This window comes from Cheilinus undulatus, linkage group 12 (genome assembly GCF_018320785.1).
Source record: "Cheilinus undulatus linkage group 12, ASM1832078v1, whole genome shotgun sequence".
NCBI classification, from domain to species: domain Eukaryota; kingdom Metazoa; phylum Chordata; class Actinopteri; order Labriformes; family Labridae; genus Cheilinus; species Cheilinus undulatus.
In genome coordinates, this window is record NC_054876.1 from 24,184,093 (window position 1) to 24,256,181 (window position 72,089).

At 38.2% G+C, this 72,089-nt stretch overlaps 2 protein-coding genes across 2 annotated transcripts; one reads left to right on the forward strand and one right to left on the reverse strand.

The window, feature by feature from the left end:
* The first annotated feature begins 1,283 nt into the window (after positions 1 to 1,283).
* Positions 1,284 to 18,367, forward strand: LOC121518295 (four and a half LIM domains protein 1-like). Its single transcript, XM_041800525.1, has 6 exons — positions 1,284 to 1,430; positions 15,761 to 15,937; positions 16,039 to 16,213; positions 16,675 to 16,844; positions 17,005 to 17,191; positions 17,528 to 18,367. The coding sequence occupies exons 2-6, from the start codon at positions 15,782 to 15,784 to the stop codon at positions 17,677 to 17,679; spliced, it is 840 nt and encodes a 279-aa protein (XP_041656459.1). The 5' UTR covers positions 1,284 to 1,430; positions 15,761 to 15,781; the 3' UTR covers positions 17,680 to 18,367.
* Positions 18,368 to 46,539: 28,172 nt separating this feature from the next.
* On the reverse strand, positions 46,540 to 62,560 carry adad2 (adenosine deaminase domain containing 2). The gene is made up of 10 exons (XM_041801625.1): positions 62,431 to 62,560; positions 58,857 to 58,933; positions 58,241 to 58,379; positions 57,317 to 57,445; positions 53,644 to 53,794; positions 53,198 to 53,368; positions 52,411 to 52,625; positions 51,743 to 51,977; positions 50,547 to 50,679; positions 46,540 to 46,837 (listed from the first exon to the last, which is right to left on the reverse strand). Exons 2-10 carry the CDS (start codon positions 58,857 to 58,859, stop codon positions 46,727 to 46,729), a joined length of 1,287 nt encoding a protein of 428 aa, XP_041657559.1. The 5' UTR covers positions 58,860 to 58,933; positions 62,431 to 62,560; the 3' UTR covers positions 46,540 to 46,726.
* Between the last annotated feature and the right edge of the window lie 9,529 nt (positions 62,561 to 72,089).

A 72,089-nucleotide genomic window follows, 5' to 3' on the forward strand; every position in this document is an offset into this window, starting at 1 on the left:
ACAGCACTATTTTTTTTTAAAGAGAATACATAAAACATTAACACAAATTGCACACGATAAAATATGCCTGCCTAACATAAAACAACATCTTGAACGTTTAGATATCGTAGCATAAGACAATAAGCTTTGGACTTTTGGAATCACTTTAATCACCATCATACAAAAAATAACTAACTAAAAATTGTTATCATGAAACTGACTTGGCAATGTTCTTGATTTTATTTTGTATTTTTTTACTTCATATCCTGACGTCACTTCCTTCTGACGGTGGAGGGGATTTCAGAGTGGAGTTGAATGAGAGTGGAGGTCTGCAGCTGGACCCCTCTCGAGAGGGACCCAACTGCAGTCAAGATGGCCGACATGGGCGTCGTGATACATCCAATCCATGCCGGAAGTCCCAAGCGGAAGTTTCTTCTTTTTGTTAGACTCAGCTGCCAGCGCCTAAGCCAAACCCTTGGTAGTGGATCTCAAATATATCACCTTCCTCTACCACTTGGGTTTTAATGCCTAAGCCTAACCTTAGACGTACAGAGTTCCGGTGAGACTTCCGGTAAGGATTGGATGTATGTCAGCCATCTTGCCTGCATCAAGGTACTCTTGGAATTTGTTGCTGTTGAATTTTTTAAGATGTTGAATTTTTTTTTACACTGAATTTTTTTGAGACATTGAATTTTTTTTACACTGAATTTATTTTTGCATTGGATAAAAATTCAGTGGCAAAAAAAAAAAAAAAAAAAAAAAAAATTGGTGCTAATTTGATGGGTTTTCAAATTCAAAATTCAATTTTGATCCTAAAAAAAATGAGTTTTAGAAATTCAAATTCAAACTCAGATGGCACTGATTTACTTCCATAATGACACAAAATAATAAAAAAGCTTTAAACTTCAAACTATGTGAACACCCCTAAGTAATCGTTTAACCTTAATTTTCACCTTTTGCTTGATGAAGTCTTAATTGCTTAATTAAAGCAAATGTATGAAATAGTAATACATCATTTCATCCTACTTAGTTTTATGCATTTCTTTGTACTGTTTTAGTTTATCATGCATTAAGGTAAATGAGGTTTTTATGTGATTATGACGAAATAATAATCTAAACTCTTGGTTTAAACGCGTATTCTTAAAACTACACACTCGTACCTTTCACCAAAAATGCACTCACTCTCCTTTATCGCTTTTAATATTTTAGATGTTCTTGCCTAACGTCAAACTTCCCTCTTTATTTTGCAAGGAAACCATCCTGTATCCGGTCTGAACATAGCTGTTCATGTCTGACTTAACCAAAGAATGTAAAAGTACTGTCTTGGCTTGACGCAGCCGCAGTAGATGTCCGTACTAAAAACGTGAGGGTCGCGTTCAAGCGGTGTTCCGCTGCTGTTTCACGGTTGAGGGGCTCCGTCCATCCCCGTCGCAGTCATCATCCTGATCCCGGTAAGCAAGCTGCCGATCTCTGCTGTATACTGCCCAATCAAACATACTTCTTCGGGTGTTTTCAGAGAAATCTAAGTGTTGTTTTGCAGTTTTTAATATAGAACTTGCAGGTCATCGATGAAACTGTCACCACAATGTGTTATGTGTGTTATATTTCTAAAAGTCAAATATCACCGACTGAGGGATTTTTTTTTTGTTTTAGAGAAAAGTAAGCGAGTTCGTGATCATCCTCACAGAATATCTCATGAATAAATGTACAGTAGCACGTTAAACTCTCACATATTCATAGACACTCAATTGCAAAGCAGTATTTTGATATGTGGACTGCAGGAAACAGGTCTTAAAGTTGACTGGGGCGTTGGCTATCTGTCTGTCTTTTTCTGTGTGTGTGGGTGTGTGTGTGTGTGTGTGTGAGAGAGAGAGAGGTACAGTTACATGCTGACTTGTGGAAGCCAAGGCTGCTTCTGAAATCTGTTTCCATTTAGGAAGTCTCCTGTTTTTCACTCTTTGATGGGACCACTGAGCTTAAAATGCATCACAGAACTCAATTAAAATTCCTGTAGTGCTGTTTCATTGTTCTTTTATAAGTGTGTACATGTCTGAGTATGGGTGTGTGTTTGAATGTATTTGGCTTTAGTGTTGGTCTTATTTCGTTGCAAGTGTGCAGACAGATCAAGCCCAGCTTTCCTCAGACATAATACAATACAATACAATTTGAGACCTGAGATATGTGGGGTCTACCAAATCCTCATACAACCATAACATGAGACTCAAAGTGCTGTCCATGGGTTATTCTATAAACAGGAAATTTCATTTGAAAGCTTTGTTTTCAGAGACATAAAAAAAAAATTGCTATGGAACCGATTGCAGAGTCACAAAGTACAAGCCCTGTTTGTTTTGACCAGGCATCTGTAAAGTCACTTAAATCCTCTTTTCTAATGTAAATCTCTAAAAACTTTGTGACTGCAAACTCTTTACCAGTAATGTTAATGTCTGCAGTGGCCCACTCTTTGGGGAGTCCTGTGTACAACTGATCTCTTTACTTCTGGGCCACAGAGTGAATCAAGACAGTCTGGCTGATGGCCACTCTGAATAAAGCCCAATAAGTCTGGAAAAACATTCTAACGCAGCCAGTGTAGCGCGTGTAGCTCTATTAGCTGCGTGAACTAAATAGAAAACGTAGCTATGTAGCTAACCTCACAAAGCAGCTTCATATCTACGTTATCCGCATAGTTAAGGTAGCTTTAGCTATGTTTGCTAATGCTCACACTGCCAGAGCCAATGTAGATGTAGATAACGTAGCTACGTAGCTAATGTAGCGTCATAGCTTATGTAGCTAAAGCTGAGTTCAGAGCAGCAATGTAAGCTACGTAGGAACATTAGTTTCATCGCTAAGTTAGCTTTAGCTATGTTTACTAAAGCTTCCGTTGCTCAAGATAACTTAGCATTAAATAACAGAGCGACATAGCTAATGAAGCATTGTAGCTTATGTAGCTAAAGTTAAGCACTCAAAGCAGCTATGCAGGATATGACGCCTGGTTAGCTTTAGCTACACTTGATAAAGCTCAGGTTGCTATAGCTTACTTAGCTACTTTGGCTTATGAGGTATTGTTAATTAAGTCGTGACCATACCGATGTGAGCTTAAGTGGGCCCTCATTTGTGTAGCTACTTCTCAAATGGGTCTGTACATAATTTAATCCCAGATTACACCCTTTTTCTCCATTTTGCTTATGGAATGTTTCTCAGTCTGTAATGTTACAATGTGGTTACCTCCACCAAGGAGGCTATGTGATCGGCAGGGTTTGTTTGTTAGTTTGTTTGTTAGCAACATAACTCAAAGTTATGGACGGATTTTGATGAAATTTACAGGAAATGTCGGACATGGCATAAGAAAGAACTGATTAGATGGGATTTGGGATTGATCTGAATCACCATCTGGATCCAGAAAGTTTTTAAGGATTCTGTACTATTGGGAGATAGGGCTAATGGCGCAGGTCTGTGCTCTCTGAGTGCTTTTCTAGATGAATTGAAAAAAATCTAAAACTGGAAATACAGCACTTGTATCGTCTCAGAGTGGCCGTCAGAAATGTATGGTCTGCAGCCAGACCCCTCTTTAATTTATGACTTCATCTTTTTTAGTTAAAGTTAAAGACTAGGGTTTCATAGTGATAGAAACGGAGTAATCTGTCTGTAAAAAAAGGCCTCCAAAAAAGATTTTAAGATAACTAAAGGAAAATAATCCCTCACAGATGTTGCAGCTGAAGTGAAACCACGTCTTAACCTTAAATTTTGTTAACAGGCTAACAACTTGTGTTTATTTTCACAGTCATATGGAGATACTTTGGGCTTTTCTAACAATGCTCACTACTGTATATGCACGGACACACAGACAGTAAATAAACCAAGACGGAGCCATATGTGTGACTGACCTTTTGTAGCCTGATACACACACAGGCACACACACCAGAGGACCATAGGGAGTTGTATTTGGATTCTGTGCAGATGCTTGCATGTTAAAGAAATTACCATGAGCTCACTCCCATAAAATACATCATAGGGTCGTAAAACTTTATGCAATTTGTCTGGCTTCATGTCACGGTAAGTCCCTGTTGTGCTTTGCCTGTTGTGTTATTACAGGATAAAATGTAAATGGGCTACAGACACTTTGTTTCTTCTTCTTTATAAATCCCAAATGGAAAATCCTGTATTTTTAGTGCTGTTTTTAATGAGGTTCTGTGGATTTAGTGTACTGACAACATGAAAGTACAGCCGGGTTTAATCTTTAAACTTGGAAGTGGGTTTTCTCTGACCTGCAGCCTTTAAAGACTGATATTATGTGCTTTGGTGTGTAGACAATAAACAGTGGTAGGGATATTGACAGAGGAAAGGGTTTGTCATGCATCAAAGGTGGTTTGAGAAGCTAGTTAGCTATAACCTTTGGGAATACTGAGAGGCTTGAAATAAAGCTGCTCTACCAAAGACACAAGAAATGTGCTTTGAAACAAAAGAAAATGTTATATTAAAATGTCTTCCAACAGCCATCCTGTTTTAGAAGAGTACTTCCATTAACCCAAATATTTCAAACTGTGTTCAAATTTGGGTGAGACAATATGCGATACCTGGCCAATGATATCAGTAACGGTCAAATCCTGATACTGCGATTTTGCAACAGTGTAGGGATAATTGTATGAACCATAGATTATATGGACAAAAATGTTTGGCCACTTGACCACTACACCAACAGAAACTGTAATGGCATTATATTCAGATACATGTACTTTCATTTAAAGTTGCCCCCCCCCTCGCAGCTATAACAACTTCCACTCTTCTTGGCTTTCCAGAAGACTCTGGAGTATTTCTTTGGGAATTTTCCCCACTCACTCTGTAGCGCATTCATGAGGTCAGACACTAATGTTTGGCAAGAAGGCCTGGCTTGCAATCTCCATTCCACTTCATCTCAAAGGTTGAGGTCAGGGTGCTGTGCTGGCCAGTCAAGTTCTTCCACACCGAACTCATCAAGCCATGTCTTTATAGTCCTTGCTTTGTGCACTGAGGCACAGCCATGTTGGAATATTAAAGGGCCTTCCCCAAACTGTTGCCACAAAGTTGGTAGCATAACATTTTCCAAAATGTCTTTCTATGCTGAAGCATTAAGATTTCCCTCCACTGGAGATAAGGGGCCTTGCCCAAAAACTGAGAAACAGCCCCATACCATTATCCATCCTCCACAAAACTTCACAGTTGGCACAATGCAGTCAGGGTAAGTGATGTTCTCCTGGCATCTGGCAAACCACAACTTGTCCCTCTGACTACCAAACAGAGACACATGATTCTTCACAACACATGACACATTTCTGCAGTGATATTTTGAACAATCTCAGGTTCAAACTGTGTCATTCTTTGTAATACAAATTGGAATGGCTGAAGTTCCTTTTTAATATTTGGTTGTGATTTGTAATCACAAAGGTGGGAGTGGGTGCAGACTTGACCAGTTCAGAACCACAACTCTAAGCCAAACTAAGCTAAGTAAACAATCTCTAAGCTGAAGCTTCAAAATGTCATGCAGGAATATTTGAGTTGAAAAGATATTTTCATCAAACTTGATCTAAATTTTGAAAACTGAAGTGTTTCCTAAGCTTTTGAAACACTTCTTTATACAGACGGGTGAAAATGTGAAGAAAAGTCTGAAAGAAATGCAGAAGAAACGCAACAGAGAATGTTGTGGAGCAACACCCTTACCGACAAAACTCTTTGAAGGAAGTTGAACAGATCCATAACAGAAGTCATTTTGGAGACTCACGGTGACCTTTAGAGTTGTTATAAGACACCTGACTGCATTGTTTTTCTATATGTTTGTATGTTGTTCATTCAACCTTGTGACAGTTAAAATAATTTTGACTGACCAAATGTAACAAATATAAGTTTTTAAAAAATACATCTAAAGATGGAACGCTGCAGTTATCTGAGGGAGGGTGTTCCAGAAGGAGGGGGTGTTCAGCTGATGGCACTGTGATGTTAGAGTTAGGTCAGGTCAGGTATAGGAGCATAATGCTAAATCTGCACAACCTTGACCCTTTACTGCTCTGACCTCCTGATGGCAATTGTCCAGGCCTGCACAGGCCCATGCCCTATCTCTCCAGGTATCCTTCCAGCTACCCCCACCACAAGGCATGTGGTTGCCCCGGCATCTAGACCAGCCCACCAGATTCTGGTCACCCAGCTGGACTCCTTTTGTGACAGCTTCTCTTAAGCACATCTTTGGGAATCATTGGTTAAGGATATTTGGGGTAGATTGGTGAGGAGTTACTAAGGGACAAGGGCATAGAGGGATTTGTTGGTGAGAAGGATGTTGTAATTTATGAGGAACTAAACTGGGATCAAGTGATGGTTTTGGACACAGGCAGGAGTTTTGGACAATCTGGAGCCTGTTCAGGGCTTTGCTGGGTACCCCAGACAGGATTGCGTTGCAGTAATTAAGACGGGGTGATGAAAAGTGTGGCTGAGAGTTTTGTCCACAGAATCTGAGAGAGCAGGGTATCCACGAGGTCTTGAAATGTACTAAAAGGTGATAAATCAATTTTGGGAAAATTAAGACCCTTAAAAAATATTAAAAAGTCTTATCACGACTTGATAAAGTCTTAAATTTTGAAAGTTTTTTTTTCTGAATTAGCTGTCCAATAGTTTGAGTCCCAAAAACATCGTAAAAGTGTGTGAATTTATTCATTTTTATTAAAAAACAAAGATGAACAGGTACATAAAAAACTAGGCTATTGTGGGTGCGTTCGTAAATTGTCTCTGAGAGCGCCAGAGAGAGCTATATCACTGATGTAAATGGTTACACCTTGAAGTGGGGGTGAGGTATTAAAAAATATTGAGAAGGTCTTGAAAAAGTCTTAAAAAGGTATTAAAATTAACTTCAAGATTCCTGCAAATACCCTGGAGAGACGATTTGAGTTTTGGGGTATTTTCAAGGTGGAAACAGGCATATTTGGTCACCAGTTTGATATGGAACTGGAAAGAGTGGGTGGAGTTGTTGGTTGAGGATTTATGAAAGGAAACTGAAGCATGCCTTCAAGACACCACAGAGGTCTTAAATATCCCACAAGATAATTTTAACATTAAATCTGAATGTAGTTCTCCAACAAGACGGTTCTGTTAACCATTGCGAGGGATTTTCTCAATCCCATACACACACAGAGCCACAGATATTTAAGGAAATGGAAATTGGTCATACATATCTGCTGCTGGTGCTTTCCCGTTTTGTCAGCTGTTGTTCTGACAGAGATCTCAGTGTCTGAATGAAGACTGAGGTAGGAGAAGCCAGAACAGACGATCAGAGTGAGTGTGCAGGCGGAAAGTGAACATACTCAGTTACATAGAAGTTGTAGTTCAGCCTTCTGGTAAAACCATCATGTATATCCTGTTGTAGTGGGACATTCTCTGTTTCTCCATCCTCTCTCAGCTCTGATCTGTTATACTTCTTTATTCTACCATCAGGAATTTAGCTATCCACAGCCAGATCAAACAGTCTCTTTGTAGGCTGATCTGGAGCTTGAATGTTTGGCTGAACTCTCTGTTTAGTTTTTAATACTGATGTGTATTTATTTTTTAGGAACATTTTGTGATACTTTGGTGGGAATCTGGGATGGGAATTCTCTGTGAATTCATATTTGTATATTGACAATGGAAACAGTGGATATTCCATAGACCGTGTCATTGCTTAACTGTACCGTTCACTCTAATCTCTTCAAACCTCTCACATGTCTTTCAGATATTTTTTTTAATGTAGAGCAGCTTTCCAAACTCAGACCTGTAAGTCAACTGTTCTCCATTGTCCATCTTTAATTAGCCTACAGCAAATTCTGAAAATTAAAAGGTATAGCCCACATGAGAACATGGAACTTGTGCCTGGTTGTACTGTGCTGAAACCAGGCTGTGCTGCAGTGTTAATACTATAAACAGACATTTTGACAAAAGGAAATCATTGACGTGTTTTTTCTTATGACCAGTTTAAAATGACAGCATGAATGGTAAACACTAATAACAGCCAAAATTATTAATGTAGATCCTGATTCATTACACCAAGATGAAAAAGGGCAAAATGATTATAGCAGCAAGAATCACAGTCATTTACGTTTCTATCTGATCCATGTCTAGGTCAAATTTACAAATCATTTCCACAAATTATCTGTGCAGATTGCTTTTGCTAGTGTCTTTCCTCTCTGCTACATGTGGCATCTTTCTCATCCTGCCCAGGGGTGGATCCAGTAGTAGCCAGGGCCAACCAGGGCCCTCTGATATCTACAGTAACTGGCCACCCCCCCAAAAAAAATCGAATGATTGGCCATTTGCCTTGTTTGTCATGGCTGTGATGTCCACTTTTCTTAAGCAGATTCAACTGTGAAGCATATGTTACCTTAAATTGGATTGGTTTGACTAACTTTAATATACAAAAGGTGAGGTGTATCAACACTGTGCAGTCATACACTTTATTCTAAATGCAGCCCTCTTTAAAAAAAAGTTTGGACTCCCTTGTTTAGAGCTTGTAAATTTGAGTGTGATGCTTCATCTTCACTGAAGCTGCCTCTGAAATACTTTGAGCAAACAGATTCAGAATGAGGTCCATTTGTCCAGATGGGAAAAAATAAAGTAGTATCATCACTAGAAAAGTCTCAGAGACAACTCACAAGCCAAAATTTTGTTCTTTCAGGGGGGGGCATGATGGCTGAAAAAAAGAAAAACAGGACATAAAATATGAATAATAAAATGGTCACATGTTGCGTGAAAGGCCAAAACAGTCAAATGACTCATGTTTCCTTATCAAGCTACGCTTTTGCATCATTTTTTAAGGGGTTCAGGGTAATTTATTGAGCAACATCATACATATTTAGAGAATATTACACAAACCTTTAAAGGGGCCTTTACTCTTGCCTGTCATTCAACGGCAGTCAACTAGTTTGATCATGGTTGCAATGCATTCTGGTATTTTGTGGAGGCTTTGAAAGAAATATTTATTTTGTCAACACGATGTATTGTCTTCTTGTAAGAGTGTTTTTATTTTTTCAAATTTCTTGATTGATTTCTTGATTTTTTTTTTTTCACTTTTTAAACTATTAAGTCAAAATGCAGAATGTACCTTTGACCAGTGTAACTCTATGAAGGGCTGCATAAAAAAAGAATGCTATAAATACTACCCCAGGTTTTTACCATGAGATTTTTTTTGCTTTTTCAGGGCCTTCTATTAGAGGAAACTGATTTCCTTTCGACTTTTGATAAGAAAACTTTGCTGGGATTTTCCACTTTAGCAACTAATAAGAAAGCAGCACTTGCTCAACAATCATAGCACCAGTCGTGTCTTGTGTGTGCTTGGACTGTGCCAACTTCATCGCTCTGATGGAGACTTCCTGTTTCTCAGTTTTGCTCTACATTCTTTTACGATAAGCTCATGCCAACACACATACTCACGCACACTCTCACATACACACACAGCTGGTGAGTATAGGCAGACACCTACCACATTATTTTATTTGGTCTACTCAAAGTATGCCATGGCCCCTTTTTCCCTCTCTTTCCTTTTTGTTCTTCTGTCTCCTTCTTTTATTACATCCCACATGTGTTTATGATGTGTGTCTGATTTTCATCTCCTCTTGAATGACGTCACCTCAGTGTGTTTTAGTTTCACACCACAGTGTTTTGGATGAGAGACTTCATAGAGCCCGGTTACAGTCAGGTGACTGCACCTTTAACATGCTGAGACCATACACAGGGAGAGGAGGAACAAGGCAGGAAAGGAGCAAGAAATAAAGTCTGGTCTGGTGCTTTACGGTCTATAGTCTTGTGTTGGTTGCATGAATCACTCTGGACTCTATCCGCTTTTTGTGTTCACACATGCAGTTCTTAAAAAGTTCTGGGCATTTTCAGGAGTTTTGTGAAAGTGTGAACGGGGACAGAGTTTCCCTGGCTGCTGTAGAGTCTTAAAACCCTGCCTCCAGATTCAGCAACATGACAGCTTAATTTTGCGTTAGCTGTTTCCATGGCGATCAAACTGCTTTTGTATAGGCAGTTTGGTAGGATAATGATATATGTGTGTTGTCGTTTCATGACACAGCAGGAATATTTATAGTGGAAAAACAAAGTCAAGACATGCAGCAACACTGCCCTCCGAGCCCTCTGACGTCAGTGTAACCTGATTTATTCTCCTCTAACCTGTGAGGAGAGCGACTGGCTTCCTGTCAGCCATTGTTCGCCGCCCATCAGATTACATTTTCGTGATGCTTGCGGCCAAACATTTTTAATAGCTGCTTTACGGGCTCAGACCTTCACTGTGTTCCTGTGTAGCTGTGTTCCTTCATCACGTACGCCAATCTCCAAAGGAAAATACTTCTCATTAGTGCAGGGAGAGGCAGGATGTAAACTAGAACATAGCTTGTAAATTTCTGACCTGTCTTGATTTGCTCTTTTCCAGCAAAGATGTATAGGTAACCTCTCCCTATCAACAAACAGAGCAGCAGCTGGTTTTTCCAGTTAAAGTAAAGAATTAGCAGGTCACTGAAGGGGAGATATACGTCCGCTCCACATGCTGTCTCTGAGCGTGTTAGCGCCTTGGTCTGTATGGAGACAAGAAGACAAAGGAAGGTATTTAATCAACAGCAGCACCTTTAACCTCAAACACTGTCAGAGAGCCAGTGGACTCTGATGGAGGCCTGAAGTTGTTTGCTCAAGATTTTCTTTTACTTACAGCTGTAGGTATGGATGTGCAGACCTGAACTTAAAACATTCTGAAGACAATAAATGCGTGCTTTTTTTTTGATTGATTTTATCTTTTTTAACCAATAAGTTCATGGGACTCTTGCTTTTGGGGGCATTAATATGCATGTGTAAGAGCTGATTTAAAATTGATAATTCTTTTTGTCCTCCTCTGATCAAAGATGAGTATGATGAACTTTTTTTGTTCCCTCTCCACAATCACTAATATGGGCGTTAAAATTTGGTGATACTCTTTTTTTGATACTGTCAAACTTTCCCCAAATTTTTCCCTAGTATAGCGTTCAACAGTGCCTGCCCACTTTTTTGGTGGCGCTTATTCCAGAGGCAAAATTCACCATTCAAATCCCCAGTGGATGTTTTATAAAATCCTTATTCCCATGCTTCTAATGTTAAATCAAGCTAAGCTGCTATCTGAGTAGTAATGTCTCAATCAATAAGATATTTGATTGGGCCCAAAAACAGCATTCGAAAATGGAGATGGGCAGCAATGGTACAAGACTGTGGACATATTTCTTTACAAGGAGGAAGGGACTACGTATCCCAACATCCATTGCGATTCATTTTATTTATTGTCACTGATAGCTTTACAAGCTTTTAAACCATAAATGTGCCTTTTCCTACACTAATCTTAATTGTGATTATATTTGAAATGATAATGTAGTATGTCCTAGTTTGAGTATGAATCACTTTACACAGTGGCGGCATCTAATGTCATCAACAATTGACAGCCTTCTTCTTCGAGGGCTTGGCAGACATTTCCATGGTAACTAAAGACCCCACCAATCAGAAATGTTGCTGTGACACCCAAGGATTGTGGGTATTGTAGTAATTTTGGCTGAGATTGCAAATAAACTGTTTTTCTTAAAATCATTTGTGGCGAGCCTATGGGATTTTTTTTAATGGGTTTTTGGATCATTGCTGAAAATGAGTCCAATAAAAGTTTATGAAACTTGCACATTTTGTTCATAGAGATAATCTTCATAAATTAAAATAAGAACTATATGTGGTTCATAAATATAAGTGATGAAAATAAAATGCTATTGTCATTCTATATTGAACTTAATTAAATTTAATGTCATCATCTGGGTGTGTTGTGTGAGGATATGGGTGACAGCCAAGGCTCAGTTGCTGCACTGGCGTGGTGATATACTAGTATAATGATCCTGATGAACACTGTAGTCCAAGTTAGCTGCCAATCAGCAACTGCCTTCATTAAGACATAAAAAGATGTCAAATTCAAAAGTGGGGCACTTTTCAGATGTATTTTATGTTGTAGCTTGTGTTCACCACAGACTTATTATGGGCATTAAACAGAAAACCCACAGATGTTCAGACGAGGGAACCGGTAGTGGTAAAATGTTAGCTCTCTTTCGTGTTTTAGGACTCATTCCTGCACTGCTCTATTGTCCCTGATGTTGTTTGTGCAGCACACAGCACTTATGGCATTTGAAATCAGTGATCTACACCAAGACACAAGAATTAAAGTGTCTAAACTCACGTTGCCATGAATTACATTACAACCACTGGTGCACGACTCTAGAGAAGACCAGAGTGCTGCTTCTTCACATACAGGCAGTGGTGCTGCTGGTAGAAACAGACACATTTTCTTTATTACAAATATTCGTTCATGACTCAGCATCATCTACATGATGATTATTAAAGTAGTACCATTGATATTTTTGAATACCCCAGGATGAGGTATTTTCATACTACCCCCCATTCTAAGGGGCATCGCAATCAACAGCCCCATATCTTTAAACCTTTATATAAACACAAATGACGTTTCTTCTTTGCCATTTTTGTTCATATTTTAAGGAAAGTCACAAGGGAAATGAGGATTTGAGTGTTTGTGATTGCAGCTCGAAGTTGTGGTAATGTCGATCCTGAGCCAAAACCAGAACTTCCTCCTGAATCTGAGCCGACAGGCTGCTCCAACCAAGAGGCCAGTGCTGTAGATTGTGGATTTGGTGGTTTCCTGGGGAGTGGTCCGAGTTAGAGGTGGATTGGTTTAAAGTGTGTATATGTGTGTAGCTGTTGTCAAAGAGTTGTCAGCGTTCCAGATCTAACCACATTAGTCATACCAGGCATTCCTTCATATGTTCACCTCACTGTGTGGACACACAAACACCCACACACACACACACACACACACACACACAGTTGAGGAGAATTCCACACGGTCAGCCAGCGTGAACTTGATGTGGGAATAACGGAGCAAACAGCCTTAAAACATTTTTTCCTTGACATTTCTGTGTGTCTGTGATCATGTGTATTATTTAGAGAGCCTGTAATCACAGCTGTGCCAATGACATGATGATCAACGTGGTGATTTGGGATTCTATATTTGGGAAATTCATGAGTTGTATTTCAGGGAGAGTGATTTTTGGACTGTGTTGCGTGAGAAATTAGTTACATAAGTTGGTTTTAGAACTTGTTTTCTGGATAAGAAAAAAAAGAGGGGAATAAATGCCAGAGTTTTAAAAATATAGCCCTCCTCCTGCAGCTTTCCTTTCTCTGTACGTCTGTCTACCAGATGAGCACAAGAACAAATGGATGCACTTTACAGTTTCTTTTAAGGTTAATCTGTTTTAACGGCCTCACAAAACACAGCCTCATAGACACATATATTTAAGAGACGATGCAGCTAAGATACATAGAAAGAAGAATGACAAGCTTGAATGTTTGTTTTGTTTTGTTTTTCCAAAAATACCACAGCTTCTTTTGTCATGTAAACTTCAGGTGTTCCAGCCAGATCCGTTTCCACAGGTGTATAAAATCAAACACCCAGCCATGCAGTCTCCATTTGCAAACATTTGTGGTACAAAATGGGATGCTCTGAAGAGCTCAGTCAATTCAAGCTTGCTATAGTGATGGATGCCATCTTTGCAATAAGATGGTTTGTTAAATTTCATATTCCAGTGCTGAATATTCCAGTCAACTGTAAGTGAAATCATTAGATGTGGTCAAAGGTCCTAAAAGTCGCCAACTCACTGCTGATTCCATAGCTGATGTGTTCTGAACTTCCACTGGCATAAATGTAAGTACAAAACTGCGGTGGGAGGTTCATGGAATGAGTTTCCATGGCTGAGCAGCGGCATGCAGGCTTCACATCACCAAGTCCAATGCCAAGTTCACTGGACTGTGGAGCAGTGGAAACTTGTTCTATGAAGGGACAAGTCACACTTCTTTGTTTGGTAGTCAGGTGTGCGAGTCTGAGTTTGGGCTTGGCCCCTTATCTCCAGTGAAGGGCAAGTGTAATGCTTCAGTATACCAGGACATTTGGTGAAATAATCTGTCTAAACGGTAACAGATTCAAATGCCACTAGAGGCCACTGTGGCTCTAGCTAATGGCTGCTGCCATGGTAGAATAACGCTCTTTAACCTGTGTAAACAGGTAGCACTATTATAATCTTGTAGGAACAAGATTAGTGTGGCGCTGAAATGCTACACTGGTGAAGTCATTTGGAGCTAGAGTCTTAACAGTCAACTGTGTTGTGGTTTTGATGATGGCATAAAATAAGTGATTAAACTTTTCATAAGAAATGAACAATAGGACATAAATCAGTATGATAAGAAGTTATTGTATAACAGAAACTGTTTCAGACTTTATAGTTTGATAAATGTCTCATCTGTTAACATGGAGGCAATAATGCTCATCACCAGTACTTCAGCCAGTCAGTAGGGGAGTTATAAATGTTTTTGGCTTCACTGTTGCAGAGCTGTTAGGTTGTCCATCTTTTTACACAGGCTGTTATCTGTAAGATATGAGAAACATGTACCATATATGGTTACATTGTTCATTGTTGCCATAACACTGAAGGCTGCAAGTCATCTTTGACCGACTCACATGTCCTTCTGCAATTTTGCACAGTACCTAATTTTGTATTACAGCTAAACCTTCTGAGTACAAAGTAACAAAGAGTACCAGTGTTGTGCAGTTTCATGAGTCTTTTTACACTAAACTATGCTCTAACTGATTTCTTTTAAAGACATTGTACTAGTACCACCATATTCACAGATTATAATCATCATTATTAAAAACTGGGCCTTTGATTCTTTCACTGGTCTCTTGAAAAATCATCATGAGTATATATAACTGTTGGGAAAAAGTGGAAAATTATGACACAACAAAATAAACGTATAAGGTTCATTTGTTTTTTTTTTTTAAGTCATTTTTAATTAAAACCACCAGCTGCTGTGAAATCAGATCTGTTTCAGCCACATTTAAACCACATTTGGGCATTTGTGTCCCTTTCATACCAGCTGTCAAACTTTATTGTCTAAATTATCAGTTTTATGAGTGACTTTATCAGCTAGAGATACAATGTACGAGTGAGGAGGATCATATTACACGGCACATGAAGCTCTCTGACTTTAGTGCAAACACAGGTGCACACACATAAACACTCCTTGTTTCTCTAAAGTTATACAAATGATTATTTCAGTGGTGTCTGTTTGTATCAGAGTAGGAATGAAGGGAATCTGATAAGAAAGGGTTTCTTTTAATGTTTGAGTTCATCAACAGCACCCCCATGTGGTGATATTAGGTAATCTTCGAATGTATGTCATTAGCAGGAGCAGCTGATTCATGGGGAAAAGCATAAGGACAAACTAAAATTATATATTAAAATTTACAGCTATGGAATGACTGAATGACCAAACCTTATATGTTAAGTATTTCCACTTTTTATTTTCTCATCCTCACCAGCAGTCCCGACAGCAGTCCACCCTGCAATGTTAAACAATCTTTTATCATCAGCTTAATGATTTGTGGAGTAAAAATGAATCAGAGTCCTCTGGGCTCTTTAACACAATAGACAATTGATTTTCTGTTAACTGTAAAAGAGATGATGAAAGATAAATCAAGAACATTTAAAAGTAAGGATCGAACCCAGACTTGTGTTGTAATTCGTTGTTTAAGATGTGAAAAATAATCAAAAAAAGAGTATTTTACTCATTTTTAACTCTTGACTTTTTTCTTAGTTAAACTTTAGGTACTATAAAATCTAAATCTTGACTTTAAAATGACCATAATTTTGTCCTTCACTCTCTTTATCTCTAGCTTTGAGTCTGTGGAGTGACAATGGCCGACAGTTCGCACTGTTTCTACTGTCGGGAGGACCTCGGAGGGAAGAGGTTTGTCCGTAACGAAGGCCGGCCGGTGTGTGTCCGCTGTCACACAAAGTTTTGTGCCAACTCCTGCGCCCAGTGCCATCGACCCATCCCTGTGGAATCAAAGGTGTGCTACTGAGGCCCTTATTTTTTTTAAAGGAAAAAAACAAAAATTTATATGTTATCAGGAGTTCAGTGTGTCATCTTGGTTTTATGTTTTTTCTGCAGGAGCTCAGCCACAAAGGCCGCTACTGGCATGAGGAGTGTTTCCGTTGTGCCAAGTGTTACAAACCACTGGCCAAAGAGCCCTTCAGTACAAAGGATGATCGCATCCTGTGCGGAAAATGCTGCTCAAGAGAGGACGCTCCTCGCTGCCATGGTTGCTATAAACCCATCCTCGCTGGTCAGTGATGAACTATGATTTTTGCTCTCACTTTGCAGAGACACACTGTACTGAAAGAGCTTTAAAATTTTAAGTAAAATATACCACAGAAAAAAAAAATTTAACTTCAGATGTAATACAAAATTGTCTCCAAAGAATATCATGTTGCATCTAACTACATGTTAAGTTTTTATCATGCTGTCAGTGTGGTAAAATATTTGGATTTTGTCGTGATAAATCTGAAATCAATTTGTTATAAACTGTATAGTGTTCAAACTTGTTGGATTTGCCAGACTAACGCTGGAAATTTTGACTCATATTTCCATCAAAATCCCAAATTTAGAGTGGATTTAACATTTTCCTGCCACCATGTTTGCGTTTAAATATTTATCATTTATTTCACTGAGCTCTACAAGTTGCATAGATTGTTGACAATGTCCCTGCACCCATCTTTCTGTCTTCCCATGTCTGATGTCCTGTAGGCACAGAGAGTGTGGAGTACAAAGGGAACTCGTGGCACGATGAGTGTTTCACCTGCTGCAGCTGTAAACGACCAATCGGATCGCAGAGTTTCATCACCAAAGGAACCGACACTTACTGCAGCCCCTGCTATGACAAAAAGTTTGCCAAGATCTGCGTCAGCTGCAAAAAGGTTTTTTTGCCTTGTTGTTTTTTTAAATGGGACAAGACCCAATATTCTCAGTCCTGTGGCTGTGTCAGGAATGTCATTCTTCAAAATTTTAATAAATTATGTAAGATAAAACATTAGTCAACATAATGTTACACTTGTCTCTTTTCATATGTGGCTCTAGGCGATAGTCTCTGGTGGGGTGAATTATCAGGACCAGCCATGGCACGGACACTGTTTTGTGTGCAGCTCCTGCTCAAAGCCACTTGCTGGGACGAGTTTCACCAACCACCAGGACCAGGTCTTCTGTGTCGACTGCTACAAAACCTCTGTGGCTAAGAAATGCAGCGGCTGCCAAAACCCCATCACAGGTACTGATTAATCTAAAGGGAGGGATAAGGATTTTATAAAGTACAAACAAAAAAGTCACACAGCTGTACAATTTGTGACTTGACAATCAATTCTATATCAGATTTATAGCACATGAATGTCTGCTTTTAGAGCAAACAAACACATCTAATATGCAAATACATTTTATTTGCTGTTCACTGATAATGAATGGAGTGTAAAATAGCTGATCAATAAGACATGGTCGCATCAAGTTTCCATGAGTGAAGTGCAAATACGAGGGAAGGCGCACCTACACATACTGCATTTTAAAGTAGTGAGAGTGTACAAGCCTAACTCTTCCTTTGTTCTTTTGCCAGGTTTTGGAAAAGGAGTGAATGTTGTGAACTACGAGGGCAGCTCCTGGCATGAATACTGCTTTAACTGTAAGAAATGCTCCCTCAGTCTGGCCAACAAACGATTCATAGCCAACGGAAAAGACATCCTGTGCTCCGACTGTGGAAACAAGTAGACACCAAGGAAATCTACATTGTTTTACCATATTTTATAATTGAAAACAGTGTTTTCCTTTCTACATAAAAGTCAGAGTCTATTTCAAAATAATTTTGTATGTGTTGATTTATCTTGTTAGATTATCCACACAGTGATGGAAAAGTCAGGACCAAAATGTAATGTGTTGATAAATTGATCTGATGCTGCATGCTTGCATTCTATAAACAAAGATTGATTGCTGTGACAAACATGGCATGAGTTATAACTTTTTCTACTAAAAGTACAAAGCTTGAAACCTAAGGGAGCTATGCATTAAATAAAATCACTGAATGTATGATGTGAGGTCACATGAAATCTGAAGCAGATTGGTGCATTTCTTTTGTTTTAACTGTAATTTTCTTCCATCTTTCTGCTAAGGTCATTGCTCTTGTTTACTACCTGTTTTTTAAGATGACATTCTCCTTTGATTAAAATATATATTTTTCAAAATAATCAACCTTTATTTCCAACTGTTAATTGCTTACAAATGATTACTATGCTTTTGTATGTTTGAGTATTGTCTGTGTATGTCTTTTGATATAGTCCATGATTTTAAATAAATTAACTTCTAAGCACTTTTCTTAATCATTTTTCCTTCAGGAAAAAGTGACATTTCAACGTGAAATTGATGCAAACTGTATGGCTTTTGAAATAAATAAAAATTTCCAAAAAAAGCCTTGTGTGTTCTAAATGATTTGAAATAGGGTTGTCACACTTTTTAAATCATGTTAAGACTTTTTAAGGCCTGAACTCAGGTATAGTATATTAAACTTTTTTTTCCAACAAAATGGTAAAAATGACAGGATAAGGATACAGGATGCTCAAGAGAGAAGGTATGGCAAATAAATGCCAAGAGACGAAGACAATTTTTGGCTCCAAACGCCCCAATTTGGAGGTTTCTGCCCCATTTTTATGGCCCTTTCTGCCTTATAGTGTACACTGATATTCATTGTAAGATATTATTCTAACAGGTTAGTTGAGACAGTACTCAAAATGCTCTTCAAAATGAGGTTGGACTGCACACATTTTAAGCAGGCATCTTGGTAGCCCAAAGGTTAGAGAATTGGGGTTTCACAACAGTACAGGGATTATTTAAACATTGTGAACCAAGAAACTCTTCATCCCCTACATTATTCATCCATCCACCACAATTTGTGGTGGAAAATCCATCATATAAAAGGACATTAGAAAATTATTTAGGATAAAAAAATAAAATAATATTTTTTAAAGCAGTATTTTATTTGTTGTTAGTATTTAATACAAAATTTTAAGTGATAAGTCCAACCATGGGTTAATCTCCTCCTTTGGGTGTTTAGAAACTCAACATTTTATTTTCATCTAGCTTTGGAAGAAGCCCGTTTATATTCCCCTGCAGGAAAAGGAAGTTCAGCCTATTAAAAAACGGACTACACGTCTTGAAATGATCAACACCAATCCTCTAAAGTAATTTAGAGTGATATGTGCAGGCCAAGAGTGGTAAATACCTGTCAAATAGCCTTTAAGCTCATGTCTCTTTCTGCTTAATGTACCTTAAATAAATTGACTGGTGAGAAGATATTCTACATGTACATCCATCTGTCTGTCTCACCTGCTCATACAGACACATAATAACAGCAGAGGACCAATCACAGCATGAAAATATTGCTCTCTGGTCCACGCATACACCCAGTCACAGTGTGTGTGTGTGAAGAGGTGGCTCTGTGGTTCATCCTATGATCCGTGTCAGAGCTCAATGTTTGAATCCACAGACGCACTCTGAAGTCCTCTGCAGCTTTCCTGAGTCTGGGATACTTACCTCAAAAATCACCTTGGCTTTTTGGTATTTAACTATAAAGGTAAGTCAGTTCTTCTGTAGCTGCCTTTAACCCTTTCTCTGTAATTTTACAGAAACTTGATGTAGGCACTTTAAAATCGACATTACTACAGGGACAAAACCTTTAGCTGTCACTCACAAAAAAATCTGATTACTAAACTGAACTTATTCATAAATTGTCCTTTTTTCTAGATTAGAGATGATCTCTCCTCAAAAATCCCTGAGTGTCTTCATCACTCTGTCTCTGCTGTGCAGCCCTGCCTCCACTACTGAACCAGGTGAGTAAAGTTCAGCTGATGTCAGCGTGGTTTTATGGAATAAGATGAAAAAAATCTTCATTGGGAGTTGTTTTAAAATGGTTATGTAAAAGTTATCAAGACAGCTTAGAATAAATGATGTTTGTTTTAGAGCCGGATGCCTTTTTCTCACAATAAACTGCCGGTTATCTTCTAGATAGATATATTTCATTTCAGACTCAGGGTCCATACATACAAACACATGACAGATAAAGATAGATAAAGAGAAGGGGAAATGTTGTGTTGATTGTAAATAAGTCATGAATATCTAAAACAAATACAGAATATGATACTACAAAGTGTTCCATGAGTTATAGATGAAAGGTCAATGTGTTAAAAAGGATGACAGCTGCAGTTAACCTGTTACACTGGCAGACATTTGTTGTGTTTAATGACTTTTCTACAGTGACTATGAAAGTATTCCCCCCTTAGATGTTTGGCCCTTTTGTTGATATTGGAAATCAGTCATGATCAATATAATTTGGCTTTTTTGACAAAAAAAAATTTAATAAAAACCCTCTTTAATGTCAAAGTGAAAACAGATTTCTACAAAGTAATGCAATCTAAATTAAAATATTTAATGAAAAATAAATGAGTGCACAAATATTCACCCTCCTTAAGTCAGAATTTAGTAGATGCACCTTTGGCTTAACCTTGGAAAGAAGATGAATACGCCCGTTACCGTGTTTCTCACTGGTGAATCCAATCCATCTGGTGTGTCAGGTTACGTTTGGCTGCCATCACAGCACTAAGTCTGTTTGGATAAGTCTCATAAAGGCTTGCACATCCTGACACTGAAATTTTACTCTGTTCTTCTTTGCAAAACTGCTCAAGCTCTGTCAGGTTGCACAGGTTTAGGTGTTAACAGCCTTTTTTAAGTCCAGCCAAAAATTCTCTTTTGGATTTAGGTCTGGGCTTTGACTCTTGATGATGGATTTAACTGAACTGGGATGTTTAGTGCGTTGTAACTTCTTTTTAATCCATGCCCTGATTTATGCTTTTCAATAACCTTTTTCTGGGTTGCTTGGGGTGTTCTTTTGTCTTTATGGTGTAATGGTAGCCAGGAGTACTGATTAACCAGTGATTGGTAATAACACATACATAATATGTATTTTCACTGTTTTCTCAACTAGACCTCAACTTCTTTTTACTTGTAACCTTCACACAACAAAGCTGATATTCCTCTTATAACCTGTTAATTTCTTAAGATCTCTAGAAATCAACCAAAATGTATGATATCCTAGAATAACAGAGTAAAATAAAGTGTATGCATGCATGTCTGTTTCTTTGTCCTGTCTCTTTGGTCAGTCACTTCTGAAATAAATTTGAATGGTTGAAAATATTTATGAATTTGGATTTGTCATTAAGAAAGTGTTAGTGGATCCTGTGGCTAGACCAGGTTTGAACTACCGCTATATGTGACTTTAAAGGTTGAATTTCCATCCATCTTTAGTGTGAAATCTTTAGGAAAATGCAGTATAAAGAAAGACATCTCTAGAGAAATAATCCTAGTTACCCATCCCTTTTTTCCGCAGTGCTAATCAGCTGCTCTACAGACATGCTCCTATTTGCTTCATGTTAAGGATGTCCTGTGTCTGTTTTTGTCAGAAGCCTGGCTCAGTCTGTGGGGGAGCGTTGCTGACTTCACCTCAGGGTGCAGTCACTGGAGTTTAAAGCCTCAGATCTCCCTCCCCGCACTAGAGGAGTTCACCATCTGCTTCAGCTTCAAGTTAAAGGTATTCATGAAAAATTTCAATTTTGATTAACGGGCGTTTAACTCATGTATCAGCTGAAATATGTGCTCTAAATGGTGAAGGGTTTTTGAATTCTGAATCACTTTAATTAACCCTGTGTAGGGGTCGAGTTCCTCACACTGGACGGCCTTCATGTACCGTCATCCTGACGTTCAGCATGCTGAGCTAGGCTTTGGGGGAAAGCAAGGCCGGTTTATGGTCTGGTTGTGTGGAACAGAGTGGATCACAGCGGAGACGAGGCTTCGGGTGTCAGAGTGGCACTCAATGTGTTTGAGCTGGACACACACTAAAGACAGACCTGCACTCTACATCAACGGTGAACTGGAGGAAATATCAGCAAGTAGGTGTGAAAAGGTTTTTAAGTCTGGAGGGTGCTAAGGCAAAGAAAGAATAATAATGTTGAAGAATTATATAGCAGTAATTTAAAGAAAACTTTGGCCTGTTTTTATGATTTTTCTCTTTCTCTGCACTGCAGTGTTTGTATATTTTGATGTATTTTTATATAATTTTGGCTCATAAACTTTATACTTTTTATACACTGCTTTGTATGTTAAGGAGTTTAAGGCATATCTTTGAAAGCAGTTGCATGGATATTTTGATGCCCTAGAACTGATACATCAATACAGAGGAGCAAACATCTACAATTCCTCAAATATTAGCTTGAAGAGAAATCCCCATTAGCTTCCACGTCAAACTGCACCATTTACAGCAGAAATAACCATGTTTACAGCCTTGAACACGGACACTTCTGGGATTTATAACTCATTTCTTTATCTGTGAACATATAGTGGGAGTCGATATTTTAAATTACATATCTTTTTGAAGCATATGAAGGCTAACAGCACTTTTGAATTAAATGACCTAAAACATATACTTTTTGTGAAATTCTAATTTATTGAGATGCATCTGTATATCGACAGCTAGGCAAATAATAGCACGTCAAGCATTTGTGATGTATCCAGAAAAAATATTTTCATTTTGCATTCAAAATAAGACATATGGTTTTATATGACCATCTTTTGTGCCATGTGACCCCGTTGTCTTCTTTTCTAGGTCACAGTTCAGCTGACGCTCCTCTGTGCCGTAGACTGTCCCCTAATGGAACTCTAACTATGGGTGCATCACACTACCTTGAAGAAGGAAAAATCAAGATTTTACCATACACAGGGCTACTGGGTTACTTATCACAGTTTCGGCTTTGGGGTAGGGAACAGGAAGTGACATCACTGAGATGTACCGAGGGGGACTTGGTGAAGTGGGAAAGAGACAACTGGGACACTCAGATCTGTGCTCCGCTCCCTGATCGCAGCCTGGAGTGTGGTGAGTGAATAGAAGCATTTACATTTAAAGAACCAACTTCTCAGTGATATTTTTTAACTATTTTAACAGTTAGAACTACATTTACTGTATGTAGCACCCACCAGCTCTGCAAGTTGAATATTTTCTACCTCCCACAGTGTTTAAACAACACTCAGTAATTCACTTTAATGCAGTCTGTCAGTTTCATTGAGCATTTTACAGCTTTTTCCTACCTCTGTTTACTGTCTGTCCTCTGCTCTCTGATTAAATATTGACTCCTTGTCTTTTTGATAGTAAAGTAAATACAGAAACCATTCTGAGATCAATAAAATCAAGATCACACACATTAATCACACAGCTGTCATAGCTTATTTTCTTTCTGTACAGCTGGCTGCTGTTATTTTCACCCTAAGTTCAGACTTGAAGAAAACCAAATGTTTGTGGAGCTTTTTCTATTCCACTCAAGCTTTTTCATTTTTACAGAAGAAGAAATAACCTGAACTACAAAACAAATTTATTTTCATGTTTTACTTACATCTGTCATATGTCATATATGTTATTCCACTCATCTTCTTCAAGACAAAGGCTGAAGGCTGAAAAAGTTTAACACAATTTTAAACTGAGTGGGAATTTTCCTTCATAAAATCAAAATGTGCAACATTATTTTTACAGTACTGGTATGATATTAATCATATCAATCATTGAGCTCTGCTTTTGCAGTTTTTGTTTGTCATAGCTTTGCTGTGTTGTCTTTATAATTTGTTTATCATGTAACAAAAGATGAGAAGTCTAGGAATGCTTGTAATGACAGTACCATACATAAAGAATTTGTTTTAAAATGAAATTAAGCTTAAATTAGCACACAAATACCTGAGATGTAATCAGGTTATTGGTTTTGCTAGTTACAGTGACAGAAAGATATGCTCGCAAAACAACTCAGTGCCACGAAAAGGCTTACTTAACCACAATGTGTCAACTACAGGTCTTCTCCAGGTGACATTCATATACTGTGCTGTATCATGATGGCAGGTGTGATAACACACAAATACCTCAAGGTGAAAAATCTAATATAGGGATGCATGATATTGGGTTTTTGCCAATATCTTATATGCTGATATTTACAAAATAATTTGGCTGATGATAGCGATACTGATTGTTCAATGTAGTTCAGAATTAAAACTTCAGTCCTTAAAAGACACAGTTTTTAAGTCTGTTTTTTAAGTCTGTCTGTTGGTCCAGCCAAAAACTCCACTGACTTTTTTGTTGGTATGGTCAATATTTATAGCTGATCTAGGCAGATTGTAAATATCGACAAATATTTCAATTATAATTCACTTCTTAGATAATATCTGCCAATACCTAAAACATACCGATAATATCATGCATCCCTAATCTAATTTGTATACAGTCTGAGCGTCTTTGTTTAAGGGTGGCTCTGGGTCAGTAGTAGAGTTGGCTGTTTCTCAGTCACAATATTTGCGTTTGATTCCCAGCTCCTGCAGCCCCATGCTGATGTGCACTTGGGCAAAACACTTAACCCCAGTTTGCTCCCTCTGAGTTATGGCGTGTGAATGTGTATGAATAAAGTTAGTTAATTCTGACAGCCGGTTTGCACGGCAGCCTCTGCCTTCAGGGTGTGAATTGGTGTGAATCAGTAAGTAGGATCTTCAAGAAAAGAATTACACAAGCTCAAGTCCATTCACCATTAAAATGTTTCACTACTTATCATTTGGTTAAAAAATTACAGCGACTTATTTCTGTTTTACTTTCTCTTTGGCAGAGTGGTCCTTTTACAAGGTGACACTGATGTTTGCCATCATCCGCTCTGATGGGAACAAAACGGAGCTCTACAAAGCCAGAGACATCGCACATAACTGGGTAGATAAAACAGACCTGTGACAAACAAGACACAGAATCTCCACTGAAGCTAATTATTTATTCATGTATGAAATGTCTGTGTGTAGTTTTATATTGCACAATGGTTTTAGAGCTTTGAAACTGTAACGGCTCCACTCTGTTGTCCCTGCAGCTCAGAAGGGTTCTCCCAACTGGCTTTTATTTACCCAGAGTGTCTGTGTTTGAGCTGAGCAGGTATGAGAAGATCCCTGGTTATGACTGTCTGTGTTTTACAATAAAACACAAAAAATGCTTTTTGAGTCACATTAATTAAAATCCTCTTTTGGTAAATAGCAGTAAAAAGGGAACCAATGAGCTATAGCTGTATCTCTGCTCTCTTATGCAGATTGAGTCGAGAAAATCAAACTAAAAATGAAGACAGGAAGGTGAGCAAACATTTACTGATATAAATTTAGTTGTAACCCCTGACTTCTGGTTAATTTATTAAGTCCTTGCTCAGATTTGCTGCATGTTAAGTAGCTTTTTAATACTATGCGATTTTATTCCTCAGGTGCGATGGGCTCCATCTCATGACAGGTAACATGGTCCAGACTCACTGTTTCACTTTATGACTGATGATTTATACAACTCTATGTAGTCTGAACATTTAGGACAAATGTGGGGAAAATCTTTAGTGTTTGAAACTGATCAGAAACCTTAGCGACAAGCTTCAACCCTCTCTAACATCCACTGAGGAGAGCCTTCATTGCTTGCAAAAAGAAGTGACGACTAAAACCAGATTAAAAAAAAAGGTCTTTACTTCTTGCCAATTTATTACCTTAGTTAACAGTCGTCTAAAGCATTCATGGGTCCAATCAGTAGTTTTCTTTAATGCAGAGCAATGATCATTATTTCAAATATGGTCTCATTTAGATTAAGTAGATCTTAAACAGTGTGACTGTGGGCCTGAAGAGCTGCATCAATGTGTATTTCATCTGTTGTGTAAATGTGGCTCCAGGTCAGACAGTAACTGCCTGAATGTTCTGATAAGGCTTCAGGAGGGAATTAAAAATGTAAGGGCTGCATCACAGTGGCAACTTCCACACCTTTTGTACATATTCAATAAACTTAAGCCCCAAGTGGACATGCATTGATACATTAACTTTAACGTAACAGAAAAATAAACATTTAATGAATTTAAAGGGAAATGAGGGAGCAGAAAAGTGAAATATTTGATAAGACAAGGTTCAGATGCTTTGTGACTTGTGCACTGAGCTGTCTTGTGAGTTTTTTTTTTTTTTTAAGGAAATAAGACTTTAAGGTGCAGAGGTGGGCTTATTTCACATCACTGTTTTCTCCAAAATATTTTCTTATTTTTTCCTGAGGATCCAGAAAAAAAAAAGAAACAAAACAATCACTTGGTCACGAGATTGGCCAGATCACAACATGCCTGAGTCAGTTCTGTGCTTTTGCAACTCTGGTAAACCAGGTTATTTCTTTAATCAATGCAAAAATAAGAAAATATATAATATAATATAAAATATAAAATATATAATGTAGCTGCATGATGGAAGGTAAACTTGTTTATCTGTTCCCTATTTTTTATACCAGTTCTTATTGTTGAATACAAAATTAAACTTAGAGTTTATTTAAATTTGAGCCTGACGTAGTCAGGACTTTGCCTCTATACAGGGGATCATGCTCTACAGTAGTGGCACACAATTAATCAAATCACAGTTGCAACCATGATGGCAGGCTGTGCAATTACATGATCATGGTGCAGCACTATCCTTCTGGGTTAGCTAAATTAGCACCCAAAATCACCTCTGTATGTGAATAATCAGTCTTTGTTTTCTTGACAGTCTTGTCCACTCTTAACAAACTAAACAGCATGTAAAAAAAAAACTGCAAAAGCAGTAAAAAATATGTTTTCTCTGTAGGTTTAACTGTCTGGTTCACATAAATGTTATCCCACCACTGGATGTGGCAGCTGTACAACTGGAGATGGACATAGACCTCAGGATCCCCTACAATGACTCCAGTGGTCGCCTGCAGCTGCTGGCAGATCCAAGCAGCATAAACACCACACCTGTTGGTGGGAAATGCTTCTTAACAAGCAGATGTTTAAGTTGTCTTTTAAAATTAATTTTGGTTTAAGTGAATTTTTTATCCGTTTCTAGAAAGTTTCACAGCAACCACCATGAATCCCCCTGAGGTGGTGACATCACCCTCTCCAGTCACAACCCCATTACCCACTAGCACCAGTTCCTCCACCAGTAAAACCACAATCACTGGTTTCACAGCAGGTCCTTCAAGTGTTTCAGGTCAGTGTGATCAGTCAAAGTCAGAGAACCTCTGCTATGTTGACTGTGATGGGATTTTAACTGAGCTGTCCCTGACATAAAGCATCATTTAAAGTTACTATTTGCTGTGTCTGATCCATAGAGCTGTACTTTGAGGTTAGAGTGAATGTTTCTATGACAGGAGACTACGATCCAGAGCTTATTCTGTCCACATGGGTAGGTCTGTCAAAAAAAAAGCTTTATTAGTTATAACAACAGCACATAGACTTCTTCTATTCTAACTGTGGCTTCTACCTTTCCACAGCTCAACGTGAGTCTACCTGATGACATAATGGTAGTGCTTGACCTTCAGATGCTTCCCAAAGACCACGGGTACAGTGAGAAATGTAGCTGCTACACCATCATTAACATTTTGAGAAATATCACAGTTTCATCATTAACCGTCAAACATAACAATCTAATTTTCCAGACATCGTGTCAAGCGGCAGTCAGACCTCTCCACATCTGATGAAGTAAGTTCACACAGAAAGCTCTCATGTTACAAATGAAAGGCTCAGAAACAGGAACTCCTCACTTTGGAGACTTTCATGAGTATCTAAGGCTGATTGATGGCAATGAAATAATTATGAGTCTGCAGTCTCTCTCTGATATGTAACATCTTTATGGGAATAGTGAAACATTTGGGAAGTACTCGTGTTTAGTGTCTAACTGATCAAGATTGATGCATGAGACAAAATTAACAGGTGCACTGATTTATTCTATCCTGCTCCAGAGAGAGCAGACAAGCTGTTTACCCTGCTATTCATCCTCCAGTTCTAGCTATATGACTAACAGATAGACAGGATGGTATCATCTATAATGTACAATCAGTTTCATATTTGATGATTTGATAAGGCCTTTTTTCGATGTGAATCACACTTAAACTCTTGCTCATGAGAGAAGGATCAGCCTAATCCTTCTGTATAGGCTTTTAAATTGTCTATTTGAGATTTAAGATTTGTCTGTTTTATCCAAATAAATACTGAGTCATAGTTTATGTTGATATAAAAAGCAGCTCATGAATATGGTTGATACTATTTTAAAAACATCCCATGCACTTTTAATAATTCCCCTGACCTGACGTTTATCTGGCCTTTAAATCTTAATTACCAAATAGCTCACAATGTCACAAAAAAGTGGGAGATTTTGGAACAAGTAAAAGATGATTTCAAAAAACAAACCAGCTTAACAAATAACAGCCTATAACTCCTAACAACAAGTAGCCTGTAGGCTCATGAAGATAATAATTTAGCAGTAGGCCCTCTGTACTGTAAATGGCGTGTGTAATGGCCATAAAGTCTAGTCAGAAGAAAACCTGGTCAAAGAGCTCCTCAGCCCATCTCTTTCTATGCTGTAGATGCTCATCAAATCTTTATATTGTGAACATTATCACACTGTCAGAGGATCAAACCAACATAAAGACGTTACTCTCAGTGGAAATCTAAGTGAATGTACTCATAGAGGCAAAAAGACGTGAGTAGGGCTGATATTATACTGTAGTATCTGTACTAGTGTCTCAGGGATTACCTGAACACTCTCCCTCTCCATATGCAAATAAAGCTGGAGCCCTATTCATCTTCAAAAGCCTTTAAATAGAAAATAATAAAGACATACTGCAAACATTATCTATGCTTTAATTACTTCTGTTTTTTTCATATAATGTATACAAACAATCACCTCATAAATCATGGTCTTAGGTAGAGAAAAGAGCATTTAAAAAGCCGGACTGTTGTGACTCAGATTTATCTTGTGTCTCTGTACATATAAAGAAAACTCACAAGATAAATCCTTGCTGTTAATATCTCTGGATGGTGAGATTCACAAAATGCAGAGCTGTTGTTTCTGTTGAGGTGCCATATAATCTGGTTCATGGTTAGAATTTAGCCAAAACCACTAGGTCCATCTTTTAAATGCTGTTTCTACGTGCTCAACGCCGTGTTTAATGATGCGAGTCTCTGTATAAATGAAAAGAAAACACAAGAGAATAAACAGAGTTAATTAATGCATAGACCATGTCTGTGGTGTGTCCTCATTATTATAAAGGCTATTGAAGATAAATGGGGCTCCATGTTTATGACTAAGTCCATTTTTTAAGCCTTTTCCCACTTTAACCCATTCATGCTTCTCTGTAGCCACTTTATACACCTTTTTGTGGATTTTCATTTAGATTTTACAGAATGAAAAGCCAGATTGTGGATTTTTATGGAATTCATTTTACTAACATGCTATTTCCCTGACTGATCAAATACTTTTCGTTCAGTTTTAAAGCTGTGTTAATATTTTTTACTCATTTCCAGGTGATGGTATCCAAAGTTTCCAGGTAAGGACCATCCTGCTCTGCACTTTTATTTTTACCTGACTCATGACTGAAAATGAATACACAAACAGAAAAACTTAATGACAAAGCCACCACAATGAATTTACTTTGTTCAACAGAATGCTAATTTGAGAGGGACATTATAGTTTAATTTAGCCTCTAAATTCATTCCTCAGATATACTGATTAAGGGGAACTTTTACTACTGTCATTAACTCTTTTATTGTTTGCAGAGAGGGCTGTGTTTTCCAGGTACAGGTCATGATGTCGCTGTCAGACACACAGGAAATGGAAGAGCTGATAAGATTCCTACTGCTGAGACCTTATGACAATGGATCCATCTCCATAGCAACTGAGGATATACAGATAAGTCGCATATGTGAGAAAGGCTTCTTCTTAGGTCAAAGATTATATCAAACTCTACTAAACACTGACCCTTACAAACTAAATATTTAAACGTCATCAACATCATCTTCTCTTTTCTATTTTAGTGATATTTAACTGTGACGCAGAATCCCATCAGACCAGGAAAGGCCTGTTTGAGTGGCCCACCACTTCAGGAGGGAAAAATGCAACTCAGCCATGTCCAAAAAACCCTCTTCAATTCGCAACACGGCACTGGTGAACACTTTTATACTTAATTCATTTCTTTTTGTTGCTCTCCTGATAAAATCACAGTTAAAGAGAGATTAAATCCAAGTTTCATTCAGATATGTAAGTATATTTTCTAAAAAAATTCCTTTGAAAAGAAAACTATTACTTGATTTACCTTTTTTTAATTTTGGAGCTTTTTTTGTTTTTTAGAAAAGTAACACACTAAACTGAAAATTTGTGCTGTATGTTTTTTTCAGGTTTTCCACACTGTTGACATTTTATGTGTTATTGTTTGAAATATTTAAAAAATGTTTGAGGACTATATGTTTTTTTTTAATTCATTTTAAACAGAAACAGGTGTACATCCTCATATATCAGTAACATTTTTAAATTCACGATTACAACAACAGAGGTAATATGTTTAATGAGTAATTATTGGTTACAACCCTAACTTTAATTTTAGCCTGAAACAGAAGGACTATTTGGTAGGTTTTGTGTTTTTTCACTAATCAAAAGAACTTGTGCATTTATAGTAGCATTTCTAGGTTCAAATTTTAATTTGATGATCAAAGTGGTGGAAGCATTTGAATTTCCAAATTAAAAAGCAACAAGTTTTATAATGTAGACTTTCTTTAACTGATACAAAATAGGTCGAAGCAATGGTGATAAAAAACTGTATTTTAAATAGCAGTCAAAGCAACTATTTTAATCACTGGCATTATAACCAAACCTCATTTTCAGTCAGGAACACTCTCATCATACATTTAACCATTTAATTGCAAAGTGGATATACAGTTTTATTCGCCAGACAAAGGTCTACTCAGAAAATGCTCCCTGGGTCAGTCAAGCAGCATACTTTGACTTTCCAAGAAGCTAGAAACCCCACATGGATAGACACATTTATGACAGTGCAAGTGAATACAGTGAAATTAGCTCAGAAGCAATTAATCCATAGTAGCATTAATCTGAATATGAGAGGTGCAACAGCTTAATGCTATAAAGGAGGAGGCTGGAGTGGAGAAGATAAGTTTTGGCAGCGGCACCAACATGGTGAATCAGCATTAATGCAAGCAGGGATTAGTGAGAATGACCGATAATTAAACAAAAGGCGATAACTGGACTGATCACGGCTGGGTGTATCACTTCTCTGTCCTGCATGAACTAGAGCTAAGCTTAATTTTTACATTTCTCTGTCAACTCAAAGTGAAAACATAAACCTTAACTATGTATATGGAATGTGTATGCAATATGTTTGGGAAGCACCTATAAATCTATAGACCTGTATTTTATCTCTATGTGGACACGCTGTATTCCTGACCTGTCAGAACTTTAAGATTATGGTGATTAATGTATTTACCTGGTTGTCATGAATTTGACACTATTGAATACAAGACCATGAGGTATTGATTTGTTTTATTGGTGTGTTGACTTCACTGACAGCATGTACTGATAGCTGCGCATGGGTTTTAAAATCATTAATCAGAGCCTCTAATAAGAGTTAACACATGGGTGATTTCTGGATAGGCTGGTAACAAATAAGAAGAAGTTGTAAAATAAACATAAGATTAGAGGGGAAATGTCTGACTTTTATGCTTTTCTCCTCTGTCTGCTCCCCAGTAAACTGAGTCTCTTGACCAACTGGATGGACCCATACCTAGATGACTGCTCTCTGTTGGTGGAAACCATCCCTGACCTGGACCATATCAAAGTCACCCCCGGTCTGTTACACAATCTATTTTTCTGTCTTAGCTCTATTTGTAAGCAGACAGGACATGTATGGCTTAATATGACATTAAAAGGTTCAAAATGTTTGGTTATCTAAAGCAGCATACAGTCATGGACGATAGTATTGGCACCCCTGGAATTTTTCCAGAAAATACACCATTTCTCCCAGAAATTGTTGCAACTACAAATGTGTTTGGTAAGCACATGTTCTTTTCCTTTATGTGCATTGGAACAACATAAAAAATCCAAGAAAAAATACAAAATTGACATAATTTTACAAAAAACTCAAAAAATGGGCCAGACAAAATTGTTGGCACCCTCAACTTAATATTTGATTGCATACCCTTGGAAAAAAAAAAACCGAAATCAATCGCTTCCTATAACCATCAACAAGCTTCTTACACCTCTCAACTGGAATTTTGGACCTTCTTTTGCAAACTGCTCCAGATTTCTCAGATTTCAAGGGTGCTTCTTGCAACAGCAATTTTAAGATCGCTTCATAGGTGTTCAATGGGATTTAGATCCGGACTCATAGTTGACCACAATTTGCTTCCTAAGTCCTCAGACAATTCTGGGCTCTTCTTTCTCTTCTCCATGCTTGGTGTGACACACACAGGCACACAACACAAAGGTTGAGTCAACTTTTATACATTCTAACTGGCTTCAGGTGTGATTTCTAGATTGCCAGCACCTGTTACTGCCACAGGTGAGTTTAGATGAGCATCACATGCTTAAAATAAAATGATTTACCCACAATTTAATTTTAAAAGGGTGCCAATAATTTTGTCCGGCCCATTTTTTGAGTTTTGTGTAAAATTATGTCAATTTTGTCTTTTTTCTTCTGCTTTTTTAGTTGTTCCAATGCACATAAAGGAAATAAACGTGCAGATACCAAAAACATTTGTAATTGCAACAATTTCTGGGAGAAATGGTGTATTTTCTGGAAAAATTCCAGGGGTGCCAATACTTTCGTTTATGACTGTAGATCAAGGGGTTAACAACAACACCAGATGTATTATTTTGGCTTTTATAATGTTTATCTCCAGAGAATGCACTGGACATCATTGAGATGATTTTGAGCTTACTAAACAACCAGTCCACACTGAACTACAAAGAGCTGGCCACAGTCCTCAACAAGCTGGAGGACATTGTAAACCTCAGTGTGGTCACTCCAAGCTTGGGCCAAGCTCTCATCAACATCATCTCAGACATCCTGGAGTCTGACAGCAACCTGATGCCCTTTACTAACGCGTAAGGATAAAAACCAAATGCAAAATTAGATTAAAATAACCTTCTTCTCAGTTTGACACCTGTTTACCCTGTGCCACTCTTCCCTCCTAGTATCTTAAACATAACAGAATCAGTGGGAGACAGGATGGTGGGCTATGATGGCTCCTCCACCCTGGTTGCTCCTGCAATTGCTGTCACAGTGGTGGATGTGGTTCCTGGACTGTTTGGCAGCTTGACATTTGGGGTGTCATCTTACCGAGCTGGTGCAAAGCCTGAGGTTTGTAAAGTAACAACAAAATCTAAAAAAAAAAAAAAAAAAAGAAATCCTCAGTGTGTTAAAAAATGTACAAAATGAACCAATGCAATTATTTAATATATAGAAAATCATAAAAATTTTAAACATCCTGCAGAAAATAATCAATTTTAATGCAATATCTTATGCTCCATAACATTTTGCTATCCTTATCACTGTTTTGTTATTAGGAATAAAACTAATACAAATAAGTATTATGTATTATTATTAGTATTATTAGTATACAGATGAATTTCACTGACTTTGCAAAGCCAATGAAACGGCCAGATTCCATGTCTGTCATCAGGCAGATCCATCTTTCAAAGCTCCCCTCTGAAACGGCTGCTCCATTTTTCAGTGTTGTGTAATGGACTGTTCATGGCAGGTTCACTGTCCAGAGTTAATAGTAAAGAAATGTAGCCTGTTCATAATGTGACTGTTGGCGAAGTTCTAAGACTTTGGGAGTGTCGGTGAACATATCAGTTAAAGAGATGCGAGAGTTTGCAGCATTATGAGAGACGAGCGAGATTCTAGGAAGTCACGGCAAGTAATTGTTGTTTTGGCGGCGGCTACGGCCACAGTAGCCTGTGTACTTCTGCGAAATAAAGTTGCAGTGAAACTGCCTAACGTCGCACCGACTGCTTATTGAGGGACGTTACAGTAGGACTACGGGTGCGGGAGGAGGGGGGCGGGGGAGCAACTATGTGTGTGTCTGCTTGCACTCTGCAGTAGAGAGCCTCAGAAAAAGAGGAGGGGGGTGTGCTTGTGCCCTACGTTGCTGCTCAATCTGTGTGAACTTCATTGAGGCAGATACCCCGATTATTTTTTAATAAATCATGCACGACCTGATCCAAGCCTTTGGTCCCAACTCTGCAATCGCTGAGCAGGCCAGTTTGGCACCCAGGCCACCAGGAAGTGTCCCGGTGCTCCCGATGGCCAGTCTGCCACTGGGCCTCGGCATGAGTTTGATCCACCAACAAGCTCCACCATTTGTATACATGCTGTGTGGGAAGTTTCCCAAATGTATGTGAAATAAATCCCATGCAATGAATATATGAGACAGTATATCTGGGATGTGTTAGGTTAGAATTCCACACCACGTCTAAGAAAAGCTGTTTCAAAGTTGTTTTCGTGGTCAATGCTGTGTGCAATCTGAGTGCTTTACAAGTAGCTCAGTGTTAACCAGGAAGGCCACTTTGACCAGCTTTTCTACAGGTTTTCCTCCTCCATCCTCCCATCCTGAGGGAATGGAGTTCTGCATTAAGGAGGCATTATGTCTGTCATGGTGCTGTGACAAGATATGAACTATTACGACTAAGAAAAAATGACTAAATGAATAAATGACTCAGGAGCAGTCATTTTGAATTAGACATTTAAGTGAGGATATTATACATATTGCATATTAAAAGCTGGGCCAATAACTCTGGGAACACAGCTGGATTATGTTGATATGGAGGCAAATTTTCTCTACCATTTCTGTTTGTTTATTTGGATCCCCATTATCTTCAGAATTTGCTGGAGGCTGTTCTTCCTTTGGGCTGCTGTTTACATTCTGACTACAAATTTACACAATCACATTCGGGGCATTTAATCACAATTCGCAAACATTACACAACATGCATCTAATCTGAAATGACTAGAAATAGCAAAAAGACTATAAGAATAAATGTTAAGTGAGCAAACTTAAAAAGTAACAGACATAACACAACAGCTCTGTATGAATCTCAAGTATCCAAGTGCTAAATTGTTAGCATGAAAAACCAGTGAGAACCATCACTCTACAGAGATTCAGTATTAACAACTGAAATTTCTTTAAAATATATTGCATTAAATACATGTGTGGAGGTTTAAGCCCTTATTTCTCTTTCTTGTTCTTATTTTCTTGTTAGAAACTTAATAATAACATGAATTTTATGTCTGCTTTTATAAAATAAACATATTTTGGATTAAATTTTGAGTAACACCTTCTGTATGTCTTAGATTTTCATCAACAGGCATCCCTTTAACGGCACAGTGGTTTTCATTTCTCTGCCGTCGGTCCTTCAGCACAGTTTCCCACATAACAGCTCCAACTACAGCCCACCGAGGGTGACATTTCAGTTCTTTGGCATCCCAATGCTTTTCAAGGTGACATTTTTCTATTGAACTAAAAATGAGAAAAGTATAAAAAAGCCTTTTGAAGCATCAAAGTCGTGTTTAAACATTTTAATCATTTCCAGACCAGCCAACAGGGGGTGACCCTCAACACGTTTGTGGTGTCAGCCAGCGTGACGAATGCCAGCTCTCCAATCAAAGACTTGACTGATGATGTCAAAGTCACACTCCAACATCTAATACCTAATACAGTAAGATTTAAAGTCCTTGATAAGTACTAGAATATGCTCATTTTCAAGGCTTGCACACTAGATGAGGATGTGAAGGTAATGTCTGATATTAACGTGAACATTTTCATCCTGACAAAGCTTCACAAGGACGTCCAGTGTGTGTACTGGAACTTCAATAAAAATGGTAGGTGCTGATTTCACTGATCTCTACTTGAACAGTTTTTATATTACAGCTGAATAAACGCTGTGATGCTGAATGTTTGTCATAATCTAGATGGACATGGAGGCTGGGATGACTACGGCTGCAGGAAATACAACAGCAGCTCCAACTTCACAACATGCCTGTGTGATCATCTCACACACTTTGGAGTTCTTCTGGTAAATATTTGTGCTCTTTTTTCTCCAGGGAATTTGCTTTCAGCTTCAGAGGGACTGTGGTACTTTTAAAGATTCAGGTTATGTAAGTGGCAACTCTGTATAAATGATGGCAGTAAATACAAAGACATTCTAGACCAAGGGAAGTGGATAAACTCCTAGTTCACCAGCAGAGGGTGCTCAAAGCACACCAAAAGCTGTCAACCATGTACAGACTCAATAAAACTCCTCAGTAGTGCCTGGTAAAAGTAAAAGTAAAAAACCTCCCATTGCTTTGAAATGAAACATACCATCTAAGGAAGGAAGAGAGGAGGGAGGCTAGCTGGTTGGAGAAATGTTATAAATCCCAAACCGAGAAATTTTGCTGTTACAATGGACAGTTTTCAGGACTGCTATGGCACCTAACAAACCTGAACAGTGACAAAAGAGAGATGCCTACCCAGAGATTTATTTAACTGGTAATGCAATGTCAAATCTAAAAGAAAGACAATATCAAGATGTCTAACAGGTACAGTCTCTGCTTTATAACACGAATGTCTAGCAGTGAGTCCATGATGCTTAGTATTTATAAAATAGACGCTGTGTCACATGCAAAAAGATCAACAAGGACAGAGAAAGCTTAAAAAGGAAAAGAGGGTGCCACTGGGTAAAGCAGGCACCCCTAAGCAGAGACTATAGTCCTCAACGCACTGGTTGCAGGATTGATTCCCATCTCGGCACGTTTGTTGCATGTCTTCCCCCATATTTTCTGTCTCTCTTCAGCTGTCCAGAACAAAGGCACAAAGCTCACAAATAATAGTAAAATAATATTCTTTTAAAAACTAAAAAGAAAGGGGGAGACCAGGCAAGAGAGTGCCCTTCAGTAAATCCTGGCCTGGGCTTGGTCAAGAAGTTCTTTGTACATTAAAAAGTAGAGGTGTACATTTGTGAAGCAACACCAATTATTCCATAGCGGTGCTTCAACACACAAGCAGGTTCAGACTTCAATAACAGAAGCTGAGGAACACTAACAGCTTCATCTGTTACTACACAGGTGTACAATCTGTGTCTATGAGGTTATTTGTGATACTTTTCACAAACATACGCTCATGCTAATAAATCAGTGTCTGTTTGTGTCTAGGATGTCTCCAGAAAGCCTGTGGACCCTGCTAATGAGCAGATCCTGACCATCATCACTTATGTTGGCTGTGGAGTGTCATCATTGTTCCTGGGAATCACCGTTCTCACTTACACAGCTTTTGAGTAAGACTGAGATGTCATTATTTTAACATGTTGTAGTTGTTTTGCACTGTTTTAGGAGACAGTTGACCTGTTGGTCTTAGGGTGATGCTACTGAGACACTTAAGTAGTCATAATGAAGTCCTCTGATAGGGACAAAATGTGTTATACCAGTGTTTCTAAAGAGTATGTCCATACTGCTTTGATTATAACCAGTGTTGTGTGTGATGTCTCCATTTATGACTATTTTATGCCATCTGTATACCCTTACCGTTATTTCTATCCCTGTTTCTGTGTCAGGAAACTACGTCGGGACTACCCATCACAGATCCTCATCAACCTCTCCCTGGCACTGCTTGGTTTAAATCTGGTGTTTCTGCTCAACTCCTGGCTCTCCTCCTGGGGTCTTTATGGCCTCTGTGTGGCTGCAGCATCCACAATGCACTACTTCCTCCTGGCATCGTTTACCTGGATGGGATTAGAGGCTGTTAACATGTATTTTGCTCTGGTTAAAGTATTCAACGTCTACGTACCATCTTATATCCTGAAATTCTGTGCTCTGGGATGGGGTGAGTATTGCTTTTGACTGACTGAATTTAGTTGTTGTTACTTCATTCCAGTGTAACTAAAACATTAAAATAAGGCCTTTAAAAAATACTATCTTAAAGTCTATGACATGTGTAGCCAAAGTATTAAATCTGTTGCTTCAGGGATTCCTCTGGCGATCTGTGTCCTGGTCCTCATTGTCAATAGAGAGGCGTATGGCAGTCACCTTTACACTGATGCTCAGTCTAGCCTGCAGCCATTGGACAACTCTGACACTTTGTGAGTTTCAGCTTTAAATCAGGGTTTCAGATCTCAGGTTTCAATTGCTTGTTGTTATTAAATAATTTTCATACGTGACTCCTTATGATATCTGGCTGCTAATACACAGCGCAATTGAACAAATTTTTAATGTTCACCTACTCTATAAAACTATTTTACTTCTCTCTGACCCCAGTGTGAGAGTTTAATATTGGCGCTTTTGTTCTAAAAATCTCAAAAATGAGACTTTGTGGCATCACAACAAACAAATCATAGACTAATAAGCAATCTGAGCCATTTTTACACATGCTCTCCTGAAAATTTCTCCAGAATTTGAGGTGCTGAGGTCTCAGAGAAGTTGTATGTACCTTAGAGTCAGCAATTTAGGAGAGAAGATGTAAGTGATCTTGCATCATTCAAAAAGAGTGAATCTTACAACATGTCTAGTGAGAAAGTTAGGTAACTACATGAAACTAATTTTTTTTCCAACCTTGTTCCCTCAGTTGCTGGCTTCAGGATGATGTGACATTTTATGTGTCTGTGGTTGCCTATGCTGTGCTGATCTTCTTTTTCAACATTGGGGTATGTAATCTGGACCAGTTAAAGGTCTCATTTCATCCACATTTTACATATTAATGCATGACATTTACTTTTAATCACTTCTGTTTTATGTGCACTTCAACTAGAACTTTCAGGGCTTTTTTATGAAGCTCTTATGTCTGACAATGTTTAAAACTAAAAACTGTTCAAATGTAAATCTCATCATCCATAAAGTTGCCCATGGTTAACCAGCTTCCAGCTGCTTTGAATTTTTTATTTTTTGTTCCCTGCAATTGAACCCTTTTGAACTTTCCTTTTAGGTCTTTGTGGTAGTTCTGATCCAGATTCGCCACATGCGAGCCAACAGTCCGGCTGGGACCCGTAGCGGACTAATGCATGACCTGAAGGGAGTTGCCAGTCTCACCTTGTTACTCGGTCTAACATGGACTGTTGGCTTCTTTACCTGGGGACCAGCCAGGATCGTACTGCTGTACCTTTTCTCTGGACTCAATTCCCTGCAAGGTTATTGTTTGTTGATACGAAAACCATGTATGTAAAATAAAATCATGCATAGTGGCAAGTAGCATACCAGTAAACAAAGGAGTGCTTACCCCCCCCCCCCCACACACCCACACCCACACCCACACACCCACCCACCCACCCACACTACTACTGGAGGGGAAATGCCTTGCTCAAGTGCAAACTAAAAATGAAAAAGATACTGAGCAGGGAATGTTGTTTTCCAACAAAGTCCATGTCCTTATGTCAGTTTTGTTTATGTTTCAGGACTTTTTGTCTTCCTCTTCCACTGTCTGATGAAGGAAAACGTCAGGAGACAGTGGAGGATTCATCTCTGCTTTGGGCGCTTCCGACTTGAAGAGCACTCTGGTATGACGGCCACGTATAGACTACTGTCACTTTAGTTTCAGTAAAACCAGCGGATATTCTCTTATGACACATTTTTTCCACACATCACAGAATTGACCATTTTACCACACAGGCCATGATCCTATGACACCATTACACTCAGGGAGAGAAATTTTTAATGTTGTTTCAGTGTTGTTATCCCACATTCCTGGTTGTTACCTCCGCCAAGGAGGTTATGTGATCGGCAGGGTTAGTTAGTTAGTTTGTTAGCAACATAACTCAAAAGGTTGTGGATGGATTTTGATGAAATTTTCAGGAAATGTCAGAAATGGCATAAGGAAGAACTGATTAGATTTTGGAAGTGATCCGGATCACCGTCTGGATCCAGGAATTTTTAAAGGATTCTGTACTATTGGGAGATAGGGCTAATGGCGGAGGTCTGCGCTCTCCGAGTGCTTTTCTAGTTTGTTATGTAAACGTTGATTTTCTTGGATTCTATTCATTTCCTAATTGAAAATGGACTACAAAGATGATACCAATTAACTATAACCCACTAGCCACCATCAGATCAAAGCTAACTTTAGCATTCATCCATACTCTAGTTTACATTTACGTTTGATAATCACAGACATGGTTAAAAAGGCTGGTATTAATTAAATATTTCCATTCAGTCTGAACATGTAAATTTCACCCTGAAGTAAAAGTTACTTAATGTATTTGTGCTTACAGGAGCTTTACAAAACATAACATCAAAATAATTGATCTCCAGTGACCATGTAGTTTACTGTTTTCCAGTGAGGAACTCTTGGTTTGTGTTCATTTTTCACTATCCCTGTGGATCATTGCTGATTGATATTTAAAAATATACCAACATATACAAAAGAGAGAGGGGTCTGAGTGCAGACCATTCATCTGAGACACTATACCTCATAAAGGATTAGTAATTTGACAGTACAATGTATTTCCAGTTTTAGATTAAAAAAACAAACAAAACAAAAACAGCTTTTTTTTAATAAACAAAGTCTGACAGTTACATTTGTGAATAACCACGTTGCAAACATAACAAACTAAGCAACATTTCATAAATAGGGAAAAAGGTAAATGGTCTCTCCGGGATTACATTACACCGCGTTCCACATTATTATGCAAATGATATTTTTCTCTGATTTTCCTAAACATTAATGCAAATGACAGTCAGAATATTTTTTAAGTCATCAGCCATTAGAGCATAATTCAAATGTTTTTGAGCAAACTTCAAAATGACAAAAATTATTTAAAAAAAAAAAAAAAACCTCGAAATGCACTGTTCCACATTATTAAGCACAACAGCTTTTAAAACATTTTATAGGTTGTAAAGAACTGAAAATGGTCATTTGTAGAAATAGCAGCATCAGGGGGTCATATTTACTGAAATCAAAGCTATTTCAATCAAAAACATGGAAGAAAGTGGTCAGCCAGAAACTCTATATACTTTGCCGAGGTCATTTTCACACCTTCAGGGACCCTAAAGGGGCCTACCAGCTCTGTCCTCATGATTCCGGCCCAAACATGACTCTGCCCCCTCCTTGTTGATGTCCCGGCCTCATTGGGACATGGTGGCCATCCACCAACCATCCACTACTCCTCCATCTGGACCATCCAGGGTTGCACAGCACTCATCAGTTAACAAGACTGTTTGAAAATGAGTCTTCATGTATTTCTGGGCCCACTGCAACCATTTCTGCTTGTGAGCACTGGTTAGGGGTGGCTGAATAGTAGGTTTATACACGACTGCAAGCCTCTGGAGGATCCTACACCTTGAGGTTGGTGGGACTCCAGAGGCACCAGCAGCTTCAAATACTTGTTTGCTGCTTTGTAATGGCATTTTAGCATCTGCTCTCTTAATCTGATGTATTCCCATATTGCTGAAACCTGTGGCCTGCTTAATAATGTGGAACATGTGGAAAAGTGCATTTTGAGGTTTTTATTTTTTTTTAAATAATAGTTATCATTATGAAGTTTGTTCAAAAACATTTGAATTATACTCTTACTGTTGATGACTAGAAAAATATTCTGACTGTCATTTGCATTAATATTTAGGAAAATCAGAGAAAAATATCATTTGCATAATAATGTGGAACGCGATGTAGGCATAGATCCCTTCTAGAAATAGTTACGACAATGGCTCTCTTTAGCTTCACTAGCCTAATTAATATTACTAGCCAATATTGCTAAGTTAGCTTAGGCAACGTGAGCTGTACTTACATAGCTTCTTTATGACCTTAGCTTTACCTATGTCAGCTACGTCGCTAAATTAGTGACGTAGCTCTATTACCTATAGACAAGTAGGCTTTCGCAACATTAGCTTTAATAAATGTAGCTGAAGCTAACTTAGCAATGCAGATAATATAGCTTATGTAGCTGCTTTGTGAGCTTAGCTTAAGCTACCTTAGCAACGTAGTTTACACAGCTAACGGAGCTGTGTAAACTACTTTAGCTGACTTAGAATGTTTTCACTAAGCACAATCTTATTTCTCTGGAAGCAGAAAGCTTACTCTGCTTTATTAAACATTTGCTAACTAGGTTTTGCAGGTTTCTTACTTTTAACTTTTGGTACCCTAACCCTAACTTTAACCCTTACACTAACCCTAAACGGAAATATAATCCGATTATATTCCAAAAGCTTCGCATTTATTTTCGTTCTGAGATATATTGCGTCTCAGATGAACGGTTTGGAGAGTGGCCGTCAGAAACGAACGCGCTGCAGCCAGGCTGTCTTAACATCCTGCTTGACACTCTTTGGTGCTGTGGTAGGTGAGAAAAGGTTTTTTGCTCTACTCTTACTGTACATTTTTGCTGTGGAAACTGTTGAAAAAAAGCAGCCTCTTCAGCCATTTGTTTTCTTGCAGATATTACACATTAAAATAATAAAAAATATGCATACACAAAAATAATCTGTCTTGTTACTGGTGGCCTTGTTTGACCAGTTTAAGATAATTCAATAGCTGCTTCCATGTCACAATTTTGTCCATACATCTGTGTGTTTTGTGTTGTTTCTTGGTATTAAATAATGGAAAAGAGAGTTTCCAGTGATGTAAATCAGGGGTTTTCAAAGTGTTGGAGAGTGAGCCTCCCCTAAGAAGAAATTATTCATTCGGTGGACCCCCACCCACATAAAGAGAAAGACTGAAAAAAAATAAACAATCACATTTCAACATTTATGTCTAATAGTTAAACATTTTTAACATTAACATATTTTTGATATTTTGGTCTGCAAATGTCCTTATGTATCTGCCTTTCCCTATTATTGAGTGGGGACTGTACGTTTTCATCTGTGCAGTTGATGCAGGATTATGTAACAGCAGACCATCCTTGCTTTTGATCAGTGCCAGTGCACTGATCAGTAACTAAAATTCCTTTCACTTCCTGTTGAAAATTTCCCTAGTTTGGTCACTAGACTTTTTGCCCAGCCTTAAGATGACCCCAAGGTTTACACAGCCTCATGCTGTCATTAGCTTGTACATCTTTGCAAGTTAAACACTGTCACCTGAGAATCTTCGGGACCAATGCATGAAAATCCTAACTTGAATAGCTGACTCTATAGTATAGTCCTTAGTTACTATAACTCTATCCATTTTGTGCCATGCACAGCAGAAGTTAGCAAAGCAAATCACCTTTTTTCTGGTTTATGGTTCTGCGCCCCCCAGGGGAGGCCCACCTCACACTTTGAAAACCACTGATGTAAATGATTGCTGATAAAGGACTTCTTCTCCATTACCTGTTGGTTTTGTCATCCAGAGTGGAGTAACTCAGCATCAATAGGAGTCATGGCCAAACCCAGATCAGTTCCTCCAAGAGTACCATCGGTCCGCTCGGTGAAGTCCAGCTCCACAGAAAGCACGTCAGCCTCCTCCGACTCCAGCCAGAGAGAACTGTCCTGCAGGAGACCAGACCTGGGTAACAGCAAAGATCCAGCTCTTTATACACAACTCTGCACTTCTACTGTTTTAGTAAACTTTAACGCCAAAGCTAAAGTTATTCTTATGAAGGGTATTTGATACAAAATCAAAGCAAATTTATCAAAATCTTTCATGAGACATTAAAGTTTTGGCTTCAATTATGTCTTAATGAGTTATCTTTTTACATTTAACTTTTACTCAATGACTTTATCCTCATCTGTTGTTACACATTAAGGTCACAATTTGAAATGATAAATTATCTAGTTGAGACTCAGCTTCTTCAGTATGAGATGAGGATGATCACAGGTTTAGTCAGACATCACAGTCTCTTTGCTGCAAGCATCATAGTGTAGGTCACTGCATACATTAATGAGAATGCTCTGACATTAAAAAATTACACCAAAGTCTTTGTAATTGAGACGGTTTAAACACAACTAAAAGAACATTACTGTGATCTTTTAAAGGTTTCTCTCACTATCTGACACTTTAATTTAAGAGTAACCCCAATCTTCCAGGCATACGAACAAGAAAATGTCTGTTTTTCACACCTTTAAATTGTTCACAGATGTTAAATTATCTTGCAGGCCTTTTTGTGAATTCCCTGGTTCTCCCTCGAGCCCAGACAAGCCCCTCAGGTACACGAGCTCTGCCTCAGCAGCAGGGGATGAACCCGACACCTGGCTGGAGGAATCACTTGCTCAGCTAGCAAGAACAAAGACAAAACACGGGGCACATGCAGTCCATGTTCATTTGCATAAAAATATCCCTGTAAACGTTACGAAATGCTTTAAATTTCAAACAGCAGCTTTAGCACATACTGCACCTCAGACATATTTAATCATTGCTGTATAGAGCTTACAGTGAAGCACTGAGAAGCACTGCTGTAAGCAAGCTTTATCAGATTATTTTATCATTCAATTCTATTGTTTTTTTGTTTTTGCTAAATATTGAAAAAGAGCCTGCAATTATGAAGACATGAGTAGTTGCATCAGTTCCAAGGAGGAGTTGGTTGCCAAGCAACTGGTTGAGTGGAGCCATGGTGACAATGAACCATGGTACCACACAGTTTGCATGAAAAAAAAAATGTAATAAAAATTTTAAATTTAAGTCTTCCTCTGCTGCTCATTCACCTTGATTGCAACAAGAAAATGCACTAAAGCTTGGAACAATTTATTTTACAATCCTGAATCACTACATGGAGTAATTAGCACACCACCTGAGTGTTTCTGCTCTCTTATTCTAGTAAATTCTGCCGTGATAGACATGGTATTGTCCAAAATAGTGCTGTATATTTTACACACCAGTGACTCTGAGTTCAGCATCCTTTAGACTGTGCAGACATCACCACACAAGAATCTTTCCCAAAGTTTGACAGGCAGAATTTAGGAAGAGGTTTATTGTTTTTTGCTCGTGTTTTAGTTTTTGCATCTTCTAAAACAGTGGTTCTCAACTGGTGGGTTGAGACCCAAAAGTGGGCTGCATGGCTGTTTCCAGTGGGTCATGAAAGAGTGCAGGGGGGAAAAATACTCTAAAAATCTTTGAAGCACTTTTATTTATTAAGTTTTTCTGTAGTCAAAATTTTTTCTGACAGCAGAAAAGAAACTTGCAAGACAGATTTTTTCTGAATTATTCAGGAATTTCCACAAGAATTCAAATGAAATCTTTAAGAGTTTACCCGCAGAAACTTTTTTGGAAACTCAAAGTAAATTTCCTGCTAAGATGTTGAATTTTCCCTAAATTTGGAGTTTTCTGTAGGCTTTTTACCAGAAACTTTTGGTGATAATCCGAGAATTTTCCAGTAAAACTCAAGTAATTTCACAAGCAATAATGAACCTTTTATATTTTTTTACAGTAATCATTTAGACTTTTTTTCAAAACCTTTCAGCAGTCTTTTCCAAGAGGTTTCCAGGAATTTCTTTTGGAATTTTTGCTGGAAACATCAAGGAATTTTTGGGAACCTTCCAGGATTTTTTGGGGGGATTTAATCTGGAATATGTCCCTGAAACTTTCAGGAGTTTTCTAGTATAATACTTTACCAGGAGACTTGGGGGCATTTTCTTCAGTCTAATTGTTTTGTCATATTCGTTACTGTCTGAGGTCCAAACAGCATGTTGTTTCATTAAATGTTATTGGGGGAAAAAGTGAGAAATTTGGGTCATGATTGCTCACTAGGGAGTTAGTGCTGGGTCTTGAGACTAGTCTAGTTGAGAACCACTAATCTAAAACACCTGCACAGAGTATCGCAGCTTCCACAAAAGCCTGGCAAAAGATCCCGTTTTGTGAAGATGCACTTCAATGTTTGATTTTAATATTTCAACTAACAATCAGTTTGAAATAATAGGATCCCTCTCCAGGTCAGACTTTTTGTACAAGTTTAACTAGAACACTTTATGTAGAAACTGTTAATTTTGTGCAAAATTTCAATTTATTTTCCTATATCCATACATCTAGGATCCACACTAGTTTTATATTTATTTTAAGGTCTTATCTTTTAAAGAAAATGAGCAGTAATATTGTATCGTAATTCAAGTCCAGAGATTGAAGATCCAGAGAGCAGTTTGTTTTAACTGAGAAATTTCCAACAAAAACCAGATTTTTTTGTGTTTTAGAATGTTCTTCTACTTGATGTTTAACATTTTTAGTTATCAAAGCTGTTTGTTGTTAACAGTGAAAACCTTTATAGTCTATTTTTGCCAAAAAGAAAAATTCACCACAAGAAACTGATAAGGTAATAGATGAAGAACTAAATCAATAATAGGAACCAATATTGGCATCAATATCAATACAATTCTCATCCCTATTGTAGGGTCACAGAATTTGTTTGACATGAATATCAATAAAGAAAATATAGGTGGTTTTGCAGATGATGGCCTAAAACGTAATGCATGCCAGGGGCTTGTTAATTGTACTTTGTGACTCTGCAAAGTCTTTCCTTTTACCATTAATGCTTCTTAATATTAATTCCCTGTAAATGTGTTAAAAACATGGAGGGCAATACTTTGAATTCCATGGTTGAAAGAGAGATTTTGTGGGCCCCAGAAGATTTTCCGGTTTTACTTTGGGCGAGAGCATACTCAAGTTTGGGAAAGATAGCACTACCCATTCTGAATTAAATCATTAAAGCCCCAAAATATAAATAAAAGATTTGTTGTCAATTAATGCAATCTTCCGGCTTAATAACAGCAGGTTGAAGCTGTAATTTGCTGGGTGGAAAAAGATCTTGGTATTTAACTGATGTTATTTTAACCCACAGCACACTCAAACCAACCATTTCATCTCTTGTTCAAACAGTAGGGTTACTTTATTTATCCCAAACACCTACACAAACTGAACATATTAACATTATACATAAAACCAAAGAACTGTTAAAGATACTAACTGAAGAGCAGAACATCAGCATGAAAAAAAATCTAAAGAGGAACTTAGATGGACTTCAATGTGATCCATTTCTTGGAGGCACTTCTTCAAATGCTGAAGCAGTCAACCAACTTCTTTGAATTCCAGGGGCCTGCATGGTTTCTCAGGAGCTGTTGCTTGACCAGATTTTTGACAGTCTGGTAGACCATAGCTTCAACCTAAAAAACAACAGACTGTTAACATGGGACAGACTAATCATCTACACTGAACAGGCCAGAGGGCCCCTGGCTCCCACTTTACATTCTCACTTTCTATTTCTTGAAGATCCCTAGTCTTCAGCTCCTGACCTTCACCTTCACCCTTCTGTCAAGTCAAATTGCTGTGGGTTAGGTTTTCATGTCTAATTTTTGCCAATACATCATGTTGTGTAGCTAGCTAGCTCTCATTCTCTTCCATAAGCCTTTGCTGCTCAGAGAGACACAGGTGGCTGTAAAGGCAGGGATGCTGTGTCCCGCCCTTACTCATCGGCTCCACTGATTCAGTATGGTTTGGTATGGTTTGGTACGCTAAACTCCAAAACAGTTTGCGTTTCCACAGACACCTGTGCCCTCACTTGGTGGGCGGGCTGTAAAGGTATGAATGTGAAGTCACAGTCAGTGCGAGTCTGCTGGTCCAGCTATATAGCTGTAGAAAGGATGAGTGACAGAAATCAGTAGGGAATAAGCATTTAACAGCTTTATTTCAGCTGAAAGTGCTTTTCTAAAAAAATAACTACATCTTAATTGTTTACCATGGTCAGTACCGATCCTTAGCTGATGGAATACGTGTCTTGTTTCAAAATAGGCCGCTGCCAGAAGTTTATAAATATGTTCAACAACCACAGAGCGATGTTTTCAGAAGTTACCTAAAGTAAGAAGTACATTGATAACTAGTTACAGTGGAGAATCAACTGTTCTAAGTCTTCACATTCACAAAACTTCAGCATTAATTTAGTTTCACATCCATCGTGGATAGACCAGGCTGGTGTGAGCCTTCAGGCTCTGCTTTGTGTTCTTAAAATCAGGTTCAGATAAACGTCAGGTAACTTGATTTCAATATCCACAGACCAGGAAACAGTTTGGATTGCCATCGACTCCAAATATCCCCAATTTAAGCAGATATTAGTCAGTTTTCCTCCTGTTTTCGCCACTCCTTACAGAGCAGACTTCCATGTTTTGCAGCCTGGAGCCAAGCAACTGTGTCACGCTGACGTGTCGTCAGTACAACCCTCTATTGTTGTGTGTGTAGCTCCACCGTTTTGAGACGGTTAGATGGTAAGATTGGTACTCCTAAGGAGTGCAAAAAAAATGGGATGGTACAGGTCATTTTTTTGGGACCCTTTCCAACTTTTGCTCTAACGCAAAAAAATGCATGCCGTTCCACACCGAGCTGAGCCGGACCGCTTGGTGGAAACGACCTATATGTGATCAGTGATGGCTGTATTGTATAAACGACTGGATCTATTTTGGTAAGTAGAAGGGGCATAAATGAGCCTTTAGAGGCATTTCAGAAAATGCATTTTAAAAAATTAGAGTATCAGAAAAAGGTTAATCTTTTGCTGTGATTTAATTCAAAAAGTGAAACTTCCATATATTCTAGATTAATCTCATACAAAGGGAAGTACTTCAAGTCTTTTTTATTTTAATCTGGATGATTATGGCATATGGTCCATGAAAATAAAAAATCCACTATCTCAAGATATAAGAACATTGTGTAAAAGTCAAATTTGCAAAGGCTTCCTAAGCCTCTATTCTGCCTGTGTGAAAAAATCATACAACCACAATCACAGGGAAGACTGCTGATTTGACAGTCATCAAGAAGACAATAACTGACATCCTCCACAAGGAGGGTAAGCCATAGCAGGTCATTGTTGAAAAGGCAGACTGTTCTCAGGGGCTGTATCAAAACATGCTCATGGAATGTTGACTGGAAGGGAAAAGTGAGGTAAAAAAAAGGTGCACAAGCAATAGGGATGAGTTTAGCCCTCAGATGATTGTCAAACAAAGCAGATTCAACAATGTAGGGGAGCTTCACAAGGAGTAGATTGAGGCTTGAGTCAGTGAACCTAGAGCCACCAGACAGAGACGTGTCCAGGAAATGGACTACAAGTGTCGTGTTCCTAGTGTCGAGCTATTCGCAAACCACAGATGTCATCAGCGTCTCACCTGGGCTAAGGAGAAAAAAGCCTGCACTGTTGCTCAGTGGTCCAAAGTCCTGTTTTCAGATAAAAATCAATTTGGCATTTGATTTAGAAATCAAGTTCCCAGAATCTGGAGGAAGATTGGACAGGCACAAAATCCACTGTGCTTTATCAGGTCCAGAGTCAACGCTGTCAGGTGTCTATCAGGAGAATTTAGAGCAGTTCATGCTCCCATTTGCCAAGAAGTTTTATGGAGGTACTGATTTCCTTTTCCAGCAGGACTTGGCACCTTGGCACCAGTGAAGCCATAACAACCAGAAACAGGTTCAATGAAACATGGTTACTGTGCTTGACCTGAACTCCAAAGAGAATCTCCAGGATACTGTCAAAAGGATGATAAGAGACTCCAGACTCAACAATACAAACAAGCTGAAGGCAGCTAACAGAGCAACCTGGGCTTCATAACACCCTAGCAGTGCCACGGACTGATTGGCTCCACGCCACATCAGATAGATGCAGTAATTTATGAAAAAGAAGCCGGATGAAGAACTGAGTGCATAAATGTGTTTAATTTTCAATATCAACATTTCCGAATTATATATTCTTTGTTTGACAGATGTTTTGTGATATTTTGAGATAGTGTTTTTGTGTGTATATACTACTTTGTATGAAAATCTAGAAAATATGGTTTCACTTTTGAATCAAATAACAGGAAAAAAATCATTTCTTCACAATATTCACAATTTTTGAGATGCACTTGGATGTACACCCTCCTACACACATTTATCCAGTTTGACTGCCTGGATGTGACAGAGCCCGACAAATTGTCCTTAGTGTTGGTTCATCTTAATAGGATATTATTATTTTGGAAGTTGGCTCATATAAGGTACTTGGTAATTGTAATTATATTAGCAACAAGAGATTTCAGTGTGCACTGCCCCTCTATGGAGAGAGTGCTAAAGGGAACTAGGCTATGTAGTGCTACAGGTATTTACAGTTGCTCAATGCAATTTAATGATTATTCAGAAAGGCTCTGTGTTTGGCACTATTCTGCAATATGACAAATAGCTTCTGTGTGCTTCAATATCAATACTGTTCTTCCTTGATCAGCTGTTTAGGTCACAGAGTGATAGAGAGGTCATTAACCAGTTACATGAGCCTGCTATAATTTTTAAAAATATAGTATTCACTTGCAACGCTGACTGAAATCTCTTGTGGCTAAAATAATAACTATTATCAAGTGATTTACAGAACCCAACTTCAAAAATACCGAAATGACTTTTTAACCACTAGCTAGCCCATGGGATGAGTTTGTGGTGTTGATGTTTCTGTGTCCAGGTTTTATGGGCACAATCCAAGACTGGGCCATATGTCCGATTGTGAGATACCGAGCAAAGAGAGCGTTTAGTTACCAGATTAACTCTGGCTCTCTGCAAACTGAGTGAGATCTCTCTCAACACTGCCTTGCTCTATTTTCATTGGGCACATGGAAAAAATATGATTGAAAATTCCTAGAGGGTGCCATGGATCCTACATAGAATGAGGTTAGGCTGGCCTGTGCAGTCTCGATGATTGGTCAGTCCCCAGACAGACATGGTGTAGTGGAGCTTTCTTGATTGGTCACCCCAGAGGGTGCTTCCAGTACCTCACATAGTTCTAAGAAAACCTGGTCATCAAACGTTTAATAGCGCTGCTGTTACATGAATGAGCACTTAGCATTTATGTTATCTTCTAAAGCGGGTACACACCTTGACGCGGTGGTAGTTTGGAAGCTCCTGCAGATAGCTATGACCACCCAGCTGAGCAACTCGGAGGAAATAACCATAAAGGGCTCTTTTGCAAAGTCTGCTGGAGAAGCCAGGCCCGCTGACAGATGGAGAACTGGAATGAAGAAAAAAAGTAAAATAAATACTCTGTAAAGTTTGTTTTTGGAGAATTATTTTCACTTCAGGGGTTGGCTGTGCTTAACATAAACATATGTAGGGTAAGACAACTCTTCGCTGCTATGGCATGACTTTAAAGTTTGGTTTGACTGAATGAGAGAATCAAGGGGGTTCCTACTGAGCAGTGTTGCCCATAATGACAGAGCTAGAGGAGATTTTTGGTATGGCAGCCTTTAAAGGGACAAACATTAAAAGGAGGCTCGGAAGGCATAGAATCATTTAAATGTCTCTCTTTAAACACCTTACAATGTCTTAAGCAAATGATAAACCAAATTCTGCTAAAACATCCTTGCATTTATTAAAAATACATTTCGCATGTAACAAAATCTTCTGGCCAGAAGTCAAGAGATTTGGGAGCAGGGTTCAAGGTTTACAGGAAGCAATTAATTGCTTCAGTGATGGAAACCATAACTAAGGGAAGCTGGGAATAATTGGTGTGCCATTTTTACATCTCTAAATTAAACAAATCTCATGTGACACAAGCAGCGTGTCCTTTTGTTTTCACACTGCATTTATTTTAGTAGGTGTTCCAAGCATCTTTCAAGTCATATTCACCAAATAGGTCCGGTTTCCTTGTTCTTAGCTGTATTATCCTCTTTATCTGCATTTTTTTTGTATATATGCACAGTTGTTTGGACTGTGCAGTGGAGCTTATCCTGATGAAGTACCACGTAGCCTAAAACTAATTGCTCAGCCTGCGAGACCTGAGCTGAAATACACAGCAGCGCTGGTAAAAAACAAAGTAGGAAATCTATTCTTGGATGTAATCTCTGCTCAAGGACAACACAGCCTCCAGTACGAGCCATGTCTGTGTCACACTCACTACTGGACATCACCAGTTGTCTGCAGTTCAAAAGCCTGGAGATGGAAGGAGCCTCAGGCCTCCCTGAGACTGTCAGATATGCAAACTGCATGAGGCTCATTTCGTTCTTTTAAAAGAATGTGAAACTTTAACAGTATGGAGTCTTAAAAAATACACCGGGCAGTAAATACTAACTCACCCATCAACAATGAAGCCCTTGCTGCTGTCCAGAACTTCAATATCCTTGTCTCCAAGGCACCAGTTGATGCTGAGGTCCTCATGCCGTGAGGAGGTTACACCAGGCCCCACATAATCGCCACAGAGAAAGAAGATGTCATGCTGTTTGTAGAATGGTGGCAGAAACTCTTGGATATCATCGCCCAGTCGCTTGTTGGTGATATCTGACACTTCTTCATTGACAGTTTTCTGGCCCCCTGAATAAACACAACAATCTCATTTGTTCTCTGGGGTTTCCCAAATGTGTAAACACACGGATAAAACAAGGTATTTGATGATGTCTCACTTCTGAGTTAGAGTAAGTGTTTTCTTTAATACTACTGCTGTTTAGTAGACCAAAAAATGATTTTCAGATCAGGTCAATGAAAGTATAGATGATATATAATAAATAAATCCCTTTGAGTCACTTTCCATTACAGCAGCATTTTCAAATTAGATCACCTGGGTGTACAAAACCTGGATCTACTGTTTAAACTGATATTAGTTGAGATAACTTTATCAGCCACTTTTAATTATAGACACTGGTTTGACATTTGTTTTTACTTCATCTAAGTTACTGACTGAAAGCATATTTGTCTATCTCAGCATTACCACTGTTAATATGAATGTTTATGTTCTAAGGAACTTTACCTAGCACCACGCTGGTGATGTAGAGCGGCTGGATGAAGTGGGTCAGTAAAGCACCCTGAACGCCGATGACAGTCCAACGACACAACTTGTCACTACCAGACATGCAGCAGACTTTGGCACCCCACAGACTTGGTTCAAGGTAGGCTACAGGGATCAGTGAACCTTGTGCATGATACTGCAGCTTCATGGCAGACCAAGTGCTGTCTGAAGGACCCCTAAAAAAGGACACATGTTGTACGGTACTCGTTCTGACACAACTGTAACCCAAAAAAAAATCTGATTTAGTTCACAATATCACAGATGATGAAAGGATTTAATAGATTTTATGTAGGGTTATTGTTACTCGGTTTTCAGCTTGATACATTGAGAAACTGTAATGTTAAATCTGTTTTGAATCGTAAGTGACAAGCACCACCAACCAGAACAAATACGTTATTCCAACATCTAACAAAGTGACGAAACTGAGAGGGGTGTGTAATTGATGCTCCAACTAGCAGTTGCAGCTTGAAATCAGATGCTAAGAACTGGAAAAAGTAGATTTAAAACCTAATTCTAACGTGGAGTGAAAACATGTTATTTCATTTTGTCCATATTGCCTGATCGTCTCTTTTATTATCAGCTAAGGAGTAATAAAGCAAATCCAATATTTGTAGGGTAGTCAGAAGTCAAACCTGTTGGGGAAAGAAACATACTTTTATAATGTTATATACACACTGCAAAAAATAATCTAAACAAAGCACACAAAACAAAAATGGATGTCGCTACTCTCAAAAGAAGCTTGCTTTACTTGAAGTAGAAGTTTTTAGCTGCTCCTTCAGGACACTGATTGGTGTAGAGATGCAGGCTGATCCCAGGTTTGAGCTGAAGCTGGTGGCTGTCTGCACTGCTCTCGAAAATGCAGTTCTCCTTGGCCTTTGGATCAGCATCAAAGAACAGCAAAAGCTGTTTGTACAAAAACCTGAACACAAGCCAGAAAATAACTAGACTCACTCTGAGCCACAGAGAACAAAAGCCCACAGTCGTGCAAGAGAGTGAGCAGGCAGATCCAGGCTGCCTGCTCTAAAAGACTAATAGGACGTAACATTTATTCATCATCCATTGAAGGAGGCAATATTTATTTATAAAATCATTTGAACATATAATAACAGTTAATAAGGAAACTGGATCATCTTAATTCAAAAATTAAATGTGAGTGTGTACAAGACTGCTGGAGGTCACAAAAGTAGTTTGTACCTTAGGAGAGCTCGTCTAGCGATGATGATGGCATGGCAGTCATGGACCATAGTCCCATTGAAGCAGAGCCACTTGCTGCAGCTTGAACGACCTGCTCCCAGAGCTACCACTTTGTACTGCTTACAAGGACGGCCTGCTGTGTCCAACACGTCTGTAGAAGAAATTATACAATTTTTCTTTCAGTTTAGTGGCAACTTTTGAGCTTTTGACATTATCAGCCAGGATGACTCACTGAGATATGAGTAATTTGGAGAATAATAAGTGAAGGTCATTTAAAAATGAGGTGACTCATCAGTCTCCTTTCAAACCATTTCTTTTGACTAAAAGATCTCAAAGGTCATAATCGCTCATAGATTATAATCAATAGGACAGGTTTCCCTGGTTAAAAGGAAAGAAAAACGTGGCAGCTCTTGCTCATTGCGTTTAAATGTCTTAAATATTTTTTTAACCTGGAGAGATGTAACAAATACAGTGATGTTTCAGCTTTGAGTATGGAAAAAACGACACAAAATGCAAATATGTTGCAAACAAACCCAAAAAGAGTGTTTTTTATGTAATTCTCAGAAACTCAGCACTGTTTCACAGCAGACAGCCACCTTGACAGCAAAAAGCCCTCTGCTTAACAAGACAAGAGCATGCCAATGAACAGCCCACATTACCCTTCCTGATCAACTGCACCCTTTATGAAACTAACAGAGTGGAGAGTTTTAACACAACTTCTCCAAACATCCTAGTTTTGTTGTGGATGCTTACATTATTTTACTTTGCACACAGAAACCTACCAGGGTCAAAATTATTAGCCCCCTTTAGAACTGACCTTTTAGTCATGCCACAGCAAAAACCACTGTTGGTCAATGATATGCTTTAACTTTGCAATGCTCAAAGCTTATAAAATCAAGTTAAAACAAATGGTAATTTCCCAGTTTACACAGTATAAAAGCCCCAGAGAGGATTTGAGCTGCGACTTGAGAAGGCACTGTGCCAAAACCAACAGAAATCAGTTTAGACTTGAGAAAAAGAAATGTTGATGATCACAAAGCAGGAGGATATAAAAAGTTATCACAGTGTTTCCAAGAGCCAAAAACTGGAGGACAATATCAAGAAATTCAACGAGAGCCACACAGTACAGAACAAGCCTGGCAGAGGTAGGAAGACAAAGATTTCAAAAATTGTGGAAAGAAAACTAGTGAGTGATGTGTCTAAAGACCCCAGAACAGCTGCCAGGACACTAGTGAATGACTTAGCCAAGTCAGGAATTATAGTCTCAAAGAAGACCTTCACTAGAGCCCTACACAGGAATGGACTGCAGTGTTTTCCCTAGGATGTAGCAGTGGAGGTGAAGCGCATGTGCCAGAAAATAAATGTGAGCCTCTGAGTTTTGTCATGTAGGCCAACGTGTACTTTCTGGCGTGTTTTTAAAATTACATATTTTAATCGGGTAAGTTTTGGGGGAATTAATGTACTTATCATATTACACAGCATATGTTACTGAGTAAAAAAATAAAACCTAAATTTGATAAAATGATGGTCCAAACTTCCCATCACTTAAGTTACAGCTATTTGACCTCTGCTGCCACCAGACAGTCAGTAGCACATCTGTATGACCTCTCAACACATTTTTGCAGTTACACTGGTGTGCTATCAACCTGGTTAGAGAGTCATATTCTATGGCTGTTCTGAATGATATTTTTTTTGTTTGTTTTGCAAGATATTTCACATTTTAACCCCAACTCTCAAATATCAAAGTAATTATGTATTACTCATCTAAATGAAAAGTGAATTAGTTTTTAAGTTTAGTGGAGTAGAGACCAGTTATTTTACCTCTACTTGAGTAAATTTGATTCAAAGACACTGTACTTTTACCTTAGTCTATTCTTTCAGTCTTTCCTTCCCTTAAAACCAGAAGTTAAAACAGCAAAGTGAGCACATTACAAACAAAAATATTTGTCATCTGTCCCTTTATATACTAAGAAAAAAATAATAATTAAAATTTTTTTTGTTTTGAATGTAGAGATCCATATCTATCCTTCGAGTATCTTAAAATTTTACATTATTATGGGAAATACAGAGAAATGTTTACCAACATTTTTAATCTGGGTGAAAACTATTCGTTAAAATATATAAAAACATATATATATATATTTTCTAGTGACCATTTGATCCATCAAAAATCAGCTTGGCTAAACTTCTATCATACCAGTATTTTTTCTTCACATGGGGACTCATGTCTGAAGCCACTCCCCCTGCATCATTATTTCTCCTAACAAACCGAGAGAAGCTCACAGGCTGACAGATGGAAAAACCTCATGATTCATGAAGTTTGTTAAGATTCATGATGCCCCATGGATGGAACTCCCATCGAAACAGGCTTAAAAGCTGTTATTTCTGTATCAGCCTAAGGAGATTTGTGGGAATAAAGATCTGCAACTCCACAGTTTGGCTCTTTTGGACCCTGTGTCTGTGTCTTCCTCAGGAAGCATGTTTATTAACGTCTGCCAGGCCACTGTGCTCCCCAGAAAACACTTGACAGTATATACTGCATTTGATATTTTACTCACTTTCACCGCCGCTGTCCAACCAAATGTCTTATTCTCCCGCTCACTTCCATGTTTTTACATAAATGCTTTTGTGCTGCGAGTGTCTGAAGCTGTCACCTCTCCCTGCTTTCTTTAGCGAAGAGAAGACCTGCCTTACTCAACCTCTGACTGGCTCTATGTTTTAGCTGACCAATCCAGCCGACAAATGCAACATCTATTAGTCAATCAGTGGCAGAGTAGGACGTGAGGGACGAAATACAGAACAAATGGCGTCCCGTCTTGATTCAAAATGGGACGCTGGATTTAAGTGCAGCAGTGGCGGTCAAATTGCATGTAGGGGAAACGCTGGACTGCGAGGTTGCAGACCAAGAAAAACCACCCTTTTGCAGAAGAGACATCTTCAAGCCAGATTGAAGTCTGCAAAAGACAACCTGGAGAAGGATTATGAATACTGGAAGTGTGTCCTTTGGTCAGATGAAACTAAACTAGAGCTTGTTGGCCATAGAGACGTTGGTGATGTTTGGAGAAAGAAGCAAGAGGCATATAACCCTAAGAACACCGTTCCCACAGTGAAACATGGTGGTGGGAAGATTATGCTGTGTGGATTCTTCAGTGCATCTGGAACTGGAAATCTTGTCAAGATGGAAGGAACCATGAAGAAAGAAGAATATGTGGAGATTTTGAAAGAAAATCTGAAGCAGTAAGCAACAAAACTGTGTCTGGGTCATCGCTTTGTTTTCCAACACGACAATGACCCAAAAAATACGTCACTCCTGGCAAAGAACTACCTTCAGAGGACCAAAGTGAGCGTTATTAAGTGGCCTGCACAAAGCCCTGACTTAAATCTCCTTGAAAATCTGTGGGGTGAACTGCAGACGAAGAGGGGCTAATAATTTTGAACCTGGTAGTTTTTGTGGAATAATTTCGTTTCTGTGTGCAAACTAAAACAATTTCAGCACCCAAAATAAAACGAGGATGTTTGAAAAAGCTGTGTTAAAATTTCTTTGCTTTTTTTAACAGCACTTGAGAACGTTTAAATCGATAAAATTTTCATAGAGGGGCTAATAATTTTGTCCTCATTTGTACATACATAAAAAATAATGTTAACTGATATTTGTCACACCCATAGTGCTTACCTTTTATTAGCACAAACGCTGCCATGTGGCTCTTGCAACCTTGGAAATCAGGACACATCTTGAGGAGGCTGTCAAACTTCTCACTGCTTATTGCTCCCATGTGATTCTTGTGCCAGTCTGTGCGCCAAACTGAAAAAAGGAATGTTAAATTACATCACATTTATGATTTGACAGAGAGCATATTTCGGACATCCCCATGCCAATGTAAACAAGAGGTAGTACTCATCTGGAACAGTTATGTTTTTGCATTTTGAAGAGAAAAATGTGATGATAAGCTGTATGCTTATAGTGCTCCATTACAATGACTCACTCAAGGAATACTGTCTGCATTCTGTTAGGTACATACAAAAACTGGCTTTTTTTTGTCAAAATTCATCTGTTACCTTGCCTCCCTACTCAACCTTTTCCCCCGGGGCCTGTCTGTGCCTTATGAGTGAAGCACAATGATTTACTTGCATCTACTTATGGGTCCAACTTAATGCCTGGTAAAGTAAGATCTAGCAAGAAAACTTTAATTCTAATCCGTGTCCACCAATTGCATGTTGTCATCTAGTCTTACGTCAAATGGATTGAGGATAGAAAAGATAGCTCTCAGCCTGTGTAGGACGATGCATAATGACTCAACAGTCCTGATTTCAGCCTTGAGTTTATCAAATGACTCCATGATTCGGACAGAAAAAGCCTTCACTGACGTAAATGACCACTGAGCACCCAGAGCAAAAGGAAAAAAGCTGTTCAGAGGGTGAAACAAGTCATAGATGGGTTCTGGGATAGGAAGATTGTTCTTTACTAACATTTAGGTGACAATGATTAAAAAATGGATGCAAATACACCAAGGAGGCATAGGTAAAACACAAGACAGTCTAACCCTTTTCAGCATAAATTTAACAGAAGAATTTAACAGTATGCCTAATGCTACTACACCTTCAGTTTTTGTGCTCTGGTCTGGATTATTGAAGTCCTTGCTCTCATCAAGGAGCAGTTCTTCATCTGAGGGTAAGCTTCCTTGGGGTGACATGCCACGGAGAGAGAGAACAGCATGGTCACTGTCCGAGTCTTCATCCTGAAGGAAAAATTAATCAATTTTACCCAATTGGATAAAGGAGGAGCCAGGCTAAACATGTACATTAATTTCTGTTGTACACAGTTTTAATGACAAAGAAGCTGCAGATGGTTTTGAACCCCTTGAGTGAGCTGAATAATGTCAATCACTGCTGTACTTGCCAGCCAAGTAATCCCGTTTATTACCACACATTTCACTTTGATGTCAAATTTTAAATTATGTTTCATGCAGTCATTCATTCTCTTCATTACATGTTACCTTTAAATATGAGGGGTCAAAATATGTCATTAGTTGTCTTAAAGGTAGCTGCCGAGTCTGACACTGATGCTGATTTTAAGTATATTTGGTAGAATGTGTGAAACATTCATTGTAAATAGAAGGAAATCGTGATAGAGCCCCTTTCCGTTTATTTACCTCATCTACATAAAGGATGTCAACAGTATTAAGTTTTTCTATGAGCTTTTGAAAGGTCCTTACCATGCTGTCTGTCACTTCTTTCACAAAATTAGACCTCTTTCACTTGGTTGTGGTCGCCAGAAGCAGACAGATTGCCCCTGAAAAAGGAACATAAACAGTGACCACATTTAAAATCTAAATTGAGCAGCTGCTCCCTCAAAATGTCTCAGCTGTTAAAGCACATTTTCTCATTTGAAGAATTACAAAACAGTAGCCAAACAGCTAAATGCTTGCTAATACTTTCAGAAATAAATCCACAGTTTCTTTCTTGGTGTATAAGCCTTATAAATGACAGTCAGACAAAGATGATAGAGACTGGAAGGTGAGATTCAAAACCAAAGATTCATGACAAGATTGATTGGTGCTTTATCATTTTTGAGCTCAGTCCAATGAAAGAGAGAGAAGATGTGGTGTATTCCTTCATTTGTGTATGCTTCAAAATTGCTCTCAACTACATGTGTTGTTAATGAAACTAATTTGCACATTAAGAAAAATATTCATTTAGCAACAAGCTGGTTGTTGAGAGTGTTGAACCATCAAAGCTCTCATCTTATCTGATTCCAAAAATCTGCAGTACTGCCTATTAATTGAAGATCTAAACTCAACTTGAAATCTGTTTTTTCCCCCTTTTCTTTTTAAAGCAGATGCTGGAGCAGCCAACCTTTTCTCAGACAGTGTAATGCACTCTATATAAAATCTTCTACAGTACTGGAAAACAATAATTCCACCCTTCTTAATCACCTCTGCCCAGCAGCACATTAGCGGGGTACATGAAGGTTTGAGCTGTGATCAAACTGAAAAATAGTTCCATATCTACTTGGACTGTATTTAAATGCCTCACAGTCTGCCATGCATTTTTACAGACCTGTATGAAAATTACATCAAGAAGTTTTTATAGCTTCTAACCATCAAAAAGAAAAAAAAAAACTGTCAAAATTTGCAGTCCATAGGAGATAGTCTGATGCTGGTGGAGGAGGAGAGGCCGGTGTGTGACGGGAGCATGGGTGCATGCATGTGTGCATAAGAGTGAAGCAGTGAATGAGCTCTGTAGAGTATCACAATATAGGCTAACAAGCATAATTATACTGTGGGTCCCCTTCATTCATGAAGAAAAAAACAGTTTGAAATTAAATCTGTAGCTTTTCTATAATCTGAAGAATGAAGAGGTGGTTAAGTCCTCTTACCACACCATAAAAGTACTCCATTTTAAGTAAAAGTCCTGAATCCCTACATACAAGTAGGCATATCTGTATTTTAATTAACATTAAGTCTGAGTACTCTTAAAATAATAACAATAATAATAAATGTATTTATAAAGTGCTTTCAAAGTGCTATAGATAGATTTAAAAGAATAAAAGTAAAAAAATAAATAGTAGTTGTGTAGAGTGTTCCCAGTGAGTAGATTGCAATTGTGCTGATATCATAGTTGCATTGATATGTTGTGCTATTCAGCAAATTTTCTTTTTTTTTTTCAACCTCTAGAAGTCTGAAGTTTGACACTGAATTGTGGTATTATTCAGTAGTGTCACACTGAGGGCAGTATCCTCATCTGTTGTTGCTTGTTGGTCTTGAGTTTACCAAGTTATGCTCTAAGCATATTTTTGGAGCATTCAGGATCTTAATCTAGAAATTTCTTTGGACTTTGTCATTGTTTTGGGTTGTTGCCATTAAAAACATTTGCATAAAGAAAGCATGTTTGTCCAGTAGTTGATAAGATTATTTACATCTTGAGAATTGTTCCTGTTTGGCCCATTTAGAACAGATAAAAATGCTGTGATTAATTTGTGATTAATCGTGAGTTAACTATGAAAGTTGCAAGATTAATCGTGATTAAAAATGTGAATCTATGACAGCCCCACTAACAATCACAGGATTAAAAAAAATTAATACAATTTTAAATTATTATTAAATACCTGATTACATGCTAATATCTTAAATCTCAGGAGTAACAAAACACAGGCAGATGTTTTAACTCATGTCACCTTTTTTTATCCTGACTTATACAACCAGTGTCAAGGTTTAACTGGTGTTGAATTAACATTCTACTATGCCACTCACATCCCAATTTTATGGATTTCTCATTGTCTTTGGAGACATGAATGCTAACTTGGGAAGAGTTTTTTGTTTTGTTTTACAGATAAAATATTTGAAAAGAGAATTTGAGTGACTTTGCTGATGCCTGTTTATAAATGAAAGTGGCGCATTAATTGCACTTTGTGACACTTTGTGTGCACTTTGTGACATAAATTAGAAATAGGAAATAGAAAACAGGTCGTCATAAAAACTGGAAACCTAGAGACCAAAGAATTTGTAAACATTGTGAATTGGGAAAAACTGAATTTGAAATCCACTTTCTCCTCATCTGCCCACAGTATGAAGCTGTAAGAAAGAACTTTTGAGCCAAGTTACAGCAGCAGGGTCACGTGAAGAACTAATGAGACTATGTCTAACAGAAAAATCTCACCATATACAGCACGTTTTGTTTCTGAATGTCACCACATTAGAGGTATCAAAAAGTTTTACAAGAGTCAATGACTTTGTGTTTTTCTAGTATCATTATCAGTATTATTATTGTGATTGTCATTATTAGTATTTGTTTTTGATGTACTCTGCTTTGGCAACAAAGGTGTCAACCATTCATGCCATTAAAGCATATTTTGAACTTTGACCCCACAAATACTTTGTGAGTAATGTGAATGCATCTGCATGCAAAGCATATGCATTGAAATTTCCAGTTTATGACACAAAAATATGATCAATAAAGGGTATATATTTCTGATATTTTTCTGACTGTGTGAACAGCGCAAGTCACACTGAATCTGACCTTTTCAAATCAGATTCAGACCACTTTCATATGTGGTTCTAAATCAGATACATATCTGATCTTTTGGAAGTTGACTGCAGTGTGCACAGGAAAACAAAAAAATCAGATCTGATGAAAAGATCAGAATTGAGCATTAAGGCCTGCAGTGTGAACATAGCCCAAGTTTCCCGGAGCAAACAATCTTCTGTTGTTTGTGACAACAGAAGATAGTGAAAACAGTATGTGCCCTCAAGAATGACCCTTAGATAACTCCTCAAAACATCAGAATACTCTTGGGGTATGACTTGATTAAAAAACTATCAAAGAGCAATCTTTGGGACACTTTTCTTCAACATATTTTTAACTACGACGATCAAAATCGCATTCGGCGGTAGGTCGCCAGTGAACACGGTCTATCTTTGAACCATAACACCATTCAAGATGGAACGCAATCAGTACAGAAGCTAACGTTAGCCGTTGGAAAGTCAACAACATCAATACAGTTAGCTTGACGGCACTTTACTTCGAGAAATATATGAAAGCAACACCTTTACCAACCGACAAAACGGAGACGTTGCAAACTTAAACTCATACCTTACATTTTCCCCCTGAAAATATCTGCAGTATCGTTAGTTAAAGTAAGACTTGAGAGTGCTGATGTTTTGTCTAATCGTCATTAGCTTAAAACGTTTCTTTGTTAAACTGGCGCGAGTCTCTGGTCAGAACAAACATTTCAGTTCTTTTTTTTTAAAGGTTTGATAACACTTTAGGCACGAATGTCTCAAAATGTACCTGAAGTTTTAATGAGTTCCTCAGAGCTGGAAAAGACGGGTCTGCCCGTGCATCCACCTGCTCAACCCAGAATCGCGGAGAGACTATTTGTGATGTGACACTGGGGTAAAGGTAGGCTGTTTGAGGGAGCAGAGGCGATGCTTGTCATAAGTGCAGAAGCTACTTTTACATTTTTACAGCCTCAATAGTGGTAAGAAAGAAAAATGAAGCCTCATATTTGCTTTTTCCAAATTGCATTTCAAGAGTATGTGGGAACCTAAAACTTAAAAAATTACAGAACAGTGTTTAAAAATTTAACAAGCAGTTTGTTAAAGTGTTTAGTGTGCACAAATGAACAAGCCTAAGTTAAAATTTATTAAGATTTTTTTAATGTAATATGCAGATGGAAACATACAATAATCACACATAGGTTGTCCAAGCTCTTGTTAGACGCAAAATAAAGTAGCCTACTGAAACAGAACAATTTTCTACCTAAACTAAATAGCTCTTGTAAATATCCACTGTTGTCTTTAACCCATTTGAGTAAATTCCATACTTTCATGTCTGTATTTACATCGGGATATCTGTGTACCTTGCAGTAGAAGTTAGATTGGATGTGGGGAATAGGAGGAAAGAAAAGAGCAATAATGTTTTATGTATAGAGATAGTAAATAAGCAAATAGGTACAGAATGGTGTGATGATTTCTATGAATTTTAAATCTGGAGCTCTGTGCACACACACAAATGCACAGTGAGCACCAAAAGCCTGTGCTGAAAAGCTACCACGATGAAATGAGTTTGCAGTTGTTAAAATTAAATCTCTCTCTCACACTGACACACAAACACACACTTCTCTAGGCTTCCTCTAAGTGTGTGGCATTATTTGCAGAACAGAAATGTTCCCCTGATCATTGTGAAACCCTATTTCCTCCCATCCACCTCAAGAGAAAGCCTTCATTTCTATCTCCTGAGCAAAATGAGGCTTTCTTATGAGCCTGTGTGTGTATGTGTGTGTGTGTATGTGCATATGTCTGAGTGTGTCTGTGATTCATTTGAGACTGTGAAATGTTAAGTCACTCCCATCTCTAGAGAGCCTTCTGAGGCGCAATGGAAACTATCCCATGTGTCATCTTCATTTTAAATACCACCTATTCCCTCCATGATTCCTCTCTCTTTGTCTTTTCCTATTCCCTTTTCTCTCCATCTATGTCTTTCTTTGTCTCTCTTTTTTTTTTTCTTTCACACCCACACACTCTCTCATGGGCTGAGAGATTTCCCTGTTTACTTTTTAATGGGAAAAAAAGAAACAGAGGTGGCCTACAAGCACACATTCGATTCATTATTTGTATTTTTCCTCCTCAGGAGCATGGTTTCTCAAATACATTGTCACAGCTCTGTGCTGGAATACAGACAGGCAAAACTGTGAAATATTGAGCCTGTTGATAATTTTCTCAACATATGTTGCTGTGTGCATGCGTGCGAAAGTGTGATTGTATTCCTGTGCTCGCATGTGTGAAAAAATACCACTAGGCATGGTTCAGGAGGCTGTTTATTGATGCCTGGCTGTCAGAAACTGTGATACATTCATTTATATTAATTAACACTTGAAATGAAAGCCTGATATTCTACCAACTATATCTGCTGTCTGTGCCTAACAGTATTTTTTTTCTGCTGATGTCCATTACAGCGTTTTTCATCTTGTGTGTGGAGATGAAGCTCTTGTTTACCTTAAAGACCGTCTTTACCTGAGAAAAGACTTGATTTAAAGGTACAGTGTTTTCATTTTATTTTTATTTTTTTGTCACTTTAAATTACAAACAAAGAAAAAATACAAACAGTTAGGAATACAAACTGGGACCTAAATGCATACTTGCATGGTGAGGTTGCCAACATATTGGATAATTCATTTCTTCTTAATACTACATTTTTAAAACAACACAGTCTCTGTTATTTTAGTCATTTGAGTTGAACAAGGTGGTAGTTATAAGCGAGGTTTAGTTGTACTTCCTGATTGCAATGGCTGCCACAACATAACGGCAGTTTGATTAGATTTGGACCATATTTTCCTTTGAAACAAGGAACTAAGAGTCACACCGAAAGCTTGTCTTGGCAGAGATGTTTTTGCACGTCTCCTGACCGGCCTTGCCATCAATTTTATTCACCAAACAGCTCCACCATTTACAACTGTGGAAGCAAATCCTTATTTTGTCTTGTCTCTAATTGGCCCGTCACGAATGTGACTGAATGTTCCTCCAATCACCTGCTGCTTTCTATGGGAACTTTCCCAGATTAATGGGAAATACATCCATGCAGTAGATATTTGAAACAGTCTATCTCTGGTGTGTCAGAGTGACACACCATAACAACATAAGTGAGCGTTGCAATCTAGGATCCGATTCCTCAAGCCAGTTCAGACCAGATGTTTGTGATGTAATGTGACCATTTCAGAACGTCACTGGTGACGGCTGCAGCTGTCTGAACCAGGCTGTTGCACTTTGAATCAGGCCGTCTGATGATGTTGCCTGTGGTCAGCTGGTTCAGTGGGTTTCAGAATCTTGCAAGCAGAAAAATGGGAACTGGAAATCTCAATTTGAAAAGCTACAAGAGGCAAAATTTCTGTTAGTAGGAAATTTAGTAGGATATTCATATTTATACTGTGAATTTTAAAAATGATCACATCTGTCTTTTGATTTTCCTTTTCAACTTCAGCCCATAAACTATCAGTCTCCTCCATCAGCTTGCATATAAGCAGGATGTGTGGCGCTATATGAGCACATACATGAAAAATTTGGAGGCTGTAGGAGCTGCATTTGAATCAGAATTAATTATTACTAACTGATTAATTATTCTCGGCAGATATCGTCATTATAATAAGACTGAGCTAGCAAAGCATTTTTGTGTTTCTTTGTGCCACACTGCTCAACCACTGACCTTTGCACTTTTAAAAATTATTTATTGGATTTTAATGATTGTTTAAGAATTTGATGATTATTTATTTGTCTAAGGGGTAATTGTTTTTTATGGTAATTAATTTCATTGTTTTGGAAACTGTTTTTCTTGTTTATAAGTTATTGACTGATGTTGCGAAGTTGGTGATATTTGCCAAACTACATTTCATTGTGCAGAAATATGCAATGACAATAAAGTACCTACCTAACTACCTAAATTGTGGTGCAACCTTACATTGATGAAGACAAGAGGGGATTCAGTAATGAATCACTCTCGTATATGATGTAATTGTGATGCATCATTTTGACAACCAAAAACATGAATAAACAGCGAATGTGCGGTACTGTCTCTATTGTAGAGACAGATTCATTGTGCAGTAACTTAGGAAATATATATCGATTTAAATTGAGTGAGCGGTGTGAACAGAGCGGCCTGTTGCAAGTAATTGGGAGTTTCAGCCTGTCTTGTCACAAATCTTTGGTGTGAATTGGGCTTAAGATGTTGCTAATATTCCCAATTTTACACAATGTACCTTCAAATGCTGCCAATGTATATTTACAATTAAAGAAGTGTGCAGGAGTTTGCTTGTTTTTTTATTTATTAAAAAAGCATATTGGTTAGGACAGCTATTTTCATTGCTATGGTATGATCGCAGTTCTCAGTATAATTTGATATTAGCTTAAAATCGGATGTCCTGACAACTGTACTCTATGCCCACAAAGTCATTTGTTACACACAGTACAAGACTGATAATGAAGCACACATTCACTCAAAAGAAAGCTTTAGAAAAAAGTTTCAAGCTTGGTATTTCAGATTAGGGATGCACAATAATCAACAGATATTATCTCAAAAAGTTAAACACTGGTATCAACAGATATGAAAATTTTTACCAATGTTTACAACCCAAAATATCAGCTGTAAATATCAGTCTAATGTACAAATAAGTTCACAGAGTTTTAGGCAGAACCTAGAGACGTACATCAGCTGAAGTCTTTTTCCTTGTTGATTCTCATTCCTTAAACTTTTTTAATGGACTTGACGTTTTTTTGGTCATCCTAATACTTTGGAGTGTGTTTTTAATGTCTTAACTACATTTCTATATAAATTTGTGTCAGCTGAAATGAGACTGAAAATATCAGCATGTCTAATATTGGCAAAAAACAGATATTGTACCTCCCTATTTTGAAAGACATTTTTTATTCAGGAAATGACTGAAACTCACACTAGTTTAACAATGTTTGTCTACATTGGCGTTATGAATGTAATGTTCATTTGTGACATTAGGAATATTTGTTGTTTTGGACTCATATATCTTGTGTTATTTTGTTATTTTTGCCTCCAGGTAATATGAAAATTGGCAAAATTGTCTTTTTCCTTATTTATTATTATTATTATTTTACAACTATTGTGTTTAATTGGTTTTGTTTTTTACATGCAGTATGTTTAATTACCAAAACCTGTCACTCTGCAGTCTTACGGTTCTGTTACACTTCATGCAATTAGATGCATATTCTAATACATTAACCTAAAACTATAAGAGAAAAGTGAGGGACTGTGCAGGACTTTCTTCTTCAGCTGAATCAGATTTATATGTTTCATAATTTATGACACATGAAACTTTAGAGAGAGGTCATGAATTACTGAAAAATTGACTTTAAATGGATAGTGAACATTTTTAAAAGCGTCCCAAAAAGCCAGTTTGAAGATGTGTAATGTCCTGCTTTTCATAAGAAGTTAAAATGTCTGCCTCCCTACCATCTCCGTAATGCAGCATATGGTGAGCTGCGGTGTCTGGTTCAGTCCGCCGGTTTTATTCTGCTGTGAGGTGCAGAGTGGAGAAGTGACATCAGACTGGGGGATTTTTGCCCTCCAAGAAAAGAACAGTTATTCTTGTACAGCATGGGCCTTACATTTACACCTAACTGTATCAGACTGCAGCTGCTGAATAAAAAATGAAATTCCGAAATTAGAAATTTATTTCCAACTGGGTCACTGCCTCCATGCACAAGTGAACCGGGGTAATTGGCATTCATATTTTTTTCCTGAATGAATTTGACAGGTCTTTCCCCAGGCTCACCACTAGAGGGTAAGAGTCTTTTGCTTGCCCACTCTCAGTTTATTTCTGAGGCTCACACATGACCTACAAATCAGCTGCATCACACAGAGGAGAGGAAATACAAAGGTTTGGGATCCAGCTCTGATTTCCCAAAATGTTATTTGCCAGAAATTCATTTCTACGCTGTCACTATCCACAAATTCCTCTTCACAATATATTAGAGTTGGTTGTATCTGTATTGTGCTCATCAAAAATCTTGCTGAGAATGTAGACAGTGAGCTACGTTTTTAAACTAAATCAGTCAGATGGGATCTTGCACTTTTAGCAGATATTTAAGGATTTAATGGGGCTGCTGTGTGGCCAATGAAAAGCCTCACTTACATTCTACAGTTTTGAAAGACAATAGACAGCTGAGTTATAAGAATCTCGTACAAGGGTAAACCTTTAGAAACCTCGGTCTGAAGGTCAAACCGACATCAGCCCATCAGTAAAAAAACAAAACAAAACAAAACAAAAACCCACACATAAAAGTGAATTTGTTTAACATCGGTTGTGGTTTGTCACACATTTTTGAACATAAACTCATGATAAGAAGGTGATATCCTGACTTAAGTGATTATTTGATGACTGTTCCTTTGATTATAAAGGGAATATTTAGCTGATTAATCCCCCGATTCCTACAGTAGGTTACTTGAATGTATGAGAAATACTTTCCTATTTAGCTCAACTCACTGCCTCTATAGCACTGATCAATAAAACTTGCTAAATATTAGCATGCCGGTTTTATTATTGATGGCATTTTAGTGGGCTTCCACTTTTACATTGATCAGTGTCTACAGTCAGTGCATTAAAAGGCATCTTGGCCAGATACTCTCATGCCTTGAAACCAGTAATGGTTAGAACAAAAACATGAAAAGCATTTTAAGAATAAAAACTAGAGGTCAGCTGATACTAGGTTTTTGGCTGGGTGTTTCTACTGGTATTTCATTTGACCGATCACTGATAAAGTCAATAAATTAAATAGTGTTCAATTTAGCTCTGCTGCAAGGTGTCCTCTTCTTTTTTGTTTTTATCTCCACAGTCTCACAAAGTGTCCTGTCCACAGCTGATTGGCTAGATGTCACACAAGTTTTGACCAATCAATCATCCTCTGGCCTGGGTGCCACTGACATAGTGGGCCTTCTCAAACTGTTGCCTTGGCACAGAGTGAGCTCCATCTAACGTCACGAATGAAGCTCTATAGATTAAGGTGGGCTTTGGGACAAACTCACACACACACTGCCATGAAAACTGGACCACTATGAAGCAGGATTGTATGTCACTACAATATTTAGTTGTCCACATAAATGCCGTTGGGCATACTCATTAAAATCATTCACCCCACAAACCAAGAGAGAAACTCCACATTGGGTAGAATTTTCTTTTTTGAACATTTCCTGAATTCAACCAGATGTTAGTAAGATGATTTGTTTTTTCAGTCTCTGTTTATATGTTAAGGTATACACAGGTGATAGCGCAGGATTTCAACCTACAGAGGATCTCTCATTGGTGTAATACGTGCTCAGTTGAGGCTTTCTCAGGCAACTGGATTCAGACAGATTTTGGCCCGACTGCAATGTTGCAGCTCAATGTCAAACCTTGGGCCCGATTTTGCACATCAATAACGACAAACACTCTTGTAGTATGGTGTAATTGATGACGCCTCAAGACACCCTGCGACCACGATTCATACTAGCATATCTGAATTTTTCCTGCGTCGTTGTCTAGTTTGAAATCCTGACCTGAACTCAATGTTGTAAATCCTGACACCTACCAACAGGAGAGCATTTTCTCCTTATCTTTGCATTATCATTTGCAAGAGTCCTACTTTTTCTTCCTCTGGGGAACTAATGTATACATTTTTATTTTTTTTTGCATTATCACAAGAGGAGAGCCGGTCCATTTTGTCCTCTTGATATATCCATAACTGTTATCCATAATCCAATCCATAATTGTTTCTTGTTTGTTGTTTGTGATTTTAAATAGTGTATAGTGCATGATGGCAGTGGCTCATGACCCCACCAGACAGGTGGTTTTTGCACATCCAACCCAACACCTGTGATGGGCTTTAATCTTTGGAAGAGCGATGGATCACTGACAGAAACACATCGCGCTCTTTCACCGTTGCATGAAGGGAAAGAGAGAGGGAGAGAGCCTGGTGTTGATTGTGTTTTTGATGTGCTGCCATCTGACTGTGCCAGGCAGAATCTCAAAAAGGAGGTAGCGACTGATACTAGAACTCGCACAGAAGTCCTTATATCAGCTGAAATCAGAAAGAGATCACCACTGGGCTGGCCTCTAAATCTAATCACAGAGGATGGAGGAAGAAAATTGATTATGCACTTATTTTTTGTCAGCCTCCTGCTTATTTTTTTCCTCTCTCAGCACAAAGAAGCTAAAAGATTGAGCGGTTATAAATAGCGTTTTAACCCAGTAGAAAACTGCTGCTGCTCAGTGCTTCTTTCTTATCTCCTATACAGTCTCCCCTGGTGCTGCTGCTTCATGCATCTTTAAAAGATGAGAGGGAGGCTCCACTTTCTCACGCCATGTATGACGAGGAAGGAGAAAACACGAGACTGAAGAAACAGTAGGTACAAACATGCCAAACCCACGTACAGTATCAGCACACTGTGCTGCAGTATGTTCACAGAAACCTTAATCGCTTTTTGTCTTTTCTTTCTTCTGCGTCGTGAGGTATTTCCCAAACCCTGCCTCCTCTTCCTCTGCATTTCGTGATGCCCTCGGTGAATCTCATCAGGATAATTATTCCCGCACAGGCATCCGAGGCACGAGCATCTGCCTCTCCTTCTGTTGACCTCCCCCTGCCTCCCCTTCATTTTTTTCTTTTCCATGCTCCTCTCAAACACACCTTTCCCCTTCTTTCCACATCCTTGTTGTCCTTTTCTCTCTGTTTATCTCCTCTTATCTCCCTTATGCTCTGCATGTTCTTAAGTGGAGTATCTCTAATTTATTTGCCACTTCAGTTGTTGCAATTTGCTAACATGTACTGTGAGCATTTAAAAAGGTGCAGAAATGTAAGGTGACAGAAAAAAATACAAAAAATTTGTTGAACATATTAAAGAGAAAAGGCCTTATAGAGTAGGAATAAGCAACAAATTTGAACGTATGTAATCACCATATCAAAAAGGTTGCAATAGAAAGCACATTAAAGCACTTTAGTAGTTGTTTCCTGAGTGTATCTTAGCACAGTCTTAAGAGAGAGAGGATTGACACATTATAGCCCATTAGCAGGAAGTATGCCAACAAGGCACATTTGCATCATTTTACCTATAAACACTGCCAGGTGGAACCACTTATCTCCAAAATATAATCTTACTTTTGATATAGGGTGAAAACATGTGCTTATTTTTTTTTATATAAACCATTTTGGCCTTAAGAAGTTGGATTTTGAAGGGGTTCATGAACTATACTTGTTGTTTTACCTTTAGTAAAAACCTGAAGAATGTGAAAAATGAGGTATATATACAGTGCTTAACAAATTTATTAGACCACCTGTCTCAGAGACCATCCAGCATCATGAAGTGCTTTAATGCGGACTCTTTCATTTTCAGTGAGCTCTCAACGTTTTACCATTTTGAACAGGAATGAGGAATTTCAAACTGAATTCACCTTTTTAAACCCAAATTTGAACCGGCTCACTAGGCTTCTCTGAGAAGTCAGAAATGAATCAAGCATAACATTCAACCACAAAAACTCATTTTTCTTTTCAGGAATGCAAGTAAATAACTATAATTTCACATATTAATCAAGAAATAATAATGTGCTTTACTATTTTTTCTGTTTTGTAAATTAGTAAATTTGAAAATTCATGGATAACAATATTAATTATATTTTAACATTAAAAATATCATTTTGGTTAAAGAGCTTCTACATATTCGAGTATTAACCATTGCAGAAACATAAAAAATGATTTTGGTTTTACCAATGCTTTTAATTAAGGGCAGCTGTGGCATAAACCTTACTTTAGGTGGTGGTCTAGTAAATCTGTTAAGCACTGTATATACCACTTAAATGATGCTCACTTCAGTTAAACTGTATCTTTGCTTTTAAATGCCTTAATGGAATCGATACTGCAGCAGAGGTAAGCAAACAGCTACTACAAGATCAGAATACTTTCTCTGAAGCATTTGGTCAACATATGCTGACCTTGTGTTATCATGTTTGAGATGATGGATGTGTCTGTGTAGGTAGGACAAACACATTACTGACAGAGTCTCTGCCAGGAATCCAAGAATAGTATTTAAAGTAAAGTTACTCCCACAGTATACACTCCTGGTCTGAGCTTTTGATCTATCTTAACCTGATCAAGGTTAAACCACAGAGGTGCTCTGTCTACACCCCCTCAAAAACAGCAAACAATCAACACACTGGACAACAAATACTTTTTCATCTGATGCACTGGTTTTTCCCTAGCAGCAGACTCCAGCGTTGAAAAACTAAGCAAAAGAGCCATGGGTGCAAAAAATAATGCAGTTCCTCAAGTGTTTACTTGAGGCTGGCTCCATCCATCCATTTTCTATACCACTTATCCCATTGGGTGTGGCAGGGGGGCTGGAGCCTATCCCAGCTGTCATTGGGTGAGAGGCGGGGTACACCCTGGACTGGTTGTCTGTCA

Coding starts and splice junctions, on each gene's coding strand:
- adad2 (XM_041801625.1), bottom strand. Junction 53,369..53,643: donor GCTAGACGAGCTCTCCTAAG/GTACAAACTACT, acceptor GCTTGTGTTCAG/GTTTTTGTACAAACAGCTTT. Junction 52,626..53,197: donor GCTAAAAACTTCTACTTCAA/GTAAAGCAAGCT, acceptor GTCCTTTTTTAG/GGGTCCTTCAGACAGCACTT.
- LOC121518295 (XM_041800525.1), top strand. CDS start 15,782: ATGGCCGACAGTTCGCACTGTTTCTACTGTCGGGAGGACCTCGGAGGG. Junction 15,938..16,038: donor CCATCCCTGTGGAATCAAAG/GTGTGCTACTGA, acceptor TTTTTTCTGCAG/GAGCTCAGCCACAAAGGCCG. Junction 16,214..16,674: donor CTATAAACCCATCCTCGCTG/GTCAGTGATGAA, acceptor GATGTCCTGTAG/GCACAGAGAGTGTGGAGTAC.